The following is a 72089-nucleotide window of genomic DNA, read 5'->3' as shown; positions in this document are numbered from 1 at the left end:
GGGATTGAAAGAGTGCTAAAAGATGTTAGGTATATACTTGAGCTAAAGAGAAACTTAATTTCTCTTAGTAGCTTAGATAAAATAAGGTACACGTTTAAGTCAGAAGGAGGTAGCCTAAGAGTATGTAGAGGATCACTTGTGGTGATGAAAGGGGTGCTAAAGAATGGGATGTACACTTTGGTAGTAAAGACAGCGATATGTGAGGCTTCACCTATCAATCATAGGGTAGAAGATTAGGTTTCCTTGTGGCACAAGAGGCTAGGACATGTTAGGCAACAAGGCCTAAAAGAGCTGGAGAAACAAAGGATGCTTGGGGATAGGAAACTTGAGGAATTGTCATTCTGTGAGGAGTGTGTCTTGGGTAAGTCTACTAGGGTTAGTTTTAAGAAGTCCACTCACACCACAAAATAGGCTTTTGATTACATACATTCAGACTTGTGGGGGCCAGCTAAGGTTAGTTCTCATGGTGGTTCTATGTATTTTCTATCAATAATAGATGACTTTTCTAAGAAAGTATGGGTTTATGTTTTAAAACATAAAAGTGATACTTTTGAGAAGTTTAAAGAATGGAAAACCTTAGTTGAAACTCAGGTTGGCAGGAAAGTCAAAACATTGAGAACAAATAATGGATTAGAATACTTGTCAAATGAATTTTCTGAATTTTGTAAAGCTGAGGGCATTGCTAGACATAGGACTGTTAGGGAAACTCTCCAATAGATTGGATTATCTTAAAGGATGAATAGGACGATTCTTGAAAGGGTAAGATGTATGTTAGCCACTTCAGGTCTGCCTAGGACATTTGGGCAAAGGTTGTGGCCATTGCTGTATATCTTATTAATAGGTGTCCCTCCATAGCTCTCAACTTTAAAACCCCTCAAGAAATACGGTCTAGTAAGCCAGCTAATTATCAGGGATTAAAAGTGTTTGAGTGCATAGCCTATGCCCACATTAGAACTAATAAATTAGAGCCTAGGGCTATTAAATGCATTTTTGTGGGATACCCAGAGGGGTTATGTTGGAATTGGTGTATTCCTAAGAGGGGGGTGAATTGGGTATTTAAAAATTTTCTCCTAGGTCAATTCAAATTCCATAAACAATATTACACAAACCTAGGGTCTTTCTATATATTCATAAACCCAATCAGCCTCAATAGTAAAACATAAACATTCAAGTGTTGGAATTTAAAATGCGAAAATTAAAAATAGACATAAGAAATGTTATCAGGGTTCGGCGAACTGTGCCTACGTCCCTGCCTCAAGCTCACAATGAAGAGGATTCCACTAATAGCTCACTTCAAGGGTGGAGCAGCACCGTTTACAATTAGATCAATTAATGGGGCTGACTTCAACCTACATCTACACCTTACTAGGATGGTGCACCTAACTTTCTTGATAGGATCAAAGCCAATTCGAGACTATTCACAGGGCTAGTCTCCCTCTTCTAACCATACGTCAGGAACACAACAAATATAAAATTTTTCATACAAATAAATATGCTTCTTACACTAAGCAGATGTGTTCCACTATGCTCAATCAATTTATGCACTCACATATGATAGGATTTATGCTCAAGTGAGATCTTGAAAATTTAATTCAAGATAATATATTCAATGAGTGAATATTCAAGATTACCTCAAAAACCCTAATCAAGTATCACACAAATATTTTATCAAATATAATTACAACAGATACTTAGGGTTTAAGCTTGCAAAATATTTATCAAATAAGATATGCAAGCTCTCAAGTCTTGCAATTTGAATGCAAGACTAGGAAGCTAAAAACAAGTTATTCCCAATCAAATATTTATATACGAAATATTGTGGGAATAAACAACCAAGAAAAACTCTCAAAAAGGTTTTTCAAATATATATATATATATATATGAATGTGTGAGAGTAATGCCAAGAAAATGATTTGAAATGATGCACAATACCACAAACAAATCTTCCTACACCTTGCAATTTATTTGCAAGTTAGGAGAACCAGAAAAACATACTCTCTTTTTCAAAATGATATTTGCTAATTAATATGTAAGAGTGTATAAAAATATGCTTGAAATATCGAGTATATAGCAAAAGGAGTATAAAATATTTGAGAGGATTTTTGCTAATGACTTTTGCTAATCTTGTACTAATCAAGGCAAATGAGGGGGTATTTATAGATATCCCTCAAATTTTGACCGTTGGGGGCTTTTTGGGTATTTTGGAAAATGTTTAATGTTGTTTAAAGCAAATTAACCCTGATTTATTACGGTAAAAATTTCACCAACCTGAGAGGTTTGGTCAACATATTCAAGGTTCGATCGACCAAGATATTTTTGAACTGAGGCTTTGGTCAACCACTTTTGAGGAGATTTTGAACTTTCGAAGTTTGATCAACCGGACTAAGGTTCGATTGACCGAAGTTGAACATTCGGTCGACTGGGCTATTTTACAACTGGGAGTTCAGTCGATCAGGGCGTTGGGATTTCCCACGTGTTAGTTCAGTCGATCAGGGCGTTGCTGCTTATTTTGAGGTCAGTCGACCGAAGTGTACGGAGTGTTGGGGTTCAGTCGATCGAATATGCCAAATTTGTGCATTTTAGTCCTATTCTTCTTATAAAATTGTCCTTATTCACATGATAATTAAATTTAAGATTATGGGAGACTTTTTCATGCAATATTGGGGCCTAAAGTCAGTCTATAGTCTTTGAGCTAACCCTAAAAATCCGACGTTGGTCGACCGAACCCTACAGTTATTTGGTTCCCTATGGTCAATCTACGGTCATATTGAGCATAAATACATACTATGCATGAGATGCAAATATTACATACCATAAATTATTATAGACCAAATAATAAAACAAACATACATATACAATTAAAACAAATATTTTCTTCTTTTGCTCTTGACTTTTCATGGAATCAATCAGGATAATGTGCTTTAAGTCCATTCTAGCTTCCACTTCACTTTCATGTGTGTGATATGAATGATTAACCCGTTGAAGTACTTAGGCACACACATTAGAAACATGTAGTTTTTCATAATCAAAACTAGAGATCAGACTCAAAAAGTCAACAAGGTTAAAGGCTATAAACTCTAGGTTACAGAACCTGAAAAACAAAAATGCATTATTAGTAGGGATGTAGTTTTTAATGAAACTGTCATTGGGGGGAGGGGGGACTAGAAAATTTAGATGAATTTGCTAGGTACTCTGATACCAGTGACCTGCAGTTTGAGGTAGAGCAACCCTCCACTTCTCGCAGCTGTTTAGAAACAGATGCTGTAGATTTTGAGGTGCAAACCTTAGAAACTAGAATCTCTGGATCAAATAAAACCTACCTTCTAGCAAGGGATAGGGAGAGGAGAATCATAAGACCTCCTCAAAGGTATGGGGAAACTAATAGACAACTTTTGCTCTTTCCGTTGCTGAAACAGAAATGGAAGTGGAGCCTAGGACTTTTAGAGAGACCATGAATAGTAAAGAGGCTGAGAAATAGATTCTTGCAATGCAAGAAGAAATGGAATCTCTAAACAAAAATAAGACATGGGTGATGGTGCCTAGACCGAAAAAATAGAAACTTGTAGGATCCAAGTGGATCTTTAAGAGGAAAGAGGGAATCCCTGGAATTGAACCACCTAGGTATAAAGCTAGGTTAATGGCTAAAGGATTTATACAAAGGAAAGGGGTAGATTATAATAAAATATTTTCCCCTATTGTGAGGCATAGTTCAATCAGAATTCTATTATCTTTTGTTGTTGTAAATGACTTGAATTTGGAACAACTTGATGTTAAAACTGTTTCTTGGATGACAGTTTAGAGGAAACAATTTATATGCAACCTCCCGAGGGCTTTGATACAGAAATGAATAAAAATTATGTATATTTATTAAAGAAATCTTTATATAGACTGAAACAATCACCTAGACAAATGGTATAAAAGATTTGATTCTTACACGATTCAAAATGATTTCTGGAGAAGCAATTATGACAGTTATGTCTATTATAAATCATGTGATGAATGTCATATATATTTGTTATTATACGTTGATGACATGTTAATTGCTTTTGGAGACTTGGATATGTTAAATCAAGTTAAATGCAAGCTTAAATCTAAATTTGAAATGAAAGACTTAGGTCTTACTAAAAGAATACTTGGCATGGAAATAAGTAGAGAAAGGGATAAAAATCTTCTCTATTTGTCTCAAAAGTCTTATATTTCAAAAGTGTTAAAAATATTATAGAATAAGTCATGTTAAACCTACTTCTGTTCCTATTGCACAACATGTTAAATTGCGTAGGAAACAGTGTCCTAAAATTGAAAATGAGTCATCGTTTATGAATAAAATACCTTATGCTAGTATGGTTGGAAGTGTAATGTATGCTATGTAAGTCAAATGAGCAGATTTATGAGCAAACTTGGAAAACCACATTGGCATGCTTTGAAACAAAATTTTCAATACTTGTCTGGAACAAAATAACAAGGATTAATATTTGAAAAAAAGGATATGCATTGTGAAATAGGGTTAAAAGGATATGTAGATTCTAACTATGTTGGGAATCTAGATACCATGAAATCTTTGTCTGGTATAGTCTTTTCTTTTTTGGGTGGTGCTGTTAGTTGGAAATCACACATGCATTTGGTGGTAGCTTTGTCTACCACAGAGGCTGAATACATAGCCATGATTGAAGCCTTTAAGGAGGCTATATGGATAAAAGGACTGTGTCTATAATTAGGAATATATAGTGGAGCTGTCATAGTTTATTGTGACAATCAAAACACTATTCATTTGGCTAAGAATCATGTTTATCATGAAAGGTACAAACATATAGATGTTAGGCTACATTTTGTGAGGGATATTATTTCTATTGGTGAAATAGAAGTAAGAAAAATTCCAACAGAGTATAATCTCTCTGATATGATGACTAAGGTAGTACCAAAATCAAAGTTTGAACATTGTTCAAATTTGATTAATTTAGGAAGTTGTTAGTGTTGTGTTTTGCAAGAACAACCATAGGTGAAGAAGGGAAGAGCAAGGATTACAAGCTTGCCAAGGTGGAGAATTGTTGAAGAGTGTTAAGCTGAAATTTGAGCCGTCAAATGCAGCTGAGATCAGACGGCTGCAAGTCAGTTTGTCATTAAGGGCAACTCTGCAATTTTTCAGTCACTTGTATTTTATTATTTAATCTCCAACGTAGGTTTTGGAGTTTCATCAACCACACAAAAACAGATTGTGATTATTCTAGGGGGGGGGGATTTCGGGAGAATCGGGAAAGGAAAGAAAAGAGAGAGGCTGAGAGCTCTTGGTGAAGAGAACGAGGGTTAGGGTTTCTTGGGTTTTCTTGGGCTGATTCTTGGAGAAGATCAGAGAGCCCCGCAGGTTTGATCTATAATCTATAACTCATTTCCATCATTAACGAAAGCTGATCCGAGGTGAGGTTCCTGCGGTGGATGTAGACCTTTAAGGCTAAACCACGTAAATCTCTTGTGTTGTTTCTTGTGGTTGATCTTTGATATATTTATCTTGTGGTATTTTGTTGTGTGTTTTGTTCAAATCGTGATTATTTGATGGAGAGAAATATTTCCTGATCAAGTTTGTTCACAAATAAGTAGGTTTAGGTTTTGTGTGTATGGTTGTTGTTCTGATTTCTGTAAAAGGATTTATAAATAAAATATCTTGTTTTAAGAACCATGAAATCAAGTTTCCCACAACAATATGTTCAACATAAAAGTTGTGAGATTTTCTTTTAACTTTCTTGTGATACCAAGAACATTCCATTTGTAGTTTTCTAAAATAAGTAATGCTTAAAATACTGAAAGGTGTCCATAGTAGAAAATTTCCTTCATATTTCTACCATCGCATTGATCAACGATTTTCTCGATCAATCAATTCTCATCTTAAAATAAGTTCAACATGAAAGTTGTGAGGTTTTCTCTTAGCTTTATTTTTATACCAAGAACTTCCCATTTGGAGTTTTATAGAAAAACTTATGCTCGAAATACTGAAAGGTATCTGCAGTAAAAAATTCAGATTTAGTCGACCGAATGTTAAGTCCAATCAATCGAAGTTTATCATTTTATGATTCAATTTACCGGATCATTAGTCAGTCGATCGGATCTCTTAAGTTTCACCAATAACGGTCAAAAAACGGCTATATTTTCAAAGATTAAATATTATTTTAAAACCCCAACGGTCATATAACGGCTATATCTTGGTTTTGCCTACAAATACCAAGACAAATCACTTGGAGAAGGTTGGCAATCTATCTTGAGAGCATACTTGAATATTCTTTGATTATTGAGCATTATTGAAACACTTTTATTCATCATTTTCAAAGTTCTCCCACTCTAGTTTTGAAATTATTTTTGGAGAAAATATTTTGAAGTACTCTTGAAAGCTTTGAGCATATTTTACACTCATATTTATTACATCAAAGCTACCTTACTTTTGATATTTCAAAAGTTTATTTGAGAAAATGATTTCCATCATACTTTATTGAGCTTCATCTTCAAATCATTTGAGAGTACATTAGAAAAGATTTTTCATTATATTAATCAGTTCTCGAAAGAGCATTCATTGTACGCAAACTTTATTTCCATTCATTTCTTTGCGATTCGAGTCTTGAACTGTGCCAAGTGAGGGTACATCACTTGGAGAGGTATATCTGCCTATAAGGAAAGATTACGGTTTGAACCGTACCAAGCGAGGGTATATCACTTGGAGAAGCTTCTCCGCCTATAAGGAGGGATTATAGTGGCAGCTCCGCCCTTATTTAAAGGAGCAAGATAGTGGAAATCCTCAGGTGATTTGCTTGAGGCAAGGACGTAAGCGAGTAGAGCTGAACCTTGTAAATCACAGTATTATTCTCCCTATCCCTACTCTTTTTAAATTTCCGCAAGTGTATGTTTATATGTATTTTGTGGTGGTTGTGGTATATGCTTTAAATTTACATTTTATATTGATTGGAAATCGGTTAAATAGTCGTTAAATTTTTAAATACCCAATTCACCCTCCTCTTGGGATAACACCAATCCTAATAAAGATTATAATTGATAAAAATAATATAATATTATCTTTATTTAATAAAAAAAGTAAATATTAATAAAAAATAATAGTTAAGATAATTATGAATTAAATTTTTAATTAAAAATTAATCATATATTATTTTATTATGTTTTATAACCTATTAATCATTAATAAAATATAATAAATTTTGCCATGAATAAAATGAATCATCTATAAATTAAAATTAAAATTAAACAAACTAAAATTTTTAATTTATTCATTAATACTATTTTTAATATATATTAATATGATAATCATATGTTATAAATATACGTTAATAACAATATTATTATTAATTAATTAATAATATATTTTTATCTAATAAAAATATTTAATTTTTTTTATAAAATTAATATAATTATTATTTAAAATTTTAATTATAGAGATACTAGTATTTCTATTTAAAATATATTTTAAATAGTCATATATCATTTTACGCTGTACTATGACATATTAGTTATTATAATTCAATTCTAAAATTGAACAATAACTGTTCATTAATTTAATTACTGTTAAATAAATTAAAATATTAAATTTAATTAATAATAATATTTTTATCATAATTTAATATGATAGTAATATATTATAAATATGCATTAATAACGAGATTATTGTTAATTAAAAATAATAATCTTATAATATTTTTTAATAAAAAAAATATTTGAATTTTAATTATAAATAATTAAAATAATTATTAATGAAATTACTAAATATTATTTACTTTAAATACAACCTAACACCACTCATAACTTTCAGCACTTTTCTAAATTAAAACTTATTATTAGTACTTATTAAATTCAACCCTTTGAAAAAAAAAAAAACCACTTCTGCATAAAATGCATAAAATGGTTCCAAATGATCACGTCCAAAAGGGATGGAATCCTAGTCTAATTGGTTGAACCAATTCCTTCGCCCAATTTAAGTCCTAAGATTTATAATTTTAGAAACTATATTATATAAATTTTGAAAAACTAAAATCTAATTGTCTTTTTTTTAAAAAAATTATGAAAATTATAGAAAAAATTAGTTTACTCTACTAAATAAACTTTATGCTCTATCTTTTTAATGTAAATCTTGAAAAATCAAAAATTAAAAATTTAAAGTGTTTTTTATAATTGAACGAGACTAAACTCCTAGGGTTCTTGTTTTGTAAGCCCACAAAAAGAGGAGATCTTGAGTGGTCCTGGACTATGAAACTAGTGATCTTTTCTATGCATTTATAATATTTATTCAACAAGCTGAATAAAATACAAAATTATAGGTAGACACAAATGTGATTATGTCCAGTTTGTAGAATGTCTATTTTTAAAAATAAATTAGTTTTAATATGTTAGTTATTGTCAATTATATAAGAAATAATGTTATTAGTATAAAGTACATAACAATGCGAAACATTTTATGAGTCTATACTAAGGAACAAACAAAGAATAATCATTCGCAAATTTCATTATTGAGATGTTTATTTCTTTCTTATTATATGCTGAATAAAATAATTAAGAATATATAAAAATAAATATTTTCTTGATTTTTAAAATTCAAATTATATTTTATTTAATTTCAATGAATAGTTATTCCATCAAACCAAAAAGCCGCTATAGTCCCTCAACTTAGAAAAATTTTTGGTAGATAGAAAAAATTTTAACATTTTTTTTGTAAGAATTTTAAAAATTAATGGTACATTAGTTAGGTAGAGGTTTTCTATTGGGGGAGACTGGGATAACATGGTCATTTGGGACAACCTAAAAAATTTTGCCACAAAATGTACTTGACATGTGTAGGGCTTGGGCCCTTGGCTGCTGAGCTAAAAATTTAGGCTGGCTAGATCTAAATCTGCTTGTGCATGCTAATTTTGGATTGGCCTGGGCCACCTTAGGGCCAAGCCAGAAATTTTGGGTAGGCTTATATAGGCCCATCTTTCAGAGCCCAGTTGCTCAATTCCATATAATTTTTTTAAAAAAATAAAAAAAAAAAAAAAACCGAAAACTAGAAACAAAAATTAAAAAACTCAAAATCAGCAACTTATTTGGTTAATATTTGTAAAATTAAAATAAATTAAAATTTTAATTAAAAAAAAATGCTTATTTGTTGTCCTTGAATCAAAGAAAAAATATAAAATTAAAATACTACAATAAAAATAAAAATTAGTATACTAATAAGACTTAATTATTATATTTCAACATTCACTTTATAAGAATAAGCATATTGTACATTACAATTGAAAAAATAATGAAAATATTTTGTAAATTGCTTTTGCTATTTTTTTATTTATTTCTTTAAAATTTTATGAAAATATTTTCTTTCAATTATATTTTTAATCTCAAATGATCTTTTTATTTAAATTTTAATTGAAAGTACGTATTGTATAAAATAAATTATTTAATTTGAAAAAGTTAATTCTGAATACTAAAATATTCTGACAATATGTTGTCAAAATAATTGAAAATCATAAATTTTGATTTTTAATTTTTGGGTCAAATAAGTAAAAACCAATAGAGGAAAGTGCTTCGTCCCTCCTTTGACGATGCTATAGTTATCTTCGTTTGAAACTCATAATATTTTGTATAGATCATTGTTATTTACATAAACATGGTCACTGTTTGACACACTAAGGAATCAAAATGTTATTAAATATCTTTAGATTTAGCCAACCAAACGTCACATAGCGTGATCCAAAAGAAAAATCAACCGTGTGCTATGCATGAAACTAAAAATATGAAAAATATAAAAATCCCAAAAAAAAAAATGAGCCGTATGGTATGCTTGAAACTAAAAATATAAAAAAATATAAAAAACCTAAAAGGAAAATCAGTCTTATGGTATGCATGAAAATAAAAATATAAAAAATATATATAAAAATCCCAAAAAAAAAAAAAAAAAAATCAGCCATACGGTATGTATGAAACAAAAATATAAAAAAATATAAAAATATCATATAGAAAAAATAAATATGACATATAACAATGTAAACATATGTTGGAATTAGTGTATTCCCAATAGGGGAGGTGACTTGGAGATTTTAAATTTTCTTCCTAAATTAAATTAGATAACAATAGTATTACACAACTTAAGGTCTCTCTAAATAAATACCAATTACCCTACAATATAAAAACTGAGCAGATACATGAAACAGATACAACAGGCTCAGTATTTCCCAATCATTCACAATATTTAAAACATACGCACATTTATAAAAAATTTAAATATAAGCATACATGTGTAGGAGTTTAAATGCTGAAAATCAAATAGGGCAGGGAAAGAGAGAATGACACGCGATATGATATCGGGGTTCTGCCAATACTGCTTACGTCTTCGCCTCAAGTTCACAAGTAAGAGGATTCCACTAATGCTCACTTAACGTGTGGAGCAACACCGATTACAATACCCTCTCCTTACTGAGCAAAGGAATACCTCAGGTCAGATTACAGGCTGACCCCAACCTACACCCTCTCCTTCACAGGATGGAGTACCTAATTCTCATAATTGGGTCTGAACCAATCTGAGACTTTGTTAACCAGGTCTAAGTCTATCCGGTGCATATTACAGGCCAGTGCAATCCTTTTTTGACGATCACACATTGGGAATACAACAGATAATAAAATTTTTCGTTTAACAAAGAATGCTTCTGCATGCAAAAACATATGTGTACAACAATGAAGCACTAGAGAATGCACTCACACAAAATATAAACTTAAGCTCAAGTGAGTATGAGTGATTTTCTCTCAAAAGTATTTTCTAATTAAAACCCGAGAGTGAAAAATAATTTTCTCAAAAGAATATGAAAGACCTTTCAAGTAAAGATATAATATATAAAAATATGCTCAAGGTTCTCCTTTCAATATCCCAAGGATTTTCCCAAAAATAATTTTTCAAATAATGTTCAAGGGAAGCTAGGGTTATGGCTCAAAAATGTTTTTGCAAGCTAACACAAATAAGCCTTTGTATCTTGCAAGGGATGTGCAAGATTTACAAGCAATAAAAAATGATTTCTCCACAAATATATTTATCAAAAAAGAAATGTGGAATGTTGGAAATCCCAGCCTGGAGTATATAGTTTAGAGGAGGTCGGTGAATAGACTTTTTTTCACGGAATACGTATTTTTCTACAAAATAAAAACTCTTGGAAAGATACAAGAAATTATATTGTAATATAAATATAAATCATGCACAAGATATAAAATAAAGATAGTAAAGGAGAGAAAGAACAATAACGGTATTTTTACGCGGTTCGGCATTAAGCTTACGTCCATGCCTTAGCACCAAGCCAAGGATTCCAAAATCCACTAAAGATACTCCTTCACCGGTGGAGAAGTTTTACAACTCGAGAACAAATCCCTACACTCGGGAACAAATCTCTACCGCACTCACCAAGAGCTTTCGCTTCAGTTCACAAAGAACCTTACAACAATGGTTCACAAAGAACGTTACAAGAGATTGAAAATACAATTTAATGCTCCTTAAATGAACCAATATGAAATACAACCAAATCCTTACTCTATTCTCTCAAGGAATGAATCTTACAAGATAAGTGAGCAAGAGAGGATTGAACATTTGTGAAGAATAACTAAAATGCAAAGTACAAAGTGCTTAGGTTTTGAATAAAATGATATTTTTCACAAATATGATCAACAATGTTCAAAGTCATGTTAATACAAGTCTAATAACTTGTATTTATAACCCAAGAGCCAAAGGAGCCGTTAACTAGCCGTTGGGGGGAAGAAAGATATATATATATATATATATATATATATATATATATATATATATTTTGTAAACTAGTCGTTTTCCGCCTGTTAGTGTCATTCTACCTGTTGGATTCGTCGACTAGTCCCTGCTCTCGTCAACTAATCACACACTGCCACTCGTCTGTTTGTCAACGAGGTCCCTGAATCAGAAAAATTAATCAACATGAAAGTCGTAGAATTTTGTCTTAACTTTCCAAGGACACCAAGTTCATCCTTTTTGGACTTTTTTAGCAAAAGTTATGTCCCAAATTTCGAAAAGTGTTCAGGACTTAAGGCTACACTATGTTAGTGACGATTGCTTTGTTTTTCCTTGTCAAAAAGCATTTTAATGACTTAAAACATTCTTAGACAAAAGTATATGAAATATATTAAGCCTAATGAAGAAAAATACTTGTACGAATGATTTTTCCTTGAATATAAGATATCTTATTTTATGAAAACACACTTAAAACTTATTTTGATATCTTATATGCTTAATATGCTGGACTTTTAGGACTTTAAGACATACAGCTAGTTTTGCAAAATCGGGACCAAGTTATGAAAATGTTTACAACTCATATATTACTTAACACTTGTCCCATTTTGAAAACTTAATTGAGTATAGGATTATTTTGACAAACTCTTTGTTTTTACTTTGAAAACTATGAATTGTGAGTTTGTTACTTTTGTGCTGATCCTATATGTTCATGTGTCCTAGTATGCTTATGCAATGGCTCAACTCTTATTCAGAAATCATGCAAGACACACACCGTAAGAGTTACAATATGCATTCATTCACACAACCCTTATTACAATTAATTTATATGTAGTGATCCTAAAAAAAAAATTAAAAAAATTAAAAAATAATAAAATTAATTTTTTTAAAAAAATTAATTAATTTTTCTTAATTAAATAATATAATATAATTATAATATAATATTATAATAATATATGTTATGTTGATAAGAAGCAAATCAATCCTGAGATTGAAATCTCAGGATTGACAAACAGAGAGTCGCCGCCTCCCCCTTGCGTAGTCTCCCTTCTTCATCTCCTCATCTCTTCTCTCCCACTCTCCTCTATTTCGTTTTCGTTATTCGGCCGATCAAAAATCCAAAAATATCATTAGGCTTTGCTCGCCGCCATTGACATTTCTACTAAAGCGGATTTGTCATAGGAGCGGCATAGGCATATCTCCTAGGGTAATGTCAAATCGCAAACTTACCTCAATTTCTCTTAAACTATAAGCCCTATTAACGAACAGAAATTGTCAGGAGACTCGTGGGGAGATTCTCTACAATCTAGCCAGAGCGAGTTTTCGAATTGGAGTTTCGGGGTGCCAATCCCAAATCAGGGTTAAGTTTGATGATTTAGGCTTTTATTAGGCTATTTAGGGTAGTCAGAACTTAGGGAAATTTTAGGAAAAATTACTCTAGGAATTACGACGAATAATATGATGAAATTTGAATTTCAGGGCTCAGAGGTTTTTGAACGCCTAGGGCGTAGATCGGGGTGTTATCGGGTTTTTTAGGAATCAGGTAAGGGGATTAAGTTAAATTAGTAATTTTATGAAATTTGAATTAATTAAATTGTTATGTTTATATAAATTTATTTATTTATTTATTTATTCATTTGGGAATTTAAAGGCTATTTTGGAAACCAATCATTCAAAATTGATTTTACAAACCTAGGATATATGGTATAATATTTTTGAATAAAATGAATAGTGGAAAGCTTGTTTGTTTATATGGATTTGTTAAAATGTGGAAAATCGTGTGACAGATGATTTAATTTGTATGGATTATAATATATTTGGATTTATGATTTTGAAATACCGAATTGTCTGTGAAATACTGAATTGGTTAAGAAATACTGGAAATGCTTGTAAAAATACTGGAACTGTTTATAAAATGCAGGAGTTTGAACTAATGGCCAATGGCCGGGTGTTGTTTGATTGGCCAAGGGTTAGGATTATTATTTGACGGCCGAGGGTCGAGTTTTAATTAATGGCTATATGCCAGATTGTATTTTGTGGTCGAGGCCAAATTTTTGAAATAATAAGAAATATATGTGAATTAACGTTTTAAATGGTGATTTCTATTATCTTAATCGCATGATATGCTTTAGGAACCCAGGGGACCAGTGAATTGTGAGCACGGTACCGTTGCTAAAGATTTGTTATATGGTTGTGTGCACCCACACTTGTGTTGAGAGGTGTAGGGTAGCCTTATCCGATTTGCTTACGTGAGGTGAATGCACCCCCCTGGGTGAGGGCAATTAGACCAGCAGTTGGAGCTACGTGTAACTGCGGAGTATGTTAGCTAAGAGTATAGATGACTACTATCTGGGTGGATCCCCCAGGACATTAATCCAGCCTTTGGGTCGCACAACCCGTGCTATGGGGATGTAAATGGTGTGTTTGTCACGGGGAGTGTCTTATATGCATATCTATTAATTTATGTGAATATGGTTAATTAATAAGATAACTTCGAGAGCTTACTAAGAAAGGTGAGTGCCCTGGTAGCAGTAATGGTATTAGAGCAGAGGGAAGCTACTTGTATGGACAGGTAATCTTCCCTATCCTCGGCTAATTGTGTGCATGAGTGTAAAATAAGAATGTTTTCATAAATGTATTTATCTATTTAGTGAACTGGTTATTTTCTATACATTAAATGCATGCTGGCAGCACACTGACATTAACTTAGTCTTTCCCTTACTGAGCTGTGCCTCACCCCTACTTTACAAACTATTTTTTCTGGAAATCTTAGAGATTGGGTCTAGTGGGCTAGAGGAGCCAGGCTAGAGGTGTAAATTCATGTAGGTAGTGGGTAGATAGAGATTTTATTTTTGTTTAGTTTTATGGGATGTAATTATGAGGAAATGGATATATTTGTGTATAAGAATAGTTAGAACTTTGGTAATGTAATTTGAGGATTTTATATTTTATTTCTACTGCGTATGTGTGTTTTATATTTGATGAATAAGGTATAAGGTACATTGACACTTCGGGCCCACGTGGCGGGTTGTGGTCGTTATAGGTGGTATTAGAGCATAGGTTTGCTAGGTTCTGCAGACTTTGAGGATTGATAATTACCAGAGTATAGGTTGAGATAAGATAGGGATAGGAGTGGGTAGGTTAAGATGTGTTTTGGTCTGGAAGCTTGGAGGCAGAAATCTATTGACGGACTTCTGTGATTTTCTGAATCTATAGTGAGTTTCAGAAAACCATTGTAAATCCATCGATGGTTTCGTTTCTAGGTTGAGGGACTTGAACTCAGAAAATTTAGGTTGGGATATTAGGATGAGTAGGTATATGTGTGAAGTTAATGTTAGGATGAAGATTTTTACCTCAATGGTTTGTGATAGAATTGGAATATGAATATTATTTAATTAGAACATGTATATTTTATTAATTCCATCATTCCATATTTGCATTAATTATGTTTAAATGTGAAATTTCTAAGTCGAGGTATGTCCTATTTACAGGATGGATTCCAGGGGAAAAGATGTTGCGATTGGAGGAGATACCTTTAGCGAGGATGATGTTGATGCTTCAGCAATGGTGCGAAATATAGCGCGGCAGACCAGAAAGGAAAATATGAGGGACTCTATAGAGTACGATCAGCCAGTGGCTGATAGGGGTTGTACATTTCAGCAGTTCACCCAGGCGAACCCACCGGCGTTTGCAGGTGGATCGAACCCAATCGTAGCCGAAGATTGGATTCAGGAAATATAGGAGCTGCTGGGGGTGTTGGAGTGTACTAAGGAGCAAAAGGTGAAGTATGCCACTTACAAACTAGTGGGGGAAGCAAAGAGATGGTGGCGATTGGCGAAAATGGTGGAAGAGCAGCTGTAACACTCTAACCCCGAAGGGGTCTGAGATATTTACTTTTTACTATTGATTTACAACAGAAGCAAACAAACTCAATTATTATTAAACCAGAACATTAATTATCCATGTTACAATCATTTATTTTAAAAGAAGAAAAATTACACAAATAAATATCTGGCATCATACTAATATTTCTAAACAATCTTTATTTTTTTTCCCCACCCGCATGCTTGCTAAGCCTGATTTCCAACATGCTCTTCAGAGTTATCTGAAATAAAAATATGATTGGAGTGAGATGACGCTCAGTAAGTAAATAAGATTATTATTAGTGTGTGGTCAAAATGAGCTTTTAAAAATTTTTTCATAAAACAATATTTAATACTATAACTTCAAGATTACTTTTAGAATAAATATAAATTTAAAAATTTCTTCATAAAACTTTTACCATCAATTACAACAGTAAAATTTTATAATCATATACTATAACTATTAAATTAAACTTTTAACTTTAAAACTGAAAAAAATATTTAATGATAAACATACATATACTTTTCCTTATACGTTTTCCTTAGATCGTCATTTAAGCACTAGAATGATCATTTCCATGTAAACTTACACTTTTCCTTTAAATCATTAGTAACTTTATGCACGTAATTAAATATGTATAAACATATATTGTAAAAACCACCCTTAGGCCTGTTTGCCGTAAGTCATGTTTACCCCCATGACTAGGTTGTGCGGTCTGAAGACTGGACTTAACTGGCTGGCCGACCAAACTAAATCAACGTACGTAAACATTAAGTGAGATTTTCCTTATTAAGTCCTGGTTCGGAACCAAGTGTGCACTCAGGAGAAATCTACTAATATAAATAACCACTTTGTAAATAATGTGAGTGCACCCTGATCCGTATAAACTTTAAGCTGCGGTACCGAGCATCTGTAACTTTGAACTTGCTTTGCCATAAAGGGTTTTAAAATCATCTTATTATAATTTATGCAATTTAAAATAATCTCATGAAAATATCATCTTTACTTATATTTTCATGAATAATGCAACGTAAAAATAAACTCATGCCACACAATTTTTGTATTAAAATATATATAATTTTTTTTCTAATAGAAAGAAATGCTGAAAATTTATCCGAGGGGATTAGAACATTTCTTGACCCAAAACTAAATGCAAGTATATCAAAGATAGAATTGGTATAATTAAATATACGTAAAAGTAAACTCATGGAAATTTTATGGAACTAACATAATTGAAATTTACTTACAAAATAAACTCGGGTATGAATTTTAAATAAAAAAAGAAACTAACATAATCAAATTTACTTACCTTCTTCTTTTACCTTGTGCTACGAACACAATAACTATCTCTAAGAAATGAGATCGAAAAGAGTGGGTGAGTGAGAACTTACTCAAAAATTTCTCTCTTCACCACAAATTCTTTCACTCACTAATCATTCTCTTCCTTGGAAAAATTGTTGTGAAAAATGAAGGTTGAGAGTTTCCTATTTATAGGAAAATTTTGGGGAAGAAATATAATTTATAAAAGTGTGGGGAGATTGGTGAAATTATAATTTTTTTAAAATTAAAGAATGGGCAAGGGATGAGCAAGGTATGGGTTGAGTATGGGATGAGGATGGAGGCCATGTGGGAGTGCTTGCCACCATAAGTTTTTAATTAATTACGTACCTAATTAATTAATCAATTAGTTAATTAATTAGTTTATTATTTTATTATTTTTATTAATCATTATTATCATTGTTATTACTTTTAAACTATTTTTAGTATTTATTTATTTTATTATTTATTTTTGAACAATAATTAAATTTGAATTTTAAAAACTCATGTGGACCCCACATGGTCTTGTGGATCCTACGTAACTCCAATCATCCTCATACGATTTTATAAGCCATACACAACTTCGAGACTCGTGTAAACCTCCACACGGCTTCGGGACTCATGTGGGCCCCACACAGTCCTGTGGGCCTCGCATAGGATACTTATATTATTATTATTATTATTATTATTTTATCATATATTTTTACAAATTATGTCAGCCAACACATTATTTTATGTACTTATTTACGTATATAAACAGTGTCTACCCTGTTTATCCTATGAAATTCCATTTTGATAAGGCCGACCTCCAAGGAGCGACTGAGCCGCAATGGTCTCTGAGCACTCGCTAAGATAAGGTCTTTCTTAGGCATCAAATATGGAATCAAGGATCTTATAGAAAAATACTTCTGTATTGATATTAACTTAATGACTATTTTTATTATTTTATTATTATTGTGCTTTAATCGTATATATATTTTTGGGTCATCACAGTAGTGCCCAAGGCCGGCGGCTGTCACTTGGAGCCGGTTCAGGGAGGTATTCTTCGATAGGTATTTTCCCGCTATCACCTGCGCAGCTAAGGTTGAGGAATTCCTACAGCCGACTCAGGGGCCCATGATTGTGCAGCAGTATGTGGCCAAGTTTGTGGAGTTATCCCGTTTTGCTCCACACATGGTTTCGAATGAGCCGCTGAAGGCACGGATGTTTGAGAGGGGACTGAGACAGAGTATACACGCATAGGTGGTGGCGTTGTTGACTCAAAGCTTTTCTGAGTTGGTAGATCGGGCCATGGCAGTTCAGGCCAGCATTTAGGAGGGGGAGAGAGTGGTGAACCAGAAGAAGAGGCCCTTGCCTCAGGGGTTTCAAACCAGTACTAGCCAGGGCTCATGGAAGCGTCTTGGCAGTTTCTCGGGCCAGTGACAAGAGATAGGGTACTGAGGCCATCGGGGGGTCCCCAGCGTCCTATTTGTTCCAGATGTCACTAGAGGCATTGGGGCGAGTTCAGGCGAGGATCAGTTGTCTGCTACTGATGTGAAGAGGTGGGACATCGGATGCGAGATTGTCATGCGGTATTGAACTACGCGTCGCCGCAGCCACAATATCGAGGAGGTAACTAGGCACCCCGAGGTGGTCACCAGCGGGGTGCGGCTTAGGCGCGAGTATACTCCCTTACGCTAGGTGATGTGGAGAACGCCGGTGATGTGGTGACAGGCACTATTTCCATATTGTCATATAGTGTCATTGTATTATTTGATTCAGGTGCAACCCACTCGTTTGTGTCTCGGGGATTTGTTAAACTATGTGGGTTAGGGGTTCAACTGTTAGAGACAGAGTTAGTAGTGGGCACACCGACAGGGTCAATGTTAGTGTGTAGTAAGATGATTAGGGATTATCCAGTAGAGATTTAGGGAGAGTGCTTCTTACTAATTTGATAGTCCTTGATATGCATAGTTTTGATATTATTCTGGGCATGGACTGACTAGCATCTAGCTACGCGAACATTGACTGTCGCAGGAAGGAGGTGGTATTCAGACCTCCAGAGGAGCAAGAGTTTGAATTTGTTGGGTCGTGTGTGTGTTCGGCACCAAGGATCCTTTCGACTATCCAGGAAAAAGGTTACTTTTAGGGGGATGCTAGGGTTGCCTTGATATGTTGAAGGAAGTTCCGAAGGAGGAACTCAAGTTGTAAGAAATATCACAGTGATAAGGGAGTTCTCTGATGTTTTTTCAGAGGATTTACCGGGGTTGCCTCCTGATCGTGAGGTGAAATTTGCAATTGATCTGATCCCAGGTACAACACCAATCTCCAAAGCCCCATATAGAATGGCTCTAGCTGAATTAAAGGAGTTAAAGGAGCAACTATAGGAGCTTCTAGACAGGAGGTTTATCAGACTGAGTGTATCACCCTTGGGTACACCGGTGTTGTTTGTGAAGAAGAAGGATGGGTCGATGAGGATGTGCATCTACTACCGAGAGATAAAGTAATAGTGAACAAGTATCCATTACCCCGAATTAACGACTTGTTTGATCAGCTTCAGGGTACGCAAATTTTCTCTAAAATTATTCTGTGATCTGGATATCATCAGGTGAAGGTTAGATCAGATGATGTATCGAAGATAGCTTTTCGAACTCGGTATGGCCATTACGAGTTCTTGGTTATGCCGTTCGGGTTGACGAATGTTCCAATGGTATTTATGGATTTAATGAATAGGGTATTCCACGAGTACTTAAACCAGTTTGTTATTGTGTTCATGGATGATATTTTGGTTTACTCGAGGAGCTTTGAGGAGCATGAAGCTCATCTGAGACTAGTACTTCATGTACTCAAGAAAAAGAAGTTATTTGCTAAACTTAATAAATGTAAATTCTGGTTAGAGCAAGTTGCATTTCTAGGTCATGTGGTATCTAAAATTAGGAATAACTTCCCAAGAGGGGGGGGGGTGAATTGACTTTTAAAACTTTCTTTTAACTTCTTTTAAGAATCCTTAACTTCTTTAAACACTTAACCAATTCTTTAACTTGTTTGTTTAATTTCACCAATCACATAACAACTTAATCTCTTTAATCAACCACACAACTAATAAAACATTCAAACAATTAATCACAATCTCCACACCAACACAACCACACTTTATTTATCAAATATAAGTTCACTGCAGCATTATTAAATTGATGAAATCATTCAAGATTTAGCACTCTTGGAATACAAACACTATCCAATCTATCTCAAGCTTTTATACCATTCAATCACAATATACCTTTTGTTGTCAGCCCTGGATATGAAATTGTAAGCCCTGTATATATGGTTTTACTTCTTCAATATGATGTGCAATATAACATTCAATCAACACAATATCTACACTTTTCTCAATATTTAGAACTCAACTAAACTCTTGGTAAATTTATCTTTGTGATATTAACCAAGTAACGTACTCTCGTATGGTTTCCGCAAGATATGGTGTAACCAACGTATTCCCTTACGGTTTCTGCAAACCAAATCAAAATTAAACCTTAGGTTTGTTTGATTTCCAAATGTATGTAGTTTATATGATTTTCAAATTTAAACCATCCATGCAATTTAAATATACACTGAAAATAAAGAGTAAGGGAAAGAGAGAATAAGACGGAGATTTTTACGAGGTTCGGCTTATACCCAGCCTACGTCCTCGTCTTTGGCAAATTACCAAAGGATTCACTAGTTCAGTTCCGTTGACAAGTGGAACAATACCGATTACAACACTCCTTGGTTAAGGCTAGAGCCCTCCTTCTCCAAAAGATATTCCCTCATTCGGTCACTCCTTACATAGGCTAGAGCCTGCCTCTCTAAGCAATGTCCCCTTGGTTAGCCAAAGATCCAAACAACCCTTGGAACGTCAAAGAACCACAAGATAAGATCTGCGTACAATTTCAGCACTATATACTTTGAATGTAAAATATCAATATGAAATACAATGAAGTTCAAGTGTAGAATTCACCAATATCCTTCTTAGATAAGGATTAGCAGTAGGAATTCAGAGGAGGAAGTATTAGCACTTCAGAATTCTCAGCAAAAGAATTTTGCAATGAGTGAACAAGAGAGCTTTGGAAGAACAAGAGTGCTTTTAGCTTTACAAGCAGATTTTTCAATTCTTGGATGTATTTTGATTTTCAAAACCATGTATTTATAGGCTTTCAAACTTGTTTCCATGTTGCAAAAGTTTCCTTAAAGAGTTTCCCAAGTTATTAGAAAAATTGGAGCTCAAAACGGCTATATTTTAAAATATTAGAATTTAAAAATTTGCCCGTTGAACAGTGTTCAGACGTCTGAAGTCGTGAGTTCAGACTTCTGAACTGCTACTGCCTTCTATATATTCTGTTCAAAAAATCTTCAGACGTCTGAGGTCAGCTGTTCAGTCATCTGAAGTCCCTCCTGTGAATAGTGTTCAGATGTTTGAGAGCAGTGACCCCGCTTCGTGTTTTAGCCATAACTTTTTCTGTATAACTCTAAATTAGGTGTTTTTGGTGTCAAAAGAAAGCTAAGATAAAATATTACAACTTTAATGTTGATCACTTTTTAAAATAATGAGTTTTAATAAAGAAAGGTAGTTATATAAAAACTAACAGCATTTGGAGAAACTCTTTTTAGTGCTTTTCATTCCAAAAATGATTCTAACCTTTTTAAAATAATTTTTGACCTTATAAAAATTTTTCTATATATTTTAAAAGTATCTAGGTCTAAGAAGTTAATCTAAGAGCTTCAAAATATTTCAAACAATATTTTAAACATTAAAGCACTTACATAAGACTTCTAAGATATTAACATTCTAAGTTCTTGAGTCTTCATGTTTTGTCCTTGGATTGAGTCCATCTTTTCTTCAAGCTTTCATATTCTTTGAGCTTTCTCACTTTGCCTTTCTTTGGCTCTTTGGACTTTAATATGCCTTGGCTTTCAATAACTCATTCATGTCCTCATATTCTTCAAAGTTTTATATATCATCTTTAAATCCACGCTTTGACTCTTTTAAGCTTCATTTGATCCTTGTGAGCACTTTGACCTTGCTTTCTCATATATGAGCCCTAAAATATCATTACTCACATAAATACATTAAATTTCACTTGTTTGTTAGCATCAAAGCAAGATAACAAGATTTTAAGCCTTGTAAGGTCAATAGTATCCAAGGAAGGGATTTCAGTGGATCCGAGCAAAATGGAGGCTGTAGTTGACTGGGCAAGGTCAAAGAACGAGCAAAAAGTCAGAAGTTTTCTAGGTCTTGCCAGATACTACTGCCAATTTGTCAAGGGGTTCTCCAGATTATCAGGGTCTTTGACACGACTCACTAGGAAGAATGTGAAGTTTGACTAGACTGACGAATGTGAGCAGAGCTTCTAGGAATTGAAGCAGCATCTAGTCACTGCCCTAGTGTTAACCCTTCCATCAAGTGAGGGTGGATTTGTAATTTAAAGTGATGCATCAAAAAAGGGACTTGGTTGTGTTCTAATGCAGCAGGGGAAAGTCATTGCATATGCGTTTCGTCAGTTGAAAGAGTACGAAAAAAACTATCCTACGCATGACTTGGAGCTGGCAGCAGTTGTGTTTGCATTGAAGATATGGCGACATTACCTTTATGGTGTAAGGTGATAGATCTTTACTGACCAAAAGAGTCTCAAGTACTTCTTCACCTAGAAGGAGTTGAATATGAGGCAGTGCAGATGGCTTGAGTTGATAAAGGATTATAACTGTACCATTAGCTATCACCCAGGAAAGGCGAACATGGTAGCCGATGCATTGAGCCTAAAATCTGGGGGTACGTCAGCCTCAGCAGTTATGACTTATCATCATATCGTGATGGATCTAGAGAGGTTGGGTGCAGAATTGGTAGAAGGGAATCATCAGGCGTTCATTTCTTTTATGGGAAAGAATCAGAACAACTCAGTTGAAAGATGCAAAGTTGGTGGAGATTGTAGAGAAGATACTCGATGAGTAGCACACAGACTTTAATGTTGTTGAGGATGGAGTTCTCATATTTCACACTCGATTGTGTGTGCCAGATGACGCAGAGATAAAGAGGACGATTCTGGAGGAAGCTCACCGCTCTCTCTATACTGTTCACCCAGGTAGCACGAAGATGTATAGAGACTTGCAAGAAACATTTTGGTGGAGTAACATGAACAGGGAAATTGCTAAATTTGTGGGTTAGTACTTGACATGTCAGCAGGTGAAGGAAGAACACCAGAGGCCAGCGGGACCACTTCAACCACTGGACATCCCTACGTGGAAGTGGGAGCATATCTCGATGGACTTTGTATCGAGATTGCCTTCAGCATTGCATGGACAGAATGCCATATGGGTAGTGGTTGACAGATTGACGAAGACTGCCCATTTCATTTCGGTTAGAACCAATTATTCCATGGATAACCTGGTAGAACTCTATGTTCAGGAGATAGTCAGAATACATGGCGTGGCCGTGTCCATAGTTTCAGATCAGGATCCGCGGTTCACTTCCCATTTATGAAAGAGTTTACAGGGAGCGTTGGGTTCTCAACTCACTTTCAGTACTGCATTTCACCCTCAGACGGATGGACAGTCCGAACGAACCATTCAGATTCTTGAGGATATGCTGTGGGCATATGTGTCAGATTTTGGGGGCAGTTGGATCCGATATCTGCCGTGGTTGAGTTTGCATACAATAACAGTCATGAGGCCAACATTGGAATGGCACCATATGAGGCTTTGTATGGTCGCTGGTGCAGATCCCCGTTGTATTGGGATGAAGTAAGTGAGCTGCAGATTTTGGGACCAGAACTTGTTCAGCAGGCCTCTACAAAGGTTAAACTTATTAGAGAAAGGATTAAAGCAGCCCAGAGTTGGCAGAAGAGTTATGTAGATACTCGCAGACGGGAGCTAGAATTCGAAATAGGGGATATGATATTATTGAGGAATATTCCGATGAAGGGGGTGATAAGGTATGGAAAGAAGGGCAAATTGAGCCCTAGATACATTGGGCCGTTCGAAATTCTGGAGAGGATTGGTTCAACAGCGTACATGATAGCGCTACCCCCAGCGCTGTGTAGGATACACGATGTGTTCCATGTGTCCATGTTGAGGAGTATGTTTCAGACCCCTCGTATGTGATCAATTATGAATGAGATCGGGGATACTCTGGCATACGAGGAGGTACCGTTCAGATTTTGGATCAAAAAATACAAGAACTGCGTACTAAGGATATACTGTTAATGAAGGTGTTGTAGCAAAATCATGCTGTTGAGGAGGTTTCTTGGGAGTTGGAAATGAAAATACGTTAGAAGTACCCACAACTGTTCAGCGAGGACTAGTGCCCGACGGGTAAGGGTATGGTTGTATAAAAAGGGATTATAGTAGGTTGTGTGGTTAGTTTTGTATAGTTTTAATTATGGATAGTCTTTGAGAAATTTTTTTATGGTTATTGTAATTTCTCAAAGGCAGTATTGTAAGCACGGTATTCCTCCGCCATAAGTGAGGGTAGTGAATAAACTTGGGACGGGGTCGCTATGTGGGTGGCTACCAACTCTTCTGTAGACAGGGATAATGAGTTAAGAATGTGATTGGTAATAGTTAAGAAATTTCAAGGACAAAATTTTTATAAGAAGGGGAGAATGTAGTGATCCTTAAAAAAAAAAATAAAAAAATAAAAAAATTAATTATTTAAAATTAATTAATTAATTAATTAATATTAATTAAATAATATAATAGAATTATAATATAATATTATAATAATATATGTTATGTTGATAAGAAGCAAATCAATCCTGAGATTGAAATCTCAAGATTGACAAACAGAGTCACCGCCTCCCCCTCTGCGCAGTTTCCCTTCTTCATCTCCTCGTCTCTTCTCTCCCACTCTCTTCCATTTCGTCTCTGTTATTTGGAAGATCAAAAATCCAAAAATACCATTGGGCTCTGCTTGCCACCATCGACATTTCTACTAGAGCGAATCTGTCGTGGGAGCAGCGTAGGCATATTTCCTAGGGTAAGGCCAAATCTCAAACTTACCTCATTTTCTCTTAAACTATAAACCCCATTAACGAACAGAAATTGCCACGAGACTCGTGGGGATATTCTCTACAATTTAGCTGGAGCGAGTTTTCAAATTGGAGTTCTGGGGTACCAATCCTAAATCGGGGGTAAGTTTGATGATTTAGGCTTTTATTAGGCTATTTAGGATAGTCAGAACCTAGGGAAATTTTAGGGAAGGTTACTCTAGGGATTGTGACGAATAATATGATGAAATTTGAATTTCAGGGCTCAGGGGTTTATGAACGCCTAGGGCGTAGGCTGGGGTGTTATCGAGTTTTTTAGGATTCAGGTAAGGGGATTAAGTTAAATCAGTAATTTTATGAAATTTGAATCAATTAAATTGTTATGCTTATATAAATATATTTATTTATTTATTCATTTGGGAATTTAAAGGCTATTTTGGAAACCAACCGTTCAAAATGGATTTTACAAACTTAGGATATATGGTATAATATTTTTGAATAAAATGAACGGTGGAAAGCTTGTTTGTTTATATAGATTTGTTAAATGTGGAAAATCGTGTGGCAGATGATTTAATTTGTATGGATTATTGTATATCTGGATTTGGGAATTTGAAATACTAAATTGTCTGTGAAATACTGAATTGGTTGAAAAATACCAGAAATGCTTATGAAAATACTGAAATTGTTTATGAAATGCAGGAGTTTGAATTAACGACCAATGGCTGGGTGTTATTTGATTGGTCAAGGGCTAGGATTATTATTTGATGACCGAAGGCCGAGTTTTAATTGATGGGTATATGCCTGATTGTATTTTTTGGCCGGGGGCCAGATTTTTGGAATAACAAGAAATATATGTGAATTAACGTTTTAAATGATGATTTCTATTATCTAAATTGCATGATATGCTTAGAAACCCTGGGGACCAGTTTATTGTGAGTACAGTACCGTTGCTAGAGATTTGTTATATGGTTGTGCGCGCCCACACTTGTGTTGAGAGGTGTAGGGTGGCTTTGTCTGATTTGCCTACGTGAGGTGAATGCACCCCCTTGGGTGAGGGCAATCGGACCAGCAGTTGGAGTTGCATGTACCCACGGAGTATGTTAGTGGAGAGTATAGATGACTACTATCTGGGTGGATCTCCCAGGACATTAGTCCAACCTTTAGGCCGCACAACTCGTGACATGGGGATGTAAATGGCGTGTTTGTCACGGGGAGTGTCTTATATGCATATCTGTTAATTTATGTGAATATGGTTAATTAATAAGATAACTTCGAGGGCTTACTGAGAAAGGTGAGTGCCCTGGTAGCAGTAATGGTACTAGAGTAGAGGGAAGCTACTTGTCTGGGCAGGTAATCTTCCCTATCCTCGACTAATTGTGTGTGTGAGTGTAAAATAAGAATATTTTCATAAATGTGTTTATCTATTTAGTGAACTGGTTATTTTCTGTACACTAAATGCATGTTGGCCACACACTGACATTAACTTAGTCTTTCCATTACTGAACTATGCCTCACCCCTACTTTACAAACTATCTTTTTAGGAAATCTTAGAAATCGGGTCTGGCGGACTAGAGGAGTCGGGCTAGAGGTGTAAATTTATGTAGGTAGTGCGTAGATAGAGATTTTATTTTTGTTTAGCTTTATGGGATGTATTTATGTGGAAATGGATATATTTGTGTATAAGAATAGTTAGAACTCTGGTAATGTAATTTGAGGATTTTATATTTTATTTTCACTGTGTATGTGTGTTTTATATTTGATGAATAAAGTATCAAGTACATTGACGTCACTAAAGAAGCACTTCGAGCCCATGTGGCGGGTCGGGGTCATTACATTATACACAATAAAAACTCCAGGATGTGCTTTGATGCTTCCGAGTTAGTGTCCTTCCGATCTTTCCTATTTGATGTCTACTCGGTCTGATCTTTGCTTCTGATTTGGTGCCTCTATGTATCTGACACTTTATACCTGTACTAGATAAGATCTGCAAGGATGGAAAATACTAGGAACAAAAAATAGGTTAATATCATCAAAACATATAAACCAAGATAGTGTAGCTGTCAGGGCTAACATTCTCCCCATTTTTTATGATGTCTAACCTATTAAGAATCTACTTAATCTTTGCATTTGTATTTGTTCTTACTAAGGCTTATTGTGTAAAGATAAGCTTACTTAGAACCACTAATGATTTGTTGTCATCAAAACAAGACAAATGAGATTATGTAGCTACTAAGGCTAACACTCTCCCCCTTTTTGATGATGGTAAACCATTGATGTTCTATATGGGGTATGTTTTAAAGCTCCCCCTTAATTTATGCGCCCCCCCCCCCCCCTTTTAATTTATGTATATTGTTAAATGATATTTATAATTTGCTCCCCCTTACTATATGCATATGAGGCATAAAAATAATTCATGTTCATTTGAGCTTTTAACATGCATTCTATCAAATAGAAAGTTAATAACATTACATGCATTTTTTCCCCCACACATACACGTAACGCCTTGAACCCCTAAACCCGGGCTCGGTGCGTTATACCTGATTATATCCTGATAAATCATAATCCTTACATACATATGCATCAGAAAACATAATCATAGTCTCTATAATCCATAATACAGTAATACCACAATTTTTTCTAATTTCTATTTATAAATCCATGAAAATCCAACATCACTTGCATATTCATAAATACATACATCTCCAAAACAATTCAGTATGTTTACAACCATTTCTCTCAGAACATCCTTAAAACATAATGACATAAAATATAAAACAAAAATATTTACATCCCTAAGATAGTATCAATATATACCCTGTTTCTTATATAGTCCTAAAAAATGCTAAAAATACCCTCGAGCTCCTAAGCTCAATCTCGAGAATGTCTTGAAAAAGAAACATTCATATTCGGGTGAGACACATCTTAGTAAGGGAAGAAACATACATATTAAAACAGCGTGTGGCTAGCATGAGGTATATAAGTATCATTTTAATACATTTGCAAATCATTACACAACATTGAAATCATTTTCTGAACCTACCAATCACATGCAGAGATTTAACCCACGAGATTACCCAAGGATAGTGTTGGAATTGGTGTGATCCCAAGAGGGGGGGGGGGGTGAATTGGGTTTTAAAAACTTTTTGGCTAATTTAAACAATTCGCCGATTCATTACAGTATCATATCCCATTCAACATGTATACATGTATGTAAAGCGAGTTTAACAATAAAAGCAAACATACACATGTGCAGTGTCTTATTTAAATCAAATGTGTGCATGAGAATAATTTTGACATTAAATAAACATTCATACACATGCTGAAATTAAAGTGCAGGAATTTAAATAAAAGAGAAAGAGCGACACCAGATTTGTTATCGAGGTTCAGCCAAACCAGCCTACATCCCCACCTTGGGCTTACCCCCAAGGATTCCACTATACCTGCTCACTTAACCGGGTGGAGCAAAATCCTTTTACATCCTCTCCTTACGGGGCGAGGAAAACCCCAGCTCAATTACTAGGCTGAACCAAACTAGACTCATTTGCGGGGCTGAGACTCTTCAGTTCAATTCCGGGTTGAACCGAACCGGTCTCACTTACGGGGCTGAGACTCCCCAGTTCAATTAATGGGCTGAACCGAACCGTTACATGAAAATCATTTTGTACATAAAATATGCTTCTAAACTAAGTAGGGATGTACAACATTAAAATCTAATATGCATTCTCATATGATTTTGAAATGAAGCTCATGTAGCGTATGAGTTTTCTCTTAAAATATTTTTCAAGTAAAACTTGAGAGTTTGGAAAAAGATTTTATTTTCTAGAATGATTGACCTTTATAAAATAAAAGGAAAAGCCTCTCAAGCAAGTATATATTAATTTGATATATGGTCAAGGCTCCCTTTTGTATAACCCAAATAAATTCTCCAACAAATGTATTTCAAGATAAGAGTAAGAGAATATTAGGGTTTTCTTCAAAATGATTGACCTTAGTAAAATTAATCCCAAGAAGGCATTCAAGCAAAATATATGAGCGAGAATATTAGCCCAAGCCTTCAAGACATTTTTCACAATAAATTTCTCCAAAAAATATTTTTCCAATTAAAAGAATATGGGAGAAATTTAATCTTTGAAAAACATGAAAAATAAAAAGGTCTTCAAGCAATATACATATGAAGAATGTTATATGCTCAAGCCTCTTCAAATATAACCCCAAAAATATTTTCCCCAAAAATGGTTTTCAAAAGAAGAGAATGGGAGACATTTTAATCTTTGAAAATATATCACAAATGAAAGAAGAAGGTCATCAAGCAATATATATGTATATGATATATGCTCAAGCCTCTTCACATAAAACTCACAAGAATATTTTCTCCCAAAATGATTTTCAAATAAAAGAAGAGTAGGAGAAAAATAAGAATTTAAAGAACAAATGGGGTATAGAAGTGTGGGAGAATCAAAGAATGATAAACTAAATTAACAAAGGGATTCTCCAATAATTTTCAAGTGTTTTGGGGTTGTATTTGTAGGCAAAAACCCCTTGTGACCATTATATAGCCATTAGGATCTTAAAATATATTTTTATTTTAAAAACTAGCCATTTTTCAGCCGTTGGGACACTTTCCCGAGAAGGTCGGTCGACCAGGATCAAGGTGCGGTCGACCGAGGCTTGAAATCAACGAGTTTCGGTCGACCGTAGTGAAGGTTCGGTCGACCGGCCGCTACTTTTCTACACAGACACTGTTCAGTGTTTTGGCCATAACTTTTTTATACAACTCCAAATTGGATGTTCTTAATATTAATTGAAAGGTAAGAGAAAATTCCACAACTTTCATGTTGAACACATTTTAAGATAATGACTTTTGGTTTGAGAAAAATGTCCATCAATGAGATAGAAGAAACATGAAGGGAGTTTTTCTCTTACGGACATATTTCAGTGTTTTGGGCATAACTTTTTCTGTGTAACTCCAATTTGGATGTTCTTGGTATTAAACTCAAGATATGGAAAAATGACACAATTTTCATGTTGAACATAGTTTGATATGAGATCAATTGAGTGAGAAAATTTCTCATTTCTAACATTTGGTCGACTGGCCGGTTGACCGACCCTTTTGAAAAATTTAGTTTTTGCCTTCTTTTAACTTTAAAACCATTTAAAAACCTTTGTATAAGTTAGGCCTTTTATGAAAAGAGTTTTTCATGTTATTTGGAGGTCCTATGGTCAATCTAAGGTTAGGTAGAGCTTCAATTTTAAATCATGTAAGATGCATGCACATTCAACCCTAATTACTATTACAACTCAGAAAATATATAAAGTCTTCGTGTCTTCTACTCCTCAATGCTCCATGGAATATGTCGATTGGTGTTCTTCTCAATGCTCTTTACGACTTTCATTTTGCATTCATCACTTGTGCTTACAGAAATATAAACCTGTTCACACTTAGTTACACAAGTGGGATACTGTGGTTTGTCATTATCAAAACAGGGATCCGACTCAAAAAGTCAACAGATAGGGGTGATTACCCGCCCATACAAGTAGCACCCCTCTACTCTGATACTTAGGTAACCCTAAGATCACAACTAAAACATACCAGGGCACTTACCTTACTCAGTAATCCCTTAAGTGTTAACTTGATCTCGTACTCACGCATTCAACATTAGTTTACGGTAAAGGCCCTAAGGATAGGGAAATCTACCCGCTCATACAAACAGGTTCCCTCTGCCCTAGTACGTTATGCAACTACTGCCACATCTGAAGCTACTAGTGCACTCACCTTTCTCAACAAGCCCTCAGGCGAAGAGTTCGCCTTGCCTAATCATAACATGTGCTACATACATAAATACTTCTAATAACATAATACATCATTTCTTTCTATCATTATACATTCATACACATTCATTCATGTTCATAACTTAACTTTACATTTCATTTCACTTTAAGTGACTCTTTCCCATTGTATCGTTCACATTTGTCATTTCATTTCATTGTCATTTCATTGCATAACATTTTCATTTCATTCCTTCATATTACAGCTGGTCTTTAGCCATCATCAGTTAGTTTCCACATAAAAATGCACTAGAATCTGCTATAGTTAGTTTCCACATAGAAATGTGCTAGAATCTGCTAACATGGTTGTCTTTCAGCTATCTTACATTTATATGGTTGCATTTAACATACACAAGCAACATTGTCCATATCATATTTTATTCATAAAGCTTTACTTACTTAACCTGCATCTCATATATCTAACATGTATTTGCACAGAATCTCATGCCACACAATTTTAGCAGTAAAATTCATATACATTTCTTACAAAATAAGCCAACCCACAATTAACATTTATATGCTAAAAATACATTTCATTCCTTACTTACTTCCTTGGAAAAAATACCTTTTCACTTTCATTTGTTTACTTTCAAATATACATAACTATATAAACAATCCTAAACTCAGAAAACATAAATTTCATGGATGGCATTTTAAATCCACATATAAACATATATACATAAATAACACATAATCCATTTTAATTCATGAAAAACCTGATTTAATATATAAATTTTCCCCTTACCTGACTTTTGAACTACGCTGGCAGGATCCCCGAACCAATACCCGCAGCGTTCACTTGGACCCTGAATCCAAAAATCTTAACTTAATTAAAATAAATTTCAATTAACTTAAATCTTAAGGAAAAAACTTATTTACTACTTTCAAAGTTCCAAATAACAACATTCCTTAAGAAAATCCAAAAATAAATCACTTACCTTGATTTTGGGATGTTTCCCAAACCTCACAACCCAACGATCAGCTCCTATAGCCTTGAAGAGAATGATCCCACGAACCTCGTGGCGGTTTCGGAGTCAAACTGGGTCAAAAGCGGCCCGAAATTGAAGAAAGAAAGTTGGAGCTTCATTTTAGAGAGAGAGAGAGAGAGAGAGAGAGAGAGAGAGAGAGAGAGGAGAGAGAGTTCAAAAAATTCACGCTCAACATGAAGAACAACCTATTTATAAGCAGGGCTTTGTCGACGAGACACGTCGATTCGTCGACGAGGCACCTAAAAACTTTGTCGATGAGAAGATACCTTCGTCAACAAAATTTAGAGTTCCAAAATATGCTCCCTCGGGATTCCTTCGTTGATGAGAAATTGGTGTTCGTCGACGAGCTTAGAAGGACACTCGTCGACGAGGATAGGACATTCGTCGACGAGGCCTGCTATTTTCTTAAACATTCTTCCTTTCTTCCCCTTACTTTTCTTTAATCCATTTTATTCATTATATTTTCTAATTATTTAAATTTCCGGGTCATTACAATACATCACGTTTTCCCTCACATATATAACACCATAAATCTTATCCCCATGGATAATTCCAAATATCTTCTCCCCCTTTGATCATCATAAAAAAGAGAGGTGCAAATCATTTATCTTAAAAATACTCTAAGAGCCTATTAAGACTAGTTTCCATGGTGGTGAGGTGAGTATGTGCTAAATATACAAAAAACCAATTTATTGGTGCTATAATAGTTGAAGTGCCTAGATTGACTTACTTACTCACAAATGATGATCTCTCAGGTTTATTACCATTTGTTAAAGATTGAGAGCTGATACTAAAGTATGGTAGAATACTCTTATATTAAAGGATAATTCAACAATGGATGAATAAGAGTATAAGAAGAAAGTTTCTTCTTTTTCAGTCAACCAAAAAAAAAAAAATTTTGAATGCTTGAAACCAAATTGCATATCACAAACACATTGATGCTCATGGTTGGGTGTGTGTTTCCTAGATAAGAATGAATGTTCACTTTGAGAACCCATTATTGCTTTGAGGTAATGATAAGATGAATTTTGAATTTATTCAAAAAAATTCTTTTCATCCTATTGACTTGGATATATATATATATATATATATATATATATATATATATATATATATATATGTAGTTTTGATTCTCAAAGCAATGCTTGACCTAATTCAAGTGAGTTAAGGATAAGATTTATTCAGTTCATCACTTGTCAATCAGAAGCTTCCATTATTGCCACTGTTGAGGACAAATTTTCATCTTAAAGGTAAGGGACATTGAATTATGTGGCAGTTTAGCAGCTCTAATATATGATATTGAATTTTCCTAAGAATTTTGTTGAGCGCTTGAAGCTTTTGTTGAGCAAATATCTCAACAAATTATACTAATATACGGAAATGAGATTTTATTACAGTTTTAATTCGTAAATTGCAATATATGGTTTAAGAATCCTGAAGAATTAAATGTAATGTGAGCATGGTACCGTAGCTATAATCAAGAGGGAGTGCAACCACACTGGTATGGGATAGTCGATTTGGCTTGGGTACAGTAATACTCTTGAAGGACATGCCGGGAGACTCCTCTTGAAGGACATTCCAAGGGACCCTACCGAGGTTCATTCCGGGACTAGGTAGGCAAATCGTACTTACAGATCAAATAGTTTGACTTAGCATTGGTCGGCCGAACAGATGCTAAGTCCAACCTTCGGGCGGCACAATCCATCATGGGGGAAAGCATGTTATTAGTCCAGTGGCCCAAGAGGTTGGTTCTTTTATGCATATATTTTTGAATTTACGATAAATGGGCTATATTGAGCCGAACTATGCATGAAGGAAAGGCATGTGTATTTTTAAGTTATACAGGTGAATACAGTTTTCAAATATCATTTTTTGTTCCTTTAAATAAATGAAAATATTATGTTCACACTAAAACTTATGTTACCCACACTGATGATTATCTGATCCACCTTACTGAGAAGTGTCTCACCCCAAAATCCATCTAATATTTTAGGTCCTTCAGGGAACCAAGCCTAGCATCCTTTGGGTTGGGATTAGACTACTAGTAGTGGTTGTGAGAGCTAATGAGACACCAGATGACGTGTTTTGTTATTTTGGGTTGTAATATAACGACAAGGAGCTTTGTAATTGTGTTTGGGACAATTAGAACTCTGGTAATGTGTTTTGTGGTGGTTTGTCTTCCATTGCATATTTATGTTTTCAGTTATGGACAGGAACACCCGGGACCCCAGTTTGGGGGTGGGTTGTGTATTTATGGTATTAACGACTATTACATGGATTTATGCAGGTTTTCCTACATGTCCCTCTGGGCCCCATGTGGCGAGTTCAAGGTGTCACAGAATGCTTTAACAAAATATGCCCAAAATAAAAATTCTTTCAAAAATCCCTTAAACACAATTGATTTTCTAGTAAGGGAGTGAAAGAATAAACAAATGCTCTTTTAAAATGATTTTTGAAAAGAGTATAAGAAAGTATGTAAATTAAGCAAAAAAATTTTTTTTTTTGGGAGAAATTAAATCTAAGCATTAGTTGAAAATTTGGTTATGAGAGGGTATTTATGGGTTTTTAAAGTCTGACCGTTTAAGGGACACAAAGGGTATTCTTAGAAAAGTTTAATTAAAAATAACCCTGTTTAACTGCTGAAAAATTACTGAACCCGAGAGGTTTTGTAACACCCCGACCCCGAGGGGTCTGGGATATTAACTTTTTACTACTCATTTACAGCGGAAGCAAAATAAACTCAATTCTTATTTAATCAGAGCGCTAATTATCCATATTACAATCATTTATTTCAAAAGAAGGAAAATTACACAAACATAAATATCTGAAACCATACTAATATTTCAAATAAATCTTTATTTTTCTAATCCCCACCCGCATACTTGCTAAGCCTGATTCCCGACATGTCCTTCAGAGTTATCTGAAATAAAATATGATTGGGATGAGACGACGCTCAGTAAGTAAATAAGATTATTATTAGTGTGTGGCCAAAATGAGTTTTTAAAGAATTTCGTAAAACAATATTTAATACTAGAACTTCAAGACTGCTTTTAGAATAAACATAAATTTAAAAATTTCTGCATAAAATTTTTGTCATAAATTTCAATAGTAAATTTTTACAATCATATACTATAACTGTTAAATTAAACTTTTAACTTTAAAACTGTAAAAATATTTAATGATAAACATACATATACTTTTCCTTATACATTTTCCTTAGATCGTCATTTAAGTACTAAAATGATCATTTTCACGTAAACTTACACTTTTCCTTCAAATCATCAGTAACTTTGTACACGTAATTAAATATGTATAAACATATATTATAAAAACCACCCTTAGGCCTATTTGCCGTAAGTCATGTTTACCCCCATGACTGGGTTGTGCGGTCCGAAGACTGGACTTAGCTGGCTGGCCGACCAAACTAAATCAACGTACGTAAACTTTAAGTGAGATTTTCCTTATTAAGTCCTGGTCCGGAACCAGGTGTGCACTCAGGAGAAATCCACTAACATAAATAACCACTCTGTAAACAGTGTGGGTGCACTCTGATCCGTATAAACTTTAAGCTGCGGTACCGAGCATCTGTAACTTTGAACTTTCGTTGCCATAAGGGGTTTTAAAATCATCTTATTATAATTTATGCAATTTAAAAATAATATCGTGAAAATCTCATCTTTACTCATATTTTCATAAAAATGCAACGTACAAATAAACTCATGCCACACAATTTTTGTGTTAAATATATATATAATTTTATTTTTAAATAGAAAGAAATGCTGAAAATTTACCCGAGGGGATTGGAACATTTCTTAACCCAAAAATAGATGCAAGTATATTAAAGATAGAACTGGTATAATTAAATATGCGTAAAAATAAACTCATGGAAATTTTGTGGAACTAAGTAACATAATTAAAATTTACGTACAAAATAAACTCGGGTATGAATTTAAAATAAAAAGAAACTAACATAATCAAAATTTACTTACCTTCTTCTTTTACCATGTGCTACGAACACAATAATTATCTTTAAGAAATGAGATCGGAAAAAGTGGGTGATTGAGAATTTATTCAAAAATTCTCTCTCCACCACAAATTCTTTCACTCACTAATCCTTCTCTTCCTTAGAAAATTGTTGTGAAAAATGAAGGTTGAGAGCTCCCTATTTACAGGAAAATTTTGGGGAAGAAATAGAATTTATAAAAGTGTGGGGAGATGGGTGAAATTATAATTTTTTTTTTTTTTTAAAATTAAAGAATGGGCAAGAAATGGGCAAGGTATGGGTTGAGTATGGGATGGGGATGGAGGCCATGTGGGAGTGCTTGCCACCATTCCCATTAAATAAATTTTTAATTAACTACTTACCTAATTAATTAATCAATTAGTTAATTAATTATTTTATTATTTTTCTTAATCATTATTGTCATTATTATTATCATTGTTATTACTTTTAAACTATTTTTAGTATTTATTTATTTTATTATTTATTTTTGAACAAGAATTAAATTTAAATTTTAAAAACTCATGTGGGCCCCACATGGTCTTGTGGGCCCCACACAACTTCGAGACCCGAATGGATCCTATGTAACTCGAATAACTCTTATACGATTTTATGCATCCTACATAACTTTGAGACTTGTGAAAACCTCCATACGGCTTCGGGACTCATGTAGGCCCCACACAGTCTTGTGGGCCCCGCATAGGATACCTATATTATTATTATTTTATCATATATTTCTACAAATTATATCAGTTAAAACATTATTTTATGTACTTATTTACGTATATAAACAGTGTCTTGTGGCTCCGGGACTCATGTGGACCCCACATAGTCTTGTGGGCCCCACATATGATACCTATATTATTATTATCTTATTATGTATTTCGATAAATTATGTCTGTCAAAACACTATTTTATGTATATATATACTTATTTACGTGTACAAATAGTGTCTATCCTGTTTATCCTATGAAATTCCATTTTGACCAGGCCGACCTCCAGGGAGCGACTGAGCCGCAATGGTCTCTGAGCACTCGCTAAGACAAGGTCTTTCTTAGGCATCAAACATGGAATCAAGGATCCTACAGAAAAACACTTCTGTATTGATATTAACTTAATGACTATTTTTATTATTTTATTATTATTGTACTTTAATCATATATATATATATATATATATATATATATATATATTTTTTTGGGTCATCACAGGTTTAGTTGATCGAGGGCATCGATGGTCGACCGAACAGACACAGTGATTTTGAAATTCATTTTGGGTTCAATTGGTTGTGGAAGATGACCGGTCTGTTGAAGATGGGCGATTTCGAACCTTCGTAGGTTCGGCCTGCTGAGGCCAAATGCCGGTCTACCAGTGTTTGAGGTTCGGTCGCCCAAAGCACTTTTGACCTACAAGGTCGGTCGGTCGAGAAGCAGAAGACAGGCCTAAAATGCATGGTCGGTCGGCCGAGCATTTTAGGTCATTTAGGGGCTGGTCGATCAAGACTTTTTAATTAAGTCTTTGTCAAATTCATTTTAACCTTAATTTTTTACCCTAACCAATTAGTTATTAAGAAAAAGTTTTTTTTTGTGAAAAGTATTGGTCCTTAGGGTCTGTCTACAGTCATTTGATCTTTCATTCATACCATGCATGTGATGCATTATTACAGACCAAAATATAAAAACAAAATCCAATTACAATCAATTCAAATGTCTTCTTGTCTTTTGCTCTTCATTTTATGGAATACGCTAGGTGTATGTGTTCTTCGAGTTCCTTTTGACTTCCATGACCCTCTTCCATGTGTATGTTCTGAATTATAACCTATTTAAGTAATAGACACACATATTAGTTTCAAGTGCTTTGTCAGCATCAAAACAGGGATCGAACTCAAAAAGTCAATAATATATAATCGATCAAAGAAGTTCCAATTTAATTGACAACAAAAAATTTAGAAGGCAAAAAGGGTTAAGCAAAATAAATAAATAAATAAATAAGTAAATTGATATCATAGTAATTCTGTAAGAATTACTATTTATCATTTCTAAAGATCGACAAAGAGTGTAAAACAAACATATGATCGGTCCTTCTATAAGAATCGTTACAATAAAAACTAGAATATGAGAAGGAAATAATAATGAACATAAACTAAAAACGATACAATTTAGTTAAGAAAATGTATCTAATGTGTATTGTTCCTTATGAATGCATAATCCATATGTGGTAAATTGTCTGGATCCTTATATAAAAAAGATACAACATTTTATTTTCTTCATGAAAAAATACAAAAAAAAGAAAAAAAATACAGGAAAAAGGGAAATGTAGTGAAACAAATTTTACATAAAAAAATACAATAAAAAAAAAAAAGCAAGAGGTGCACCAACAATCTTTTAATTTGCAGTAATTTTGAACCTGCGAGGAAGAAAAGAAAGGTTAAACATGTGCCAAAAATCAGAAATAGAGGTGATTGACAGGATAATTTCAATCAAATTTTGATTGATCAAACGAATAATTTGTTTTAAAGGTTGATGGAGCAATCAAAATTGATTGGTCAATCAAAATTCAATTTAAATCATTCCTCCAAGCCTATAAATAGAGGCTTTCTAAGGATGAGAAAACACACACACACACACACACACACAGAGGGAGATTGCCATTAGAAATGAGTAATAGAAATTTGAGAGTTTGAGAGAATTGTGAGGTTGGAAGAGAATTTTACAAGAAAAGGGAAGAATTCCAAAGAATTCAGACAATAAGTTGTAGTTCAAGGATTTGAACTTGCGGCTTGAAGATTGCAAAAGACTATAACTAGAGTAGAATTGAAGGATTGACAGCTAGTTTGAAGACAAAGGTTGGTGTTTATTTTTTTCAAATTTTGTCTAATTCTGTTTTAAATTGCAAAATTTAAGAAAATCAAAGTCTTGTGGTTGATAGAGATTTAATTTAGTTTAAATCAGGATTTTGACTCGAATTCGATCCATTAATCTGACCCATTGATTCAGATCCAACCCATTGAACTGTATTCGACCTATTGACCTAAGAAACCAAATCCATTAACCTTGATCCAAGGACCCAAGACCCATGTCCAATTTGGACTTAGGTCCATTGACCATTGACCCTTATACCCAGTCTACAATCCTATTCCACTAGACCCAAAGCCTAATCAGGCCCGTAGCCCATTTAATTCAAGCTCAATTGAACTTTAACCCGTTTTCCATATCAAGTTTATTGGGCTCGGCCCATTTGGCTAAAGCCAAATTTCTTTGTGGCCCAACCAGAAAAGGCCCAAGTTTATCACATTAGCAATCCGTGTCAAACATTCAAAGTCAGTCAAAAATTACCACGTGGCAAGTGATGTCATCACCCTACTGCAGAAAAAAAAAAATTGTCGCGTGGCGGGTGACATCATGCTGGTGTCATCCTGCTACAGTGAATTTTTTAAAAATAAATAAATAAATAAAGTTGCCACGTGTCACCACTATAAGTGGACACGTGGCCCACTGAATTGAGCCGGTTGATTCGGTTCAGACCGATTGAACCAATCTGCTTTTCCGGAACCAATGGTTTTTATTTATTTTAATTTATTCTTAATTTTTAATTGATTTTTTTAAAAAAATTAATATTGAAAAAAATAAAAAATTGAAAAAACTAGAAAATATTATTTAAAAATTAGGGAAAAATATTTGAGTTATTTTGGCTCAAATTGAAAAAAAAAGAAAAAAAATACCAAAAAAAAAAAAAATGAGGAAAAGCCTTTAAAAATCCTAGAAAATTTTAGAAAAATGTTGAAAATTTTCAGAACAATTCTACAAAAGTTTGGAAAATTTTGGAAATGTTTTTATAGATTCTTTTGCTTAAAATTTAATGATTTAACTTGATTTTTGTGTGTGTGCGTCCTAATGATTTTAAAAAAGGTAAAGAGGTATTTCATACCTCACCTGTATTAGTTATGAGTGGGTTTGGTAAATAAGATGACCTCTTTTGAAGGTCTTATTAGACATTCCTAATCGCACGTTAATTTTCATTTTTATTTTAAATTTTATTTATTTATTTATTTAATTGTTTATTTTAAAGGGGTCAATTGAAGACCATTAAATTCAATTCAGGAATAACTCATGATTAATTAAATACCGTTCATAAAATGGGTGTGTAAGAAGTGCTAATACTTTTGCCTTGCATAACTGAACTCCCTATTCCGACTATGGTAAAGCAGACTAAGATTACTATTTCATTGACCTAGGATTAGTTTAAAAACCAATCAATGAGTGGTAATTAGGTGAACTAGCTGCACCTAAGTAAATAACAAGTTAGTGGCGACTCCATAAAATTTTCAATATTATTATTTCTCATCATTTCAGACCCTTCTCCGGAACGCTGCGACATACACTTAAGGTGATTTATAGCCACCGGAGAAACAAGCGAAGGTAGGCAAACATTAGAGGATTTGTAAATGGTGGGTAGAGATGAGAAGGTTCGAGCATTTCGTAATTATCATTTACATCTTAATCAAACAATAAATTTGACACATTTACAAATCAAAATAACTGTCATATGAGAAAATGAGATCATTACAAATCAAAATAACTGTAATATGAGAAAACGAGATCATTACAACTTTCTCCTCTCGTAACTCCTTTTAATATTGAGCTTAAATGGACCCCTTGCCATACATATAACTAGTTATAGGAAGTAAATAATATACAGTATATATATATGTGCAATATGAACAAATTGAAGAAGTGAAACTTGAAAAGTTATATATATAATATGCAATATGAACAAATTGAAGAAGTGAAACGTGAAAAGTTATATATATAATATGCAATATGAACAAATTGAAGAAGTGAAACTTGAAAAGCACATGCATGCATTTATCACATCTTGGTTAATTAATTATATCCTTACTTTGAATATAACTTCGGTCTCTTTCCACATCATTAATTTTTACCATTATTACCTTTTGCTTTTTTTCAATCCTTTTCAGTCGTGTGTATCACGTAATATGTATGCTTTCAATCTATTGTATTCTTTTTTCTTTTTCTTTTTTTAAATACAGGTATAACTCTTTAAAAAATAGGGTAAATGAAGGACGACTAAAATGGTATGGACACTTACAGTGTAAGTCACATAGTGCGTCAATGAGGAAAAGTGAGTTAGTTATTGTGGGGCAGTAGAATGGGTAAGGGTAAACCTAAAATAACTTGAAAGGAAATGGTGAGTAAGGGTTTAATAGTTCAAAATAAATGATCTATGATCGCAAAAATTGGTAGAAAAAAATTTATATAATCGACCCCACCTAATGAGACATAAGACTTGGTTTTATTGTTATTGTTGTAATTGAAAATATATCTATAATTAACCCCTAATTCAATAATTAATCATGACAATTAATTAGATAAATAAACTTATTTATTCTGTGTTTTTATCGATTAATTAAATAATTATTATACAGTGAAAATCCACCAATATAGAAATTAAATGAATCCAACTTGCATTTCAGATACAATGCAGCTAACTTTGGATTACGAAAGCCACTACCAAAAAATGCATTACATAAGCAGCTGGGTGGTCCATTTTATTAGTAATTAATTAATTAAAAAAATAAAAAAATCCACTTATATATAATTTAAGAAAATGTAGCTTGGAATTTTGAGTCAATAGAAATAGTGTTACATTTAAAATTAAAATTAAAGGTTAGAATTTTGTGTCAATAGAAATCTTGTGCACTATGTATTGCATTTCAATTTATGAAAATAAAAGAAATCATTTTACACGTATAATTAGAATAAAGCCAAAAGTATGTTGACTTTTTTTGAAATTTGATAAAAAGATAGAGACCTTTAATTTTTTACGATTTCAAAAATCTCAAGAACCTTTCCTAAGGTTTGTCCAAAAAAAAGATACAAACTTCTCTTTCAATTTTGTGAAAGAGACAAGTATTTTGAGGGAAGGTTTCTATCTTTTTGTCAAATCTCAGTTTGGAATTTCAGGGAGGTCAATAAGATTTTTAAAACCTTAAGGAGAATTCCTATCTTTTCGTCAAACGTTAAGAGACATTAGCATCTTTTATCCTTAGAAAAACAAAGAAATTAAATATGCATCGAAACAAATAATTAAGTTAAAATAGTGCGGGCTGAGCGGGGCTAGTTTATATATCCGTATTTATTCTAAATTTTGTGTCCAACATCTAAGTCATCAAACTAATGAAGTCACTCGAAATAGTTTAATTTTTTCGGCTAATTAGGAGGCAAGGCAAACACTTTATAGAAAGAATATAAATATGAATTATTAAAATTACAAGAGAGTACGAGAAGAAGAATCTACTAAAATAAAGGATAACTTTTATGATCTATTTTTTTAAATGAGCAAAGCAAGTTATATATATGCCCTTTTAAATAAATAAAATTATTTTTTCATGAAAAGAGATAAATCTTGGCGGATAATTATTAAGAAATATTCAAACTTTGAATAAGTTTGGGAAAGAATCAGACACATCCGTTTTTACTTTTTATTATTTTTTATTTTTTGCTAGGCATGAAACACACTCAAATCTACATTATATTTTCTAGGCCAAATGAGTATTAAAAAGGAAAATTGAAAAAAAGAAGAAGAAGAAATTCGTTGACCTTTGTTAGAGAACTCATCATCAAAACTTAAGTATTAAGGAGAGAGAGTTAAGAGGATCTTATACTGGTTTTGGAACTATTCACAGAGACGATGTGGAACTGGACGACGGACATTAATACTCCCCCTCGAGCCCATGAGGGAAATGAGGTGACGAGAGCCCATGGAGGGAAATGAGACGAGAAGAAGTCCAGCCCACGGAGGAGCTAAGCAGCTCAAGGCCCAACTCTGATACCATATTAGAGAACTCATTCTCAAAACCTAGATATTAGATGTGGGATTGGATGATGGACATTAATAACCTTAAATTTAGAGAAACCATAAATTTAAAATTGTATTGAATTTAAATAAAATATAATATAAACTTATATTAAAATTATCTAAATTCATCCAAAATTTAAAACTAAAATTTGAAATTCATATCCTCCAACATATGCAGCATAAGTCTCGGCAAATAGATAAACTATTCCAGCAAGCAAGGGCTTTCCTTTTTTGGTTGGGAAATTTTGTAACTATAGTAGGGTTGGTTCATCAACATCAACTTTAGTTTTAATTCTCTCTCTCTCTCTCTCTCTCTCATTTTATATATAAGAGAATTAGTTCTTTCTCCCAACTTTTAAGTCATTCCAGCCACCCGCTTCCAAAACATTGGTGGATCTCGTCCTTTCCTCCCCTAACCCCAACCACCTCTCTCTCTCTCTCTCTCTCTCTCTCTCTCTCTCTCTCTCTCTACAGTCTTTAATTCTACGTCCCATGATCTAAACGTGCCCACAAATTAAGGGCCATAACTCCTTTCCATAATGACTATGATTTGGCCACCTTTCATTCCTTACTCATCATCTTTATATATATACACATACACACACCAAGTAAAATATTTTAGTTACAGAGCTTCCCTCCCCTCTTCACCCTTTTCAATCATTTTTCTATTTTGTAATTAGTAAGTAATGTTAATTTTTTTCGTCTTTCTAGGTCACTTATGGTCTCGAGTCCAAATTTTAAGTACATACGATTTTAGATGAAAGATGAACTATTCATAATATAAGGTATGTGTTTGTCCAACTAGATATGCTTTAAATGGTAAGGGCAAAGTTAGGCTTTGGTGATTCGAAGGTTCCATTTTGCACTTCTAATTTATTGTGTGAATTATTAGAGATGCCATCAATGGTTAGTGGCAATGTTTTCCTCCTTCCTATTTGGTGCCGTCTGGATGAGTCCAAAGAATTTGTCTAGATTAAAATTTTATCGGTCTGATAAGCCTCCTAATATGATGAATTTCCTTTGAAAAAGAACTTTTTTTCTTCTTCTTTTGATGTAATATATTTATTATATCATTAAACATGAAGAGTTGTTCAAATATGAGTAAGTGAGTCTTATTTGCATTGTGTTATAAATGCACTGTCTAAACCGATTGATTTCTAAATCTCGATTAATTGAAGCTCTCGCCCTAGATATTTAAATAGTTGAATTGGTGCTCTTATGTAAGAAAATTCAAAGGCAAAGTATTTGAGAATAACCTTTATTACTCCTTCATTAATCTCGTGTGTATATACAACTATATATATCACGATAGATACAACTAATTTTAAGAACTTGTTACAACTATACAATTGAATTCTATAGGATCATAATTCATAAATATTGTATCTTCCTCATTATTAGGCTCCTGCTAGGATTTCATCATCATTATTAGGCTCCTAATTTGCTGCTAGGATTTCATCATGATTTGATGTTATGATTTCTATAATTTTCGTTGTTGCATATCTCAAGTTCTTTAACTTCCTGGTCTTCAACCTTGATTTTAGTGACAATAACTTGATTCTCTACATGCCCCCTCAATCTGGAGGGTAGGTCACGAACATTCAGATTGATTTGGACTTGTTTGAATTTGATTGGTGGCAATGGCTTGGTAAGTGCATATGCTAACTAATATCTGCTTTAAATGATTTGAACCAGTACTAGTTGTTTGTTTCAAACTTGATCTCGAACAAAGTGGAAATCTATTTCTATGTGCTTTGTTCTTGCATGAATCATAGGATTGGAGGTGAGGTAGGTTGTTCCAATATTATCATACCATAGATTTGGAGTTTGTTTCGGAGGTAGACCAACTTCAGATAATATTGATTTGATCCAAGCAAGTTCGACTGTTGCATTTGCTATTGCTTTGTATTCTGCCTCTATACTGCTTCTAGCAATTGTAGGTTGCTGCTTATAACTCCAAGAAATCAAGTTGGAGCATGTAAATGCAGTAAGCACCAACTGATCGCCGATCATCTCTATCAGCTGCCTAGTCTGAATCTAAATATACTTGCAGTCTAAAATCAGTAGCTTTTATGATGAAAAAATTTGTTGAAACTGAATGTTTGGGGTAGCGCAATATGCGCTTGACTACAAGCCAATGGGAATCAAGAGGTTTATGCATAAATTTGTTGACTTTGTGTACAACAAAGGCTAAATCAGGTGCTTCAGTAGAGGGTGATATCCTCAAAAGGATTTCCATCTGTAGAATTAAGATGACAGTTGGAAGCCATGGGACTGCTGCAGGGTTTGGCTTTGTCCATGTTGTTTCGCTTAAGTAAATCGACAATATACTTCCGTTGAGTCAAGTAAATGCCCTTCCAGCATCGAAGTGCCTCTATGCCAAGGAAGCAATTTAGAGAACCCAAATCTTTGACAGCAAATGTGTCTTGTAAAGATTGAATTACCTTGTGTATTACAGCTGAACTTGAACCCGTTATCAAGATATCATCAACGTATATGAAAATGTATAAAATAGTTGTTGTTGTTTTAAAAAAAAAATAGTGATGTATCAGCCTTACTTTCATGAAAACCAAAGAACTTGAGCTTGTTTGGAAGTCTAGAAAACCATGTTCTTGGAGCTTGCCTTAAACCATAAAGTGATTTGTGTAACTTACACACATGATTTGGATATTGAAGATGAACATATCCTTGTGGCTGAGTCATGAACACATTTTCTTGAAAATCACAATGCAAAAATGCATTTTGCACATCTAGTTGCTTTATAGGCCAATTATAAGAAATTCCAAAGGAAATCACTAACCAAATAAATGCATGCTTGATGACTAGACTAAATGTCTCAAAGAAATCGATTCTTTCCGTTAGCTTTGGTGTATCCCCAAGAGGGGGGGGGGGGTGAATTGGAATTTAAAATTTATTACTAAGTTCAGCTAGTTCAACAACAGTACATTCACAACCTAGGGTCTACTAATGCAGTTCCAAATGCGCAGATAAATATAACGTGCGGAAATTAAAATCATACGCAACATTCACCAACTATAACATACATGTGCAAGAATGTAAATTGCAGAAAGATAAACAGTCCACACAAGATATGTTATCGGGGTTCGGCCAACTGTGCCTACGTCCCCGCCTCTAACTCGCAAGTCCGAGGATTCCACTAAAGGCTCACTTAACAGGTGGAGCGGCACCGATTACAGTCAGGTCAATTAGCACAAGGCTGACCTCAACCTTACAAATTTTCCTTGTAGGGCGGAGAAGGCCCTAGGTCAAATTCACAGGACTGACCCCAACCTGATCCTTCCAGGCTAGATCAAACCCCCTCAGGCTACGCTTGGAAATACAACAGTATTTTTCACAATAAACTGGTACAGTGATTATGCCTTCATATAAAGCAGATATGTACCCTAATACGCGTAGTATACTTAATCAATCACATACACATCAACAATGAGCTCAGTGATGTGTATATACGTGCAAATAATACTCAACAAGATATGATCGCTAATATGCTACAGAGTGTTCTAAACAAGCAATATCTTGGAATCTAAGCAATGCACAGTTCAGTAGCAAATCAATATTCCAAAGATATGAATCAGATAATCAAACTAGTTCTATAAGACTTTCCTCAATGAAATACGCATAATACTAGTTTGAAAATGTTTTGCTTGTTTGAAAAATATTTGCACAAAAAACCAAACTATTGGACACTTGCAATAATAATGCAAATATCCTAACCTTACTAGGTTATCCCAACACAAGATTTATAGTATGAAAATTTGTGGGATAAACCTAAGCTAAACTCCCCAAAAATAATATTTCAATCACACAAGCACACTGGGAGTATTAGCAAAGTGTAGCAATCTCAAGCACTCTAAATATGCTCTCACAAACTTAGAATATATCAAGGAAGTGAAGATTTGAGAGTATTTGAACAATAAGAGTGTTTTCAAAAGAGAGAATTTTTGGCTAATGATTTTTGGCTAATCTCTATCTAATCTTGCAAATAAACCCATATTTATAGACAAGGTTAAAAATATAACCGTTTGGGACATGTTGGGAATTATTAGAAAAGATTCAAAATGTTTAAATACCATTAACCCCATATAACCCAATTTTACCGCGGTTAAATAATTTTAACCCGCCAAGGTTCGGGTGGCTGAACCGAGGTTCGGACACCCGAACAGACATAGTAACTGAAGATCCTTAAATGGGTTCGGCAGCTCGAGTTTAAGTTCGGTGGCTCGAATCAAAGTTAGAAAGTTTGCTTCGTAACTTTGGGTGCTCGGTCCTTCAGTCGGTGGCCCGAACTCATGTGTTCGATCGCCCGGGGCCAATTTGAACTAAATAGTTTGGTCACCCGAGTTGGGGGAATGTCCCTTTCAAGGGGTTCGGGCACCTGAGGAAGATAAGCACATTAAAGTTCGGTCGCCTGAGAGTCCTAGTCAACTGTTGACTCGACCACATTTCGGGCGCCCGAGGAGTTTCGTACTCCAAGGGTTCGGTCGCCCAAGCTCTCTCAAGTTTAGAAATATTCAATTTAAGCACAGATTTAACACTCATATATATATATATATATATATATATATATATATATATATATTATATGATATGTGTGTGAGTGTTGGGACCTATAGTCATTCGGTCTCTATGGTCAATCTATGACATTTTTGAGCTTATAAACCTACATGTATGACATGCAGAGATTATTACAGACCGATATAAATTATTACAGACCGAAATAATATAAATTATTACAATAAGTCTTCAGGGTCTTTAGTCTTCAAGTCTTCTCATGTGCTGACATATGATCTGATAATATAAACCTACACACAAACTAGATAGACATTAAATACCAGTTTATTTTTCATTATCAAAACTAGGTGTGACCTATAAGGTCAACACCTTCTTGCTGGTGGAATCCTTTAGCGGCTAATCAAGCTTTGTAACGCTCAATAGTCCCATCTGCCTTCTTTTTGATTTTGTATATCCATCGACATCCCACAATATTGGCATTAGTTGAAGGTGATACCAAGGACCAAGTGCCATTTTGCAGCAAAGCAGAAAATTTTGTATTCATTGCTTCTCTCCAATGAGCTGATTTCGATGTTTCAGTGTAAGAGGTTGGTTCCATAGCTATAGCAACACTTTTTGCTATTAATGCTCTCAGTAAGGGATACCAAATACAACCATCACTTGGGTGCTGAGGTCTATGAATATTATTCTTTGATCTTGTGATCATAGAATGATGTTTTGAAGGAGCAGGTTGTGTATCAACATGTTGTGGTGGAAATTTAGCATGGGAATTTGTAGTGAGAAACTCTGTAGATGTGGCTTGATCTGTGCTTGCAGATTGTGTGCATGTGGAAATGTGGTTTAGAATTGGGAGTGGAGGAGGGATTTGAAGAAGACATTCTTAGACGTTGGTCTTTTGTGGCTCTAATACCATGTAAGAAAATTCAAAGGCAAAGTATTTGAGAACAACCTCTATTTCTCCTTAGGTAATCTCGTGTGTATGTATAGTTATATATAGCACTATAGATACAACTGATTTTAAGAACTTGTTACAACTATACAATTGAATTCTGCAAGATCATAAATATTGTATCTTCCTCATTATTAGGCTCCTGATTTGTTGCTAGGATTTCATCATCATTATTAGGCCCCTGATTTGCTGCTAGGATTTCATCATAATTTGCTGTCATAATCTTGGGTTCTTTAACTTCCTGGTCTTCAGCCTTGATTTTAGTAACAGCAACTTGATTCTCTACATCTTATAATAAAATAGAGCATGCGACTTTCAAATTAGAGATGTTAGTTTTTAACATTGAGAAAAATGCATCATTTCCTAGTATGTAGCTTATGCATCCCTATGGATGAGAGAGAGAATTGGTTTTATGTCATAATATTAAACCCTCTTTGACCAAAATATTTTTTCTCATCGTCTTTCATTTTTCAAGTTAAATAGGAAATTTCAACATAATGTTAGTTTGATATGTTTTTTATAGAAAATGACATCTTAACACTTAAGGTGGTAGATTAACAGGAGATGAACTACCTCCCATCAGCAGTGCAAGTTGAGTGTGTATTTACAATTGAACAAAAGAAAAAAGTATATATATTAACTCCCTTTTGTGGGTTGAATTTAAGAGTTTAGGGTTTTAAGGTCCATTAATTCTTTGTCAATGACATGTGCTTAAGGCTCTGTTGCTACCAAAAATGTCGATCTGATCTCTAGCAAGCTTTCCGATCCTGATCACCTAAAAAGGACGAAAATAAACGCGGCTTGGAGGACTTGGGGTGTACTCCGGGGGTTCACTCCGATGCCTAAGTAAGAGGAATACTTTTAGAGAGGTTGAATGCAACAGTATAATTGTGTTGAATTACTTACCTTTGCCTTTTCTCCAAATCCCTTCTTATAGGGGCTTGAGTTGACCGCCAGTTGGCTCGGATTTATTGCACGGGAGCGTGAATCGCTCTTCAGCAATAAGTGCATGCATCTATTACTCAGTTATTAAGGGCGTTGGCGTAGATCTCTCCCCCTCTTTATTGGATCGGAGCTAATCACTCGTCAGAATGTCAAACCTGGAGAAAGTGCGAGATAGGCGTTGACCTGCCCTCATTAGCTAGATTATTATGGGCATATCAGGCTCAAAGTTCGAGAAGTCTCAATTTTGAGTCCTAAAAGATGTAGAAAGAGGTATGGGATGATAAATAGGTTATCTTTTCTTGTATACCTTAATCTAAAAAAAAAAAAGTGCATGCGTCACCATTAAATCATAGCAACTCATTTGCTGTACTTATGGTAACATACAATTCTTCAAGAGATTGTCTAAACCATTTAAACACAAAAGATTCATAGTAAACTTTTCTAATTTTAAAATTAGAATAGAGATAGAGATAGAGATGAGCTACTCTCGTAATATAACTCAAAATAGTATGCACAAATATTTTTTGGGTGATTAATTTATATAAATAAAATGTAAGTGCACACATTAAATCAAAATCCAAGTAAATATCTCATTTTTCTTTAAAAAAATTATAATGGTTTGAAAATCGGATAACTGAACCCAACCGACAGATAACTGAACCATCAATTAACTAAAGTGTTCGAATTTGTTTTAGTTTACAAAAATACCAAATTGAAACCTTTGATTAGATTTTGTTTGATTTGGTTTCTAGAGGTTCAATTCAAGTAACCAAACCATAAACACCCCTAGATTCCCCTGTCTGCATATGAAAACCCAAAAAAAAAAAAAATAGTTCATTCAATCTTTTCCCACTATAATTGGCTTCTTACCCAACCTTTTCCATCATTATAAATACCACCAAACATAATATATAGTTCTTAGTGATCTCTCTCTCTCTCTCTCTCTCTCTCTCAACTATATATTAAAGTGTTCAATTAGTGATCAGTGCTGGTGGCTGGCTTGTGAAAGTTAAAGCCAGAGATTAATCTGTCTGGCCAAGAATGGGCAGGAAATGTTCACATTGTGGGAACATTGGTCACAATTCAAGGACTTGCAATTCTGCCTCCCACAGAAATCTTACTCAGATTGGCGTTGGTCTGAGGCTCTTTGGGGTGCAAATTTCTATCACTCCTCATGATCAGCACCTGCCTCCTTCCTCCTCTTCTCTTGCTGCCATGAAAAAAAGCTTCAGCACTGGTTCTTTGTCATCTTCCTCATTGCTAGCACCCTCTTCATCAACCCCCTCTTCTTCCTCTTCTTCCACTGAGGATCACGCGAATTCTGAAAAATTCTCAACTGGGTATCTCACCGATGGTCTCATTCCTCCAGCTCAAGATAAGAAAAAGGGTGAGTTCAGTTCAATCAATATTCTCAGTTCTTTAATTTTTTCTTTCTGTTTCATTGTTCTTGTCCAACTTCCCAGCCTTTTTTCCATTCTCTTCTGTATAGTCAATTATAAAACTTCTGTTTGCTGTTCTCTCTTCAATCTATTGAATCTATAAGCATGAAGAAAAAATGTATATATCATCACGATCAGAGGGTGTTTCACAGAATTATGTTTTTTTCCTTTTACCATATAAAGTTTTTCTGTCCAAGTTGATTCTCTCTTGTCTAAATCATTCCTTTTCTTTTTCTTTGTGAGTTTCAAGAGTATCTCCATTTTCATTGAAAGGTTCCAATGATCAACTCTGCAATCAGTTGTTAGACTCAATAGGTCTTCTAATCGTTCATTTGAAATGTATTTGTCATGTACGTATATCTGTGCATTTGATTCGAACATTTTTCTTCTTTTACTAAAGCTTATTGGGTTATATTCATATGGGTTTTTTTTTTTTTCCATTTAAAATATGTCTTTTTCTCAGTTTTAATAAGAATTTTTTGATGTGGTGACACTAACTGTGTCTTTTGGTGAATGAATGGTCAAGCAGTAGGTGTGCCATGGACTGAGGAGGAGCACAAGACATTTCTTCTGGGGCTTGAGAAACTTGGGAAGGGGGACTGGAGAGGCATCTCTAGACACTATGTCACAACAAGAACTCCAACCCAAGTGGCCAGTCACGCCCAAAAGTACTTTATCAGACAGAACAGCCTCGGCAAGAAGAAGCGCCGCCCGAGCCTCTTCGATGTGTTATATACATATCCCATACTTGCCATTTTCTCTAGTTCTAGTCATATAAAATTCTCATTTTTGTCGCAAAACTATCAACAATTAACCTTTTTCGGTTTTCATATTGTTTATGGCAGATGGGGAGTGAAAAACTTGCAGTTCAATCCCTCGATACCAACAATTCTGAGTCCATTGAAGCTTCTATTCCATTTGGGTTATCACTGAAACCAACAGCTATTCCATTTATGGATAAGAATTCCCTAGAAACAGCTCCCATGGGCGCTGAGGTAAAAGTAATGTCCATTCTGAGTTTGTTTCTGCAGAGAAGAAGCATTCAACGAATGTAACATTTGATAATTCACAGCCTGCATGTCCCTGCAGGATGAAAGAGAGTAGTGTTCAGAGTGCAGAACCTGATCCAGAGCACACGCTTGAGCCTCCAGGGCCAGTGGTGGCAGACTAAGAAGCATAATTTAGTATAAGGCCTTGCAGATTTTGTAGATGTTGCAATGTAAAAATGACCCAGTACTTATATACCCTGAACACTTTGGGGATGTCAGTTAAAAGTGTGGTATAAGAGTTAGTCACATAAAGCTTATGCAGATCAGGAAACATATTAATATATGCTTGGCTGTACATAACTACAGGTTGTCTCGTTTCAATGTGAAGGATTGAAATAGAAAAAAGAAAAAGAGAGAGATTCTTTTTCATCTGGGAAATTAGGGTTTTAATTTTCAGTAAATGCGAATACTTGTTATGTAATGCTGTATCCATTACATTTAAAGTTCCTTGATATGGTTAGCTCTTATTTATCAAGAAAATCGCACCTTGCATCCCTCACAAGACTTTCAGATGTTGTCGAAGGTGCAATTTTCATTATCTACTCTGCCTGGATCAAGGGCTTCACTAGGAAAAGGAAAACAAAAGAAAATTAAAAAGGAATTAATTCTCTATGGTATCTTCTTTGTATATTAATAGTATTAAGATTTAAGAATGAATATATGTTTAAATACAATTAATTTTTTTAAAAAATCAAAGGTTAATGACGTGTAAAATAAAAATGTTCTTTTCATTCGTATATTTATATTTTATTTTCTTCCTCTTTTTAACCAAACAAGGAAAAGTGAATTCCTTCATTATTATTATTTTTATTTCTCTCATGCTTTCTGAGTTCCAAATGAAGATAATGAAGAGGATTTGGCAATCAAAAAATAATGGGTTTTGGTTGGTAATTTATCTCTAGTTGGGTGGATCTCAATTACATTTCATGCCGCAATCATGAAGCAAACAGGGCTGATTAGATTGCATTCTCAGCGACAGGGTTTGTCTTTGGTTGAGCTTTTGGCTTATTATATGAGCTGAAATGTGCATTCTGTCAAATAGCATTAAACAGAAAACTGGTATTAATAATTGCATTGACACGTAGTTATCAAAGAAGCAATTGCATTGAAGTATAGAGCAGAAGCCAAAATAATTTATTAAGCCTATGAATGTGCAAAGTGCCAGTTAACTAAAAAAAAAAAAAAGTCTTACACTAATATGGGCTTAATCAATCATTCCTAAATGAACAGAGAGGTCAATTGTGATGGCTCTGTTCTGTTTTCATGCCTTCTCAATTATGTTTCTTGGTGACACTGCAATTATTTTTAAAGGGTTATTTCTTTTCTAATTTGCCTTCTGGATTGCTCGACTCTGAATTCAATACTTCTACAGGTATATTAACTTAAACTAATCTCCAAAATAGCCCTTCTTGTTTCTTCTCTCTCTCTCTCTCTGTAATTTCCAGTAGAAGTACTGTATAAACAGCCGTATTTTGTGGTTTCTCAGTTTTTGTGTACATAGTTACTTTCTAAACCTTTTTATCCAAAGTATCCCCTTTTTACCTATTTAATGTTTTTTCTTCCTACCTCTTTACTTTCCTGTAATCAATTAATTTCTGTATTATCATATTATGTGCCAAACTATTATGCACATGTAGACAACCCAAAACAAGAAGAGAAAAACACAATAATTTAACAATGTTACTGTGACCACAAAGTCAATGCAAAAAATCTCAACTATATTGTAAATGAATTGCCTTAGGTTTTCAACACTTGACAACAACATAAATAACTCTATATAAAAATCACAAAACACCCTTATACAAAAACTTACACAAACACTATATCCTAACTCGAAAATATGATACTGTAGTGCCCTCTAAAAACTTCAAGTGAATACCCCTCCAAATATGAGTCTCAACTTTTAACACTGCCATTGCTTCCATATGTTCTCACAAGCTTCATTTGGAATTTTTAAGAATTGGAACATGCTTACTTCATTCAAATAGCCTTGCCGTGCTTTCTACATATAGATACTATAACAAAGCAAATACATGTATGGATACCCCAGAGAGAGAGAGAGGGAAACTTCAACTCAAGTATGTGAGTCATGTTGTTTGTGGTATAAAGAAGGGAAGGTTTTCACTAGTAAATGGTTAAAGTTTCAATGCCAAGGGTTGGAAAGAGAATAATCTGTCATTCTTTCAGCATATAAGAGTGAGAATTGCAGTTAAAGTTTTGCTTTCATAACTTATGATTAGATTTACCAAAACCTTATGATTAGGCGTGAGGGATGCAAAACAAACAAGGGTTGGACTATCAAATTAATCTTTTTTCAATATAAATTGGTCTCTGCCCTTGAGTTGGAAGGATTTGTCATTTTGGAATGATCACTTTTTACAAAAATTGTGACATGTGAACCACTAAATACAATTTCTTCTTCTCCCCTGTGACCTGACACATATGGTGCCAAATAATTACAATCCTTCCCTAAAAACTGTCCTTTTGACCTCTCTCTCTCTCTCTCTCTCTCTCTCTCTCTCTCTCCCTCTCACACACACACACACACACACGTTCATAAGACGTTCACAGTTTGATGTGTTTGGTTCAACTGTTAGCTTATCATTAATTTTATATTTATATTTTATGCACAATTATGTTAATATTTATTCAAAATAAAATAAATAAATTTTCTATGTTATTCTTAACAATAAAATAAATCCATAGTATATATATGAAATAACTTCTGCAATGCAGAATGATTCTTGAACATTCCCAAACAGAGGGACCCATGAAGCAGCAGCTAGCTTACCAGCAGAGTTACAGGTCAAAACTCAGAAAGCCCATCATAAATCAAACCAGCTAACAAAGAAAAAAAGAAAGAAAAGACGAAATGCATCAAACTTTTTCCATGCAATTCATATGTTTTCTTTTCTTTTTAAAGTTTTATTTTTTACTCCATCCTCAACTGTTCAATTGACGACTATATTAGCCAAGCATGACATATATCTATTCAGCCATTAGTCCATCGACACAGAGTGAAACAGAGCTAGTTTTTTTTTTTTACACCCCCTTTCTTGGTAAAAACTGTGAAAATGTGAACCTAGTTGGTGAAAATTCAAACGTCTACTTCATATATAGTTGCACCACAAACATCATTCAACCTGACCAGCAAGTGCTATATCTATCTCAGATTCTAAAATAATTGCAGCAAAGGCACTCCGAATTGGCGAATTACACCATTCCCATTTCAGATGTATGTTTTTAGTATCCGGTGCTATGTTTTGCTTTTTAACACATGCCTTGGCTAGTTTGCTAGTAAAGTTTCTTTGGGTTGAGGTGTCACTGTGCTAAAGTAAATGAGAGAATGCAAAGCAAGTGTTTGACAGAGTGCCTCAAAGATTTTTCATTGATTCAGAATTTTCTGCTCACTGTATTGTGCCAAAATACAGACTTATATACACAAAATTCAAATAACAGCTTTACACAATTTATGGATCAAATGACACCTGCCCACTGAGAATATTCTCTCATCTGTTGCATTCCTATTGTGTGGTTGAGTAAGTTCTCTCTTTAACAGCCCCCCGCGATTCAAGCAGCACCTAGTAGATGGTGAGGCATGATCGAAATAGCAAAAACCGAGAAGTGGAAAGTGGATTTGTGAAAATGTCAGCTATTTGATCTTTGCTGGAAATAAAGGATATTTGAAGAGTTTTGACAGCTACAAGATCTCGAACAAAGTGATAATCCAATTCTACATGTTTAGTGTTGAGCTGAAATGGAAACGGAGTCTTGATGAGCCCTTGATGAGTTGTAGAGAAAGACAACCTTGATGAGCTGTGCAGAGCAAGCTTTGATGTGCTGGAGTGTCGGTGCTAATCATCCCAGCTTGTCTCATTTAATGACCCCATTAAAAACCTCATTACCATCTTCTATTTATGTCCATCCCCATCTATATAAATGGAGATTTTGTGCGTGAAAATATGTGAGTGAATGTGAGAGTAATTGAGTTGAAGGTGAGAGAGAGGTGTGTGAGTTGAGTTGAGTAGAGTGCAGTTGTTTCCTCCTTCTCTTTTATTTTTCTCCTAGTTTTAGTGAAGTTTGGTGTGTTCCGTGGACATAGGTCGATTTGGACCGAACCACGTTAAATCCTAGTGTTTATTTTGTTTGTTTATTTTTGCTTGCCGTGTGATTGTTGCTCCTAGATCCCCAACATTTAGTGCAAGAGTGTAGAATTGGATTAACCAACAGGTAGGTAGCCCCCAAGTTATCACACCACAATGTTGGAGGTTTAGAAAAAAATATTCCAAGCTCTTTAAAGAGAGATTGAATCCATATAAGCTCACAAGTTGTATTGGCAACAACTTTATATTCTACCTCCGTGGATGATTTAGCAATCATTGGTTGCTTTTTGGAACCCCATGACACGAGATGCGATCCATAGTAGACACAAAACCCACCAGTGGACTTTCTATCATCAGAGCAGCAAACCCAGTCAACATCGGAAAAAGCTGAAAGATTGCATGAGGATGAAGGAGGAAAAAAAAGGCCAAAATTGTGAGTGAGTTTAAGGTAACGTAGGATTCTTTTGACCGCCTGCCAATGAGGTAGTCATGAACAATGCATGCATTGACAGACTTTGTTGATAGCGAAAGAAATATCCAGACGAGTGAATACTAGGTATTGTAGGCTGCTAACTACACTACGATAGAGATAAGGATCCTCAAACGTGGATCCATTAAGAGCTATAAGTTTAGTAGAAGTAGACATTGGGGTGGAAACTGGTTTTGCATTGGACATGTTAAAGCAATGCAGTAGATCAGTAATGTATTTGGATTGACACATGAACAAACCATGAGAATTTTGGAAAACTTCAATGTAGTGAGCCGAAAAATAATAGTATTTAAATAATAAGAGGGAGAGAAATAGAAACAGAAACAGAAGAAGGCCGTAGACTTCGTCGACGACATTGCATTTTGGGGGGTAATAATAATTTCAAGGAAAATGCCTAGATTCGTCGACGAATACAGGGGTTCGTCGACGAGTGCATAAGAAAATTTGTCGACGAATACAGGGATTCATCGACGAGAAAATACCAAGCGAGGAATGGGCCGCTCTGAATTTCGTCGACGAATACATGGTCTCGTCAACGAATTTAATGAAGGACTTGTCGACAAGGTGACGTGTCTCGTCAACGAATCTGGCCTATAAATAGCTAAAAATCCGATTTTTATTCATTCTCCGCGCTCCTCTCTCTCTCTCCTACGTCTCTCTCTTCCTTCTCTCTTTGATTCTAGCCCCGTTGGTCGCCGGATCGACGATCTGAAGCCACCACGATGCTCCTGACGGAATTTTCTTCAAGTTTGCTAAGGCGGATCGTCAGTGGGATTGAGTGGGATTTCATCCCAAATTCAGGGTAAGACATTTTAGCCTATTTTTGGACTTATGATAGTTATATGAAATAATGTAGGCGGAAAAATACTGATATTCTGTTCTGAAAAATATTGTTTTCAGGGTGTTTTGTAGGAGGCCCTACGGGTGTTAGGCTAGTATTCTATAGGAGCTTTCCAGTAGTCAGGTAAGGAAAATATACTATGCTAGGTATTTTTAAAACATTAGACAGTTTATGAAATGATGAAAATTATGTATTAAAGTATGGTGTGGCTTGTGAATATGTATATAGTACGAAGATATGTTTTACGATATTTCAGTATCCTGATTTTACGATATTTCAATACCATGATTTTATGAATCTTAGTACCATGATTATACGAATATCAGTATTATGATTATGTAGTTTCAGTTTATGATTATTCAGTTCTCAGTATTACGACATATGAATTACAGTACAGCTTATGCAGCATCATGGTTATTACGATTATTTTAGAATCATGGTAAATCAGATAGTTGTATATAGAAATTCATTATATAGTATCAGACCCTGCTGGACCATACAACAGAGCACGGTACCGTTGCTACAGATATTAGGTTACTTTATGAGTGCAACCACCTATTTAGATAATACGTGGTAAGGTCAATCACCTAGGCTCTTGAAGAGGACAAACTCCCCATCCAGATATGGGTTGAGGTGGGCAGATCGACTGATGGAGTATAGTGATTTATTCCTGATTGGCTAATTAGGGTAAATCCACTCTACGGACCTCACAACCCTATCATGAGGGGGTAAATCATGACATACAGATATCTACAGGGAACATTTTCAGTTATTATTACGTATGTATTGATTTGCAGAAATAGGGAACATACTTACTTATACTAGAAGTATTTTGAATAATAAACTCCAATACTGTCATGTTAATCAATAGGAACAAGGGTGGTGGGTTTTATCACTTATACTTTATTAATATATTCAGTTATACATGTTTATTTGAAAATAGATCTTCATGATATAGTAGCTCATTTGCCACACACTAGTAATAGCATATTTCATCTTACTGAGCGTTGGCTCATCCCAGTGTTGAATCATTTTTCAGGTGATCTAGATAGGCGAGCAGATCAGACTCGTAGATAAAGGGGCTTCAGTGGTGCCCTGTCCAAGAGTGAGTATGTTTTGGGAGAATTTTTGTATACCCTAGTTAGTTGAGGGTATTTTGGGAAAATAGTGATATGTGTATATTTTGGGAAACATGTAGTACTCTGATATTGAGTGGTATTAGTTTTTATATTATATATATATTTTCATATGGTTATGTCTATGTGATTTATGCTTCTCGCTGCTTAGGTTTATGGTTGGGCTTATCCCAGTATAGTATCAGAGCATGTAGATTATCATAGTATAAAAAAATAAAAAAATAAAAAAAAATCAGTTAATTAAGCATGTCGTTACAGTTTGGTATCAGAGCCTAGGTCGTTAGGTTCTGTAGACTTTAGAGTGTAGCAGAAGTAATACCAGAGTTTAGGAAAAGGTTTTGAGGTCTGTTTTGTGTTTGGGTACAGGATTACCGTGATGGTTTCTGTGTCTTTCCTGGGGTGACGATTTCAGGAAAACCATAGCAAACTATTGTCGGGTCGTGTGTTTAGGTGACAGAACTGGATATTGAGTTAAGGTTTGGGAAGGTAATTAATTTTGAGTTGGTACAATATAGGTCCGTATAGGAGATAAAGTGCTTAAATGTGTTCTTTGTTTTCAGGATGGACCCAGGAAGTAGTGGCACGAATGCTGGGGAGGACAGGCCAGGACCTTCCAGCATAGGTGGAGGAGATACAGATGTTGTACTGCGCAGTGTCACTCAGCAGGTGATGGCTGAGATGGCCAGGAGTTCTGGGGAGTGTGGCTGTTCGATTGAGCAGTTTACACAGATGAAGCCCTCATCCTTTACTGGAGGTGACGACCCGATTGTAGCTGAGAATTGGGTCCAGGATATCGAGGAGACGTTGGCAGTGCTTCCATGTACGGATGAGAAAAAGGTAGCATTTGCCACATTTAAGCTGATAAGGGAGGTGAAGCGCTGGTGGAGAGCTGCGCGACTAATAGAGGAGCAGAGGCCGGTTCCAGTTCTAGTGACATGGGACCGATTCAAGGATCTGTTCTTCGAGCAGTATTTCCCTACTATCGTTCGAAGTGCGAAGGCAGCAGAGTTTCTGCATTTGGTACAGGGGCAGATGACTGTATCCCAGTACGCGGCTCGGTTTGTCGAGTTCTCGCGTTTTGCTCCACATCTAGCACCTGATGAAGAGAAAAAGGCGAGAAAGTTTGAAGAGGGATTGAGGTAGAATTTGTTTGAGATGGTGATTGGTTTCAGGGCTCAGACATTTACAGAGGTTGTAGATAGAGCTGCGATCATTGAGAGTGGTATTCAGAGGGGTGTAGCAGCTTAGAGTCAGAGGAAAAGGCCTACGCCTCAGGGTTTTCAGGCTGGCTCCAATAGGGGTCCATAGAGAGGTGGTCGTGATAGGGGAGACTAGAGGCAGATAGCAGGACCTCATGGGAACTAGGGTGTACCGACATACCCGGTGTGTCAGTCATGTGGGAGACATCATTTGGGAGAGTGTCCGGTAGGCAAGGGTGTATGTTATCGTTGTGGGAGACCCAGTCACGTGATGCGTGAGTGCCCAGGTTAGCAGGACCAGGTCCCAACTCCCAGGCCTTATCAGGGAGGACATCAGGCAACTCAGGGAGGATAACAAGCGCCTCGTGGTAGCCAACAGAGGAATGTGGCCCCAGCACGATAATATATGCTTTGACGCCGGGTGATGCAGAGGCTGCTACGGATGTGGTGACAGGTACATTTACTGGTCTATCATACCCAGTTATTGCTTTTTTTGACTCGGGTGTTACTCATTCTTTCATTTCTGCATCTTATGTTAAATTATCCGAGAGTGAGACCTAGTCATTAGATATAGCACTGTCGGTAGCTACACCATCAGGATCAGTGATCAGATGTCAGACAGTACTTATAGGCTATTCGATAGAAGTTCAGGGAAAAGTACTACCAGGAGATTTGATTGTGTTTGATATGTGTGGTTTCGATATAATACTAGCTATGGATTGGTTGGCTGCCAATCATGCTAGCATTGATTGTTTTCAGAAAGAAGTAATTTTCAGACCTCCTGGAGAGCAGGAGTTCAGATTCGTTGGTTCACGGGTACGTGCTCCAACACAGCTAGTGTCCGCCATGCAGGCGAACAGATTACTCCTGGACGGAGGTCAGGGGTTTATAGCATTTGTGAAAGAAGCATCTGAAAATGAATTGAAGATTGATAGCACCCCAGTGGTACGAGAATTTCCAGATGTTTTTCTAGAGGAGCTACCAGGGTTGCCTCCTATGCGCGAGGTAGATTTTCCTATAGATTTACCTTAATGGACTACGTTGATCTCTAAAGTCCCATATCGTATGGCTCCAGACAAATTGGGAGAATTAAAGGAGCAGTTGTAGGATTTGTTGAACAAGGGATTTATACGACCCAATGTATCGCCATGGGAAGCTCCAATTTTGTTCGTAAAGAAGAAAGACAGGTCCATGAGGATGTGCATTGATTACAAGGAGATAAACAAAGTTACTATCAAGAATAAATATCCTCTACCCCGTATATACGATTTGTTTGATCAGCTCCAGGGTACACGGGTATATTCCAAGATTGACCTCAGATCCGGGTATCATCAAGTGAGAGTAAAAACAGAGGACATCGCGAAGACAACCTTCAAGACCAGGTACGGGCACTATGAATTTCTCGTTATGCCGTTTGGTCTGACGAATGCCCTGGCTGTATTCATGGACTTGATGAACAGAGTTTTTCACCAGTATCTAGATCAGTTTGTAGTAGTTCTCATTGACGATATACTGGTGTACTCGAGGAGTTTTGAGGAGCATGAGGTGCATTTGAGGTAGGTGTTGCAGACTCTCAGGGAGGAGAAGTTTTATGCTAAGTTTAGCAAGTGTGAGTTCTGGCTTGAGATGGTGGCATTTTTAGGCCATGTGATCTCAGGGGACAGTATAGCAGTGGATCCCAACAAGATTGACGCAGTGGTAAGCTGGTCTAGGCCGAGGAATGTGCAGGAAGTCAGGAGTTTCTTAGGACTGGCAGGTTATTACCGTCGTTTCGTTGAGGGGTTCTCAGCCTTGTCAGGTCCTCTCACGCTTTTGACTAGGAAAAATGTCAGATTTGTGTGGGATGATGAATGCGAGCAGAACTTTCAGGAATTAAAGCAGCGGCTCGTCACTGCACCAGTTCTGACAATTCCATCGGGAGGCAATGGTTATGTTATCTACAGTAACACGTCCTTGAAAGGGCTCGGTTGTGTGCTGATGCAGCATAGTAGGGTTGTGGCGTATGCATCCAGGCAGTTGAAAGAATATGAAAAGAACTACCCTACTCACGATCTGGAATTGGCTGCAGTTGTATATGCACTGAAGATCTGGAGGCATTACCTTTATGGTGAGAGGTGTGAGATATTTTCAGATCATAAGAGCCTAAAGTACTTCTTTACACAAAAAGAGTTAAATATGCGGTGGAGGAGGTGGTTGGAACTTATCAAGGATTACGACTACACCATCAGTTACCACCTAGGTAAAGCAAATGTGGTAGCTGATACACTGAACTGTAAATCAGGAGACACTACACAACTAGCAGCGATAGTTTAGCATCCGATTCAAATGGACTTAGAAAGACTCGGTGTGGAGTTAGTGGAGGGTGATTCTCAGGCGCTTATTGCCAGTTTAGTTGTACAACCCACATTATATGAAAAGATTAAAACTTCTCAGAGAAATGATCCAGAGTTAGTGGAGGTGATAGCCAGAGTACAGGATGGTCAGGGGGAAGAGTTTAGTATTTCTGATGATGGGGCTCTGAGATTTTGCACTAGATTGTGTGTGCCTGCAGATGATAGCATCAGGAGGGCGATTCTGGAGGAGGCACACAGATGATAACGGGGCTTGAAATTCAATTTTCATGGTTTCACGCCATTCATGAAATTTGGAAGCTTCAGTGTAAGATCGTGGTTCTTCTAGAATTGTGGAGGTGTTGAGTGCAAGGGAGGGTTTACTAGAGGGCCAAGGGATTGTGTCATCTATGCGAGTGAGAGGACAATGAGTATTTACCTTAGATTGGGTAACCATGGGGTGATTATTCTGCATTGGGACAGCAGAAGGTGAGCTATCATGGTGAGGCGATGAAGACCTAGGAGATGAAGTCAAAGACTCTGGAATTTGAGTGGGTGAATGTGACGAGGTGGAAGGGGGTGAGGAGAAGTAGGTAGGTGTAGGGGGCCAGATTCAAGATGTCAGGTATCAAGAGAAGACATGGCACATGGTATGGGCAATTGAGGGGAGATGGGCCATGTGGATGTGGGCCAGGAAGGAATGTGAAGGCCCGAAGCGGCAGTTTGTGAAAGAGTAGCAGGTTGTGTCAAAGCAAAGGGGAAATGGGCCTCATTGAATTGTACATCTCGAGAGACATAGACACGGGCCGACTAAATATGAAGGCAATGATAGCCTTTGTGGTCCGAGCTGTAGCCTATAGACACACAAAGTTTAGATCACATATCCATTTTATAACGGTTGAAAGGTCTTAAGTTGGGCCAGCAGGCTGAGCCAAATGTGCAAAGGAACTTGTAATTAGGTGGATGACAGAAGAGAGTTTAAAAAGGTGAGTTATGATTGAGAATTGGAGTGGGCATTCAATTAATGAGAAATACAGCTGTTTGAAATACCTTAGACCAATATTGAGATGGCATTGATGCCTGAGTTAAAAATGAGAGGCCAGTCTGGACAATATGGCGATGACAGTGTTCTACACTTTCATTTTGGGCATGAGAATAGGGACATGTAATACGATGAACAATGCCACAAGATTGAAGTAATTTTTGAAAAGGGCGAAATTCCTCTCCCTAATCGAATTGCACATCCAAGACATTTGTTGAAAAATAATTACTAACATAACGTAAAAAGGCTAAGAAAAGATTAGACACATCAAATTTTGATTTAAGTGGAAATAACCACATGTATTTGGTAAAATCATCTACAATTGATATGTAGAAATGACACCCAGCTGTGGATAACACGGGGGCAGGGCCCCAAACATCAAGAAAAAGTAATGCAAACGCTTGCGTAGATCTATGTTGTTTATGGTGTGGCTCTTATACTTCGAGAGTTTATAAACAAAGGGAAAAACATATGGATGTGGTCTTGGTGCAAGGTAGCAGCAAAGACTCGTCGACGAGTGGACAGAATCATCAACGAGTGACCTTCTCTGGCTCGTCAACGAGTGCCCTATTCTTGTCGACAAGTGATTGCTGGGCAACGAGAAAGAATTTAAATTTTGAATTCAAATGTTGGAGTTGTTGGGTATTCGGAGGGAAAACCTCCGAGGGGTTCTTATATATGTCATTCTGGGCATATTTTAACATATAAGAGAGTAAGAGAGGGTGAGAAAAGGAGAAAGATCATTGTATTGTGAGACTTTGATTTTCATAGTGAATCTCTTGCTGATTGCTCCCATGGATGTAGGATTTGACGAACCACGTAATTCCTGGTGTCATTGCACTTATCTTTATTCTCTTTATCTTTCTATGGTTATGGAATGTTTTCTGTTTATCACCATTTTGTTTGTTGCAAGTATGTATGTGTGATCCTTTATACAATATTCATTCCGCTACGCATTGTTGGGAGAGGCCGCCCTTATTTTTCACAACAATTGGTATCAGAGCGTGTTGTATGGCCTCCAAATTTAAGGATATCGTGTTGTAACGAGGCATGGTGAAAGTTTACACAGAATTTCAACCGGATAGCATGGATGCAATGACTTGGAATGAATTGGGAGCAATCATTCATTTTTGTTTGGCTAAGGACGTGTTGTATCACGTCATGGATGAGAATTTTCCGACATTAGTTTGGTGAAAACGGGAATGCCGATATATGTCTAAGGGTTCATCAAAATATGCAAGTGTAGTGGAGAAAGACTCTAAATGTAGTGTTGAAGATATGCTACGTGTTTCATCGGGTTCGGAGTGCCTCAAGGGTGATTTTCGAATCTTAGTCACCGGATGCTTTTATCCTAGAAAATGGTTTGACACCGACATGTCAGTTTATACTAGTTGTATTTTTTATGGAAAATGATATTTCATGCAAAATATTTGTTATTAGAAATGTTAAAATCAAAATGTATGATGGTGTTGTAAGAATCATATGTGATGTAAATCATGAATCGGGTCTAAGGAAGAATGGTATTTCATTGGGAACTTTAGACTGCAATGGATATTGTTACGAGTCTGAATGTGGAGAAATGAAAGTGTGTGAAGGTAATTTGATAGTGATGAAAAGGGAAAAAGTAGCGGGAAATATCTATGCATTGCAGGGTGTTACGGTTGTAGGTGGAGTTACAACTGTTGAATTTGAGTCAAGTATCCAGTGGCATATGCAGTTAAAGCATATGGGTAACTACATGTATTCAGATGTTTGGGAACAAATGATGATAGCATCAGGGGATAAACATATGTATTTCGTGTGTTTATCACAAAACGTCTTTGTGTACTTCATGCAGTAGCTGAGGTGGAGAACCAAACCGGGAGAGAGATTCTCAAGTCAAACATTGGGACTGAGTACGCTAGGTTCGTTCAAGAAGTTTTGTGAGCAGGGCAGGTTATATACAGGGCTTGCAGGGTACTTCTTGATGAAGTTAGTGAGTATGGCGCATTTCTCGTGTGATCAATCGCCAAAAGTATCGCTAGATGGGAAAGTTGTAGGTGAATGGTGGGCAGGTTTTGCGGTAGACTACTTGGTTGTGAGTGAATGTCCACTGGTGTAATATTCTAGTGATGGAGGATCTAGGCTTGGTGTTGTGTTTGGATAGTACATCTTTCTGGGTTATAAGAAAGGTGGGTGCAAGCTAGGTGATCCTATGACAAACAAAGGGATGATTTAGGACATGAATTTTGGTGATAAAGTCATGGGGCAGCATACTCAGGTAAAGGAAGAGAAACAAATGCCAAAAAACTGCAATAGCAGCAATCATGTTATTCAGGTGGAGTTAGGAACTCAGGACAGAAATGCAAGGAGTTCTATCTCGGGTCAATAGTATCATGGTTTGAATGGGCATGTGATGCAAGTGGAGCAACAAATTCAGGGCAGAGATGACATTGTTCATATTGCAGGGAGTTTTTCAGTTCGGGAGACCAACAGGATCACGGTGGGCTCATGTGTACTATTAGACTACTACTCAGGTGTGCGAGTTGGTGAGACTTCCAGTGTAGAAGAGGGTGGTAGGATGTCGTGGAGTGATGTATCTGTTATGTGTGAATGACATGTTATTGGCTGGAAAGGCTTTGACTGAGGCTAATAAGTTGGATACTCTGTTGAAAGGTTTTGACATGAATGTGTTAGGGACGGCCAAGATGGGTCTTGGTTTGCTGATTCGCTTGAACAGAACTGCAAAGAGATTGGTGTTATCTCAAGGTGGTTTTTTAGACATGGCTACAGGGAGATTGATGTTATATTAGGGTGGCTTTGTGGATAGAGCTACAAGGAGATTGGTGTTATCTTAAGGTGGCTTTATAGAAGGGACTGCAGGGAGACTTTTGTTTACTGTCTTAGGGAATTTTGTGGAGAATCTATATGGAATGTCTACCGCTCAGTACCCAAGGACGAGCTATGATGTCCGGGATATGTCAAAAGTCCTTCATGATCGTACAATGGGATGTTTTAGCAGGCAACAGAGTCAACCGTCAGTTGTTAATTTTGTTGAAGACTAAGCAGGGGGCTTTGGAAATATAAGACTTGCAGCAGCATTTGTGTTTACTATTATGAGATGGTCTTATTGGAAGCCTAGGGTGAAGTCTTCGGGTGTTGTATCTACAACTATATCGGGGTTGATGGTAGAAGATGAAGCTACCATCGGCAAGTTCAAGTGGCGTTGCTTGGACTTGGTGCATGTCTCCAAGTGCTAGAAGGGAGACGGTCCCAACCAAACGTTTAGAATTCAAGTGGAGCAGTCAGATATGTTTTTCAGGTTCTCCTAAGGGGCATATAATCGCCAAGGTGGAGATTGTTGTTTATAGTGTGGCTCTTATACTTCGGGAGTTTATAAACAAAGGAAAAAACATATGGATGTGGTCTTGGTGCAGGGCAGTAGGAAAGACTCGTCGACGAGTGGACAGAATCGTCGACGAGTGGCCTTCTCTGGCTCGTCGACAAGTGCCCTGTTCTCGTCGACGAGTGGTCGCTAGGTTGCAATAAAGAATTTAAATTTTAAATTTGAACATTGGAGTAGTTGGGTATTCGGAGGGAAACCTCCATGGGGTTGTTATATATGTCATTTTGGGCATATTTCAACATATAAGAGAGTAAGAGAGGGTGAGAGAAGGAGAGAAGATCATTGTATTGTGAGACTTTGATTTTCATAGTGAATCTCTTGTCGATTACTCCCGTGGATGTAGGCTTTGCCGAACCACGTAATTCCTGGTGTCATTGCACTTAACTTTATTCTCTTTATCTTACTATGGATGTCGATCACCATTTTATGTGTTGCAAGTATGTATGTACGATCTTTTATACAATGTTCATTCCACTGCGCATTGTTGGGAAAGAGCGCCTTTATTTTTCACAACAAAAAGTTGATAAGGGATGAGGTAAGGCATATGTTTTAGATAGCAAACATGTTGCACATAAGTGAGCAGTGGTGGGAGTAGTCACAGGGAGTTGAAACCGACGGATTGTGAGAGAAGTGATCTTGTTTGAGGGATGACCAAGGCGCATATGCCATGTTTAAGGGCTTGTTCTTTCACCAAGGAAGGCTTGAGGAAGAGCAGGGGTTGAGGCGGTGACATCATTAGGCAAGACATACAAGCCACTTTCAACGATACCCTGAAGCAGTGCCTTTTGGTTGTGTAAATCCTTCACAAAGAAACAATTGGAGTAAAATTCAAAGTAAATGGAATTATCAAGACAGAATTGACGAACTGAGAGTAAGTTTTTAGCAATTGAAGGAACATAAAGAATATAAAAAGAAGAAAATTGCCAGTTGAGGAGCGACGATTAGCTGAACCCGTGTGTGGAATTGGCAGTGATGAGCCATCTCCAAAACTGACTTGGTCAAAGTCGTGATAAGAAGAAGAGTCCAAATTGAGGTTGTTGACGTCTATTGTGAAGTGATTAATAACAGTCGTATCTAGGAACCAAGCATTGTACTAAGGTGGTGGTGTGGGCACTGACATAAAATTGGCCGTTAGAGAAGATGAAGCTGGTGTTTGATAACTTTGATTAGCACACTTGACACGATGGTGTTGTTTCTGGTCAATTAGAGAAATAACTTGAGGGGCCTCTACTTAGACCCCATCCCCGATGAAAAGTTCGACCCCCTCGTCCCTTATGGGATGACTGAAAGTGTTAGCCTAGGTGGCTACATAATCCTAATTTTCGTATTTTGATGATAACAATCTATTAATGGTTTTAAGTTAAACTAATCTTTGCATACTAAGTTGTGGAACGTATAAGTGGCGAAATCACACAGATTACGAGTTTTAGTGCAAAGATCAAGCGAACATTCTCATAGGCAAAGATAGAGTGGTCAATCCAAGAAGGAAAGATCAAAGTAGAAAATCACTCGAAAGGACTCAAGCACAACCATCAAAGCAAATGTAAAGTCATTTGTATAATGAGGAGTGTTTGAGGTAGTGTTTATTGTAACTCTTGTAGTTCTGATTCTAGCAAGTTTATGTAGCAAGAGTTGGGCAAATTGCATGTCCATACAAGTTCGTAAGAGTACATAGGATATCAACGAGTCATAAGTTTAGTACTTATAAATTTTCAAAGTCAAAACAAGAGTTTTATAAAAATATCCTTTACTCAAATGTATTTTTATATGAGACAAGTTTTAAATCATATTAGTGTTATAATCTTTTAAAGACTTGGTTTGATTGGGTTCAAAACCTCATTTATACACCACTCAAATTCCTTTCTCGAATTTCCTGAAACACCCTTCAATATTTGGAACATAACTTTTGCTAGAGAACTTTAAAAAGGACAATCTTGGTATCTACGGAAAGTTAAGAAAAAAATCTCACAACTTTTGTGTTGAAGATTTTCATAGATGAGAAGGTTTAGATAATGAACAAACAAGGCAAACCGTCGATACTTTGGTCAGGTGCATCTACGGTTTCAGGCAGAGAGTTGAATGGATTTTCGCCTGAGGAAACCATCTACGGTTTGCGTTGAGACTAGGGATCCAATGGGCTAAAAATGGCTAGTTTCCAAAATATTTAATTGTTTTAAATGCCCACCGACCATATAACTGCTAGTTTGTCAATTTGCCTATATACACAAGCCCAAAAACTTGTTTAAAGATTGATTTGAGTTATTAACATCTTTAGAATATCATTCACAAACACTTTTATTTAGTTTATCATCTCAAGTGCTCAGAATCTCTCTTACTCTCTAATCTTGTGTTGATTCATTACTTGAGAGATTTTTGTTGTACCAAATATCTGCTCATTCAAGGAGAGCTTTGTTTTTAATTCTTTTTCATCTTGTAAGGATTCTTTATGGACCAAGTGTTAAAGGGATTGGTTCCCTTGTTTGGGCTCTTTGTGAGCAATAGGAATTGGTTCCCATGTGAAGGTTCTTGGTTAACCGGATTGCAAGGGTTCTTAGTGAACCTTGCTGAAAGGCTCTGGGTGAGCAATGTGTAAAGGCTTCTCCGCTGATGAAGGAGGTTGATAGTGGATTGTGGAATCCTTGAATACGTCACAAGGCGTGGACGTAGGCAAGAGGTTAAACCACGTTAAAATTGTGTGTCAAGTTTTTCTTCCCTACTCTTTTATTTATGCCTTGTGCATGATTTATATTTTATATACTGTGATATAATTGCTTATATCTTACTAAGATTTATATTTCGTAGATAAAAACGAAAATATGCAAAAAAAAAAAACCTATTCACGCCCCTCTAGGCTTGACTATAAGGCCAACAATTGGTATTAGAGCAAGGCGCTTACACTTTCGGAGTAACTTCTAGAGCAGAAAGATCAAATGGCGTATTTGGTGGACACTTCAGTTTCTCGAGGGGAATCCGTAAACAAAGTATTGGAGTTCAATAGCACCAACTACCTCTCATGGAAAAATTGAATGATTGTCTTTATTCAAGCATACGACTTGGATTTATAGGAGATCATCTCAAATGAAGACTTCTCCTTCACAAAGAAAAATAACAAGAATGAAGATATTTCGAAGACAAGAATGAAGCTATCAATAAGCGAAATGAGGTTAATAGAACTCAACTTTAAAGCAAGACATTGTCTTAACTGTGCTTTAAATGATGATGAATATAGTCGTATTTGCGGATGTGAAACCGCAAAAGAAATATGGGATATGCATCAAAACACCTATGAAATCACATCTCAACGTAAACAATCAAAAGTATGCATGCTAGTTAAAAGAATATGAGATGTTTAAAATAAATGAAGGTGAAGAAATTTCATCCATGATCACTCGGTTCACACACCTCATAAACAAAGAGCACTTGGTAGAGCTTATTCATTAGAAGATAACATTCAAAAGGTTCTCCAAACTTTACCCGAGTCATCAATGACCATTGAAGAAGCAAGAAATCTAGAGAAGCCTAAGAAAGAAATAGGTCTTGCCTTAGATTCATCTAGTGATACTAACCAAGACATAGATGAAGATAGTGAGGATGATATTACATTCTTCACAAGAAAATTTACGAAACTCTTAAGAGAAGACAAAAAAGAGGAAGAGAAGAGTCAAGCAATAATAGCATTGAATGCTATGATTGCAATAACACCGGACATGACATGGTAAATTGCCCTCTAAATCAAAATGAAGGGAATTTTCAAAATGGGGATCATAATGCCATGAATGTTGCTACTTGAGATGAAATCGATGGACATTCCACCAATAATGAAGTAAAGGAAGAAACACACTTGTGCTTCATGGCTAACAAACAAGAAGAGGTAAGTTTTGATGACGATGAACCTACCTATGATGAATTAGAAATCACATGTACTAGATTATTCGAAGAATTAGCTGCAATCAAAACGAGGAACAAAAATTTGGAAGAAAAATTGTTAAAATGCAAACAAAAGGAATCTTGTCTTTGTTCCATCTTGAAAGAAGAAATAGTTCCTTAAAGAGGTAAAATGAGGAGCTTATTGCAAATGCTGAAGAGTTGAAAAATCAAATTAAAAATTGTTTAAAAGAAAATGCACAATTGAAAAAAAAAATTGATGATGATAGTATAGTCATCAATAGGAAAGAAAACTTTAATAAGCTCTTAGAAACCCAAAGAAATAATTTTACCAAAAAGGGTTTGAATTATGGTTCCTCTTATAATTCCCATGGTCATATTAATTTTATGCATCATCAAATGGGGAAAATAAATCAAATCCTTCACAAGCAAACAAGACTTGCCTTTATTGTGAAAGGAAAGGTCACATCCATTTCACTTGCCCATTTAGAGGTGATAAAGGTAAAGAAAGAAAGCTAAAATGGGTAGTTAAGAAGACCAACCCCTTGGGACCCAAAGAAGAATGGGTACCAAAACGAATTGCCTTCTTAGAACCTTGGTTTAGTTAATAGGATTTAGGTAGATTTAACCATACCTAGGCAAAAAGGGATACGTGTTGACTAAGTGAGTGTATATAGTACAAAATTAAAGACACTTGCCACAATAGCGCTCAAAGTATCAAAACTCAGTTTACGAGTAATAATAGCTTGATTACTATGCTAAGGTCTTTAGAGAATTAAGCCAATGTTGATGAGTTCAAATGTTAACACCAATATGATCTTTAAACTGTATATATCCTCATTTATTGGTCACTCTTTATGAATAAAAATTATTGGTTATAGTTTATGAAATGAAGTATGATGCACACCCTCACAAGCTCTTTATTTAAGCTTGTTCTTGAGGAATATATTTATGGGTGACAATAGAAAACCTTATATTTCTCATATGAACAACCTAAGTCATCTACTTTTGATTAAAATCTCAGAAGCATGCCCAAGAAAACCACCTCTTAGACAAGAGATGATTTCCTTAGTCATATGAACATATGATGGTAAAACTCTTGAATATGCATAGTCAGTATATTTCTTGCATAATATTGAGTCTTATGGAAATTAATCATAACAACATGAGTACTACGTACCATCCAACCCTTAACTCATCGTGGGGTACCTTTTAAGCTAAAAGAATAGTTCATTTCTTTTTGATGATGATCAAAGGGGGAGAAGTAGGTTGGTGTTGTAAGATGGGTACTATAGGTGGGTGTATTAAGTACAAATCTATTGTGTTGCTTAAAATGTTTTTTTAATAAAAGTTCATATTTGTTACTTAACCTGCTTTAATGAAAGTTCAGTTAATTTTTTGTTTTGTTTTAATATGAAATTGAATTATTTATTTATGTTTTATATACATATAGTAAGAGGGAGTAAAATTACATCTTATTCAAATCATATGCATAAATTAAGGGGCAGCTTTCAATTATATCCTATGAGAACACCAATGGTTTACTATCATTAAAAATGGGAAGATTTTGGGTGGCAACATAATCCTAATTGTCGTATTTTGATGATAACAATTAGGGATGGCAAAACAAGTCGAAACTTGATGAGTGACCTGTTGGGAATAAGGAACAAATTCCCGAAACCTATAAGAAACAAAATAAAGGAAAAATAACGCCAAAGAAAATCAATCTCACGCACAAGACAATATTTACGTGGTTCGGCAAATTTTCCTACGTCCACAGAGTTGCAGGGATTTCAATATTATCAGGAAAAAAACACAGAGAGTGCGGTGATACAATGCTCTCCCTCTCGCTCTCTCGCAAGTACAACCACACCAACCCTAATCACCCGAAAGCAATCCCTTTTATATGTTGCGCCTAGGGTTCCGTTCCGAATGGGCTCCAAAAATTTTTCCCGGGGACGTTGCCCTCGAACCCCCACAAGTACGGCTTGTACCGCTTAGTCCATGGAGCGAAAGCTTGGGCCGTCTCTAATTAAATAGGGGTCGGGTCAACACCCAAATTAAAACACAACTAGGCTTCACAAAAGCCCAACATGACCCGTCCGTTTAAAACGAATCCAGGTTTTGGCA

At 35.5% G+C, this 72089-nt stretch overlaps 1 protein-coding gene across 1 annotated transcript; it reads left to right on the top strand.

Moving 5' to 3' along the window:
- Nucleotides 1–50101: 50101 nt before the first annotated feature.
- Nucleotides 50102–51693, top strand: LOC131151529 (probable transcription factor At5g61620). The gene is made up of 4 exons (XM_058102769.1): nucleotides 50102–50447; nucleotides 51029–51225; nucleotides 51345–51494; nucleotides 51589–51693. The coding sequence occupies exons 1-4, from the start codon at nucleotides 50102–50104 to the stop codon at nucleotides 51601–51603; spliced, it is 708 nt and encodes a 235-aa protein (XP_057958752.1). The 3' UTR covers nucleotides 51604–51693.
- The last annotated feature ends 20396 nt before the right edge of the window (nucleotides 51694–72089 follow it).

Source organism: Malania oleifera, chromosome 3, assembly GCF_029873635.1.
Source record: "Malania oleifera isolate guangnan ecotype guangnan chromosome 3, ASM2987363v1, whole genome shotgun sequence".
Taxonomy (NCBI): domain Eukaryota; kingdom Viridiplantae; phylum Streptophyta; class Magnoliopsida; order Santalales; family Ximeniaceae; genus Malania; species Malania oleifera.
The sequence above is the reverse complement of the archived record's forward strand: the minus strand, read 5'-3'. Positions and strand labels throughout refer to the sequence as shown.

Coding starts and splice junctions, on each gene's coding strand:
- LOC131151529 (XM_058102769.1), top strand. CDS start 50,102: ATGGGCAGGAAATGTTCACATTGTGGGAACATTGGTCACAATTCAAGG. Junction 50,448..51,028: donor AGCTCAAGATAAGAAAAAGG/GTGAGTTCAGTT, acceptor ATGGTCAAGCAG/TAGGTGTGCCATGGACTGAG. Junction 51,226..51,344: donor GCCGCCCGAGCCTCTTCGAT/GTGTTATATACA, acceptor TGTTTATGGCAG/ATGGGGAGTGAAAAACTTGC.